We start from the raw sequence: 72,089 nt of genomic DNA, 5'->3' as shown, positions 1-72,089 counted from the left end.
CTCATTTTGTGTTTACATGAAGATGTTATTTCTGGATACAGTTGTTTTAAACAAATATCATATTCATCTTCACCATTTATTAGTGCATTTGTTTTGAAATGCAATCAAGGTCCACTCTAAAAAGCTAAGAATACAAGTGTTGCCACCTGTTGATGGAAAACTTATTACACTTGTTTCACTTGGGTCCTCCTAAAGAACAGCATGCATGAAAGGAAAGAGAAATTTTATTATAATTCCCACAAACTTAATCCCCAGGCTTATTAACATAATATTTGCATTTTTTCTGCTCTTTTTGTTATTTTAGACCTTCTTCTAACATGGGTCATTGATTGTAAGCTATATAAATTTTGCTTCATTACAATTTGCATTAGATATATTTTAAAACTTCCATTGATCAAGGTCCCACATTTTTTTTTAATTTAAAAGTTCTAAACATCAAACATTTTGAAAACCCATGGATAGTACATATCCTAGTGCTCTAAATGAAATGATGTCAGCAAATAGCCAGAGTTTGTCAATCCTCAGTGGAACCAATTTTAGCTAATTTCAAAGAAGAAAAATAGTTTCCATATTTCATAGACAGGGTTCCACTAATAAACAATAGAGGAAGAGTTACTTTTCTTCAAGCTTCAAGAACCAATGAGTATGTGTGCATTAAGAAAATAAGCAAACAACATGCATTTTTATAAACCATAATTTGTATAAATCAAAGAGCAAGAACCAAGTATCGCAATAGTTTATAACCAATACCTTATGAATATTGTACTTCTAAAATATTTAACTAAATAATTAATTCTAATAATTGCCCTCACTCAGCAACCAGAGGTGCCTTGTATATAGTAGAAGTTCAAGAAATGAATTCCTGAATCACCTTTATTCATTTCTTGATTTGTTAGTTCACTCATTTATTCAATAATTACTGACCTATCACTATGTAGCAGGTTATGTGCTAAGTGCTTGGGAATGTAAGTTGAAGAACATACAGTCTCTGTCCTATTTAGCTAATGTGGAAGTTAGAAAAGTGCCAGTTTTGAAGTATTTGAATGTAGGTAATAAACAATAGAATGAGACTAACTGTGGCTCAGACATGACAAATGTTTACATTGTCTCACTTATAAGGAGGCTAGGTGTTGGTAGTTCCAGTAATGTTTTGGTGACTCAGGAAAGCACAAGGGCCCAGGTTATTTTTCTGTTTCTGCTGTACAATCCTTGGATGTTGCATTTTCCTCCTCATGCTTATCATTACTGGTTGCAGGATGACTGTCATGGCATCTAGCTTTAGAGTCTACTTGCAGAGCAAAAAGGAGAAAGGGCAACACCATCAAGTTCTCTTCTTTTGTCTAACTTTTTTTTTAATCAGGAAGCAGGTACCCTAGAAGTACCCCAGCAGATACTCTCTTATGTTTTATTGGCCAGAGCCCTAGCTGCAAGGGAGACTTTCTAACCTCTATAGTGGGACAGAGAAAGGGCTTGGGGATGACTCTGGACACCCAGCTAACAATGTCTGCGGCAAGGAACCCAGTGTATTATGAGATATCTCCAGGCCTTCATAGGCTGAAGCAACTTGGAGATTTAAGGTTCAACATATTTCTTCATTCTATAAAGATTTATTTGAGGGTTTTCTCAGCCAGACCCTGCAGATATAGCAGTAGTTAAGACAGACACAACTCCTGCCCTTGAAGAAGGAAAAATAGATGGTAAACAAATAACTGCAATAAATATGTGTTTGTCATCATCAGACGCTACTGACCCCATTAGGATTTAACCCCAAATCCAATCTCAGCAGGCCCCACTGATCCAGGAAGGAGCTTGTTAACTTGTATATGTGGGACTCTTTTAACTCAACTGACAAACTCAGGCAGTGAGCAGGGCTGCAGACCAGCACAGGAGCCTGGGGGCTTGTTCAGTGTACACTGGTAACATTTGGACAAACTGGAGCTGCTGCAAAAATCAGAAAGCAAAACCCCAGCCCTGGGAAAAACTGTCAATGCACTTCGCCAGGCCCAAACAACGGCTGGGCCACTTGTGGCAACATAAAAGGCCGACGTCCCGGCCATGAGTAATGTGCTCTTGGCAGCTGTTAAAAGAGGCCTAAAACCCCACTGGCTCCCAGACCCAGCCGGACAGGCCAGGTGCAGGCTGACAGGAGAGCTGTGTTGATTTTAAAGGCCAGAGATGTTATTTTGAGGTTTGACTGTTTATGTCTCATTACTGCTAATTTCCATGAGTTCGCAGGCCTCGTTCTGTCAACCCCATCTCTGGTGGAGAAATCTATCCACACTTGAAGGCTATTCACTAACCGATCCCCACCCCCAATTTTTTGTTTGATGAGAATCATTTCTGGGAATACAGTAATCTTCATGGGTTTGTGGGTCCCTTGCCTCTGAATTCTCTTACTGGGTATGAACAGGCCGGGTCTGGTTCACGTTTAAACAGCATCATTTACCTTCTACCTCCCCTTCCCTTAGAGTGCTTGAATTATTAAGACAGTGGCCTGTGCAAATACATAAAAGTATTAGCTTTCTTTTCTATAGTTAAAAATTCAACGAAAAAGGATCAGATTAATAAAAAAACAAAATACATAACCTGTGGGGTTAAAGTTGAAGAGGAATGTGCAGGAGACAAAGGGCTCCCCTCGCCTGGACACTTCTAGTCCATCCCACAGGCTGCCCTTTGGGTATGGGCCCTCGTCCCCTCGTCCTGGCCCCTGGTTGTACCTTCCTCTGCTTCTGACTAAGACATATTTAGTTTTTTTATTATGGTAAATTCTAAACATATACAAATAAAATGAAATAGTATAATGAACCCTCATGTACCAGTCACATGCAGCCATTTCTATATCATCTTTGCCTCTATTCTCCCTTCCCATTCCATTCTTTTTCTTTCCACAGCTGGTTAAGGTAAGATTTATATACATCAAAATTCACAGCTATTAGCTGTACAATTTTGACAAATGGACACACCACCCATGTAACTTACACCCCATCACAATATAGAATTTCCATGTCCCCAGAAAGTTCTCTCATGTGCCTTCCCAGTTAATCTGTCCCCCACCCCTCAACCCCGCTGGCAACCATTGTTCTGATTTTTTTTTATCTCAGATATGGAGGGAGGAGCCTGTTTTAGGACTGACAAAGATTTCTCTGATCTGCATCCTATCTCTGAACTCTACCCTCAGTTCTCTAAGACAAGAATCAGCTTATCTGCTAAACAATATGCCCTCATATACAGTAGGTGCTAATAGAGGTGCTAATACCCCTCTCAAGTCAAATCTTGTCATTTCACAGAGGTCTTTGGAAATGTAGATATTAGACCCAAAGGGTCCCTCTTCCAAGGTGAGTTCTGTGGCCAGCTGGGGTTGGGGAGACCTAAGAGGGGCCCCTCAACTATTATTCCCTAGGGCCTGTTGCATATGATGCTAGCCAGGAAAGAACATAGGATTTGTACACCGATACACAGGCACATCTTGCTTAAGAAGTCCTTCCATCATTACCAGGGTTTATTCTCACTGTTTTGGGCCCACATGCCTGAGCCAAGCTCCCCTGATCCTTTCTTCTGTTTTGCTCTAACTTCTATTCCCTCTTACTCTGAGGCTGGTCCTAATATGGATGACAGACACCAGGTCCCCTCCTCACATTCCAATTGTCAACCTCTCTGCTGAGACATGAGTTTGAACATGGGAGAATTCCACCCAAAACAAAGAATTATTAGGTTGTCGGAAAAGTCATGACGCATTTTTGCAATGAAAAACAGAAAAATACGTAATGACTTTTCTGACAATCCAATAGATTTTTTTTTCTACAGTTGATAGATATTAACTTGTCTTCTCTGAGGTAAGATAGCTGCCTTTTTTAAGATTTTTATTGGGGAATTGGGGGGATGGGAACAGCGCTGGGGAATTGGGGAAGGGGAACAGACAAGTTGCTGTCCTTTTGTTCTTCAGTCTAGTTGTGGAGGACGTTGCTTCACTGGCCCAAGTTGGCACCATCATTGAGCTCTTCCTGGGTGAGGCAGATCAGTCACCGGCTTTTGGACGGCGACTCACTGCGGCTGCTGGCCGCTCACGCTGGCTGCTGGCTACACACAGTAGCCCATGACAACCCACTGCCACAAGGGCTGCAGCCTACGCCGTCGCGGGCGACTCATGGCAGCCCAGCACCAGGTTGAGCTGTTGTTCAGCATCTTAGCTGTGGAGGGCAGTGTCACTGGCCCTCATATGTGGGGTCCGAACCAGGGTCCTCTGGCATCCCAAGCCAGTTCATAACCATCGCGCCACTCGGCTGGCCCCGGATAGCTGCCTTTTAATGTAGTTCCTGGTCTGATAGTAACACTGCAGAAAGGAAATAATATTTGTTGAACATCTATTATGTGCCAGGCTGTCAGTCAGCTTCTAGGATAATTTTGTAGCAAGATGTGCCCCAAATCGCTGGTTTCTGTAAGTCACTCAGCAGGGCTTTGACCCTTCAGATAAACTAGGGCTTGGCTTCACTGGGAGGACTTGATAACATTGCTATCATTACAGCTATAATAGGTTGCTCTCCCACTAGGGGCTTTTTTATATACCTTATCTCTACTAGTGCTTTTGAAGGCATCCATTTTAGTCTTTGGAGGGAAAGGGGAAGGGAACAAACACTTATTGTATTTTAATTTTACACTGACACACCAGTCAATGAAGTAAGTACTATTATCAACCCCTCTTTACAGATGGTGAAACAAAAGGTTAAATGAGCTAATGATACAAGTAAGGTACCTCAAATAGTGCCTGGCCCATAAAAAACACTACATAAATATTTGATTTTATATTATTAGGTAACTAACTTACTCAAGGTTGCATAGCTAGCGAGGGGCAAAGAAGAGGTCTTTCCACTACCACGCTTCTCCAGGACTGGTTTCTGAGTCCTCAGACCCAGAAGACATGGCCTGAAACTTGGCTCATTTCCTGGTATTTAGCCAGGGCTTGGTTGGATCTGAAATCTACATACATCAGGATAGGAGAGGGTTCTGCCAAGATGGATGAGAAGCCCACCTCTGGATTCTGCTCACTGGAATGCAGTCTACATTGTTGTCCTCTCTAAAGAGGCTATGCTGGTGTGCCTGCCTGTTGCTGAGAGTCCTGGTCAATCCAATGGCTGTTAATCACAGATTTGTCCAAGGCATTATGTGTAGAAAATCAATTAATCTAAATGTTTAAAAATTTATTTATAATAAATCTTTAAATACTAATCTGAATATTAAGTGACTATTATGTATTGAAGCAATTAAACAGGTTGTCAGAAATGTGCACATTTTGGCAAGTCTCTGAAATAACCCTTACCATGACCTAAATGCTCTGGGTTCTGTCTATTTTCTGACTTCATCTCTGTCCCCCTCCTGTTTGCTCACCATGCTCTAGCCACACTGGCTGTCTTCCTCTTCCACTGACACATCAAGGTCATGTTCATCTCAAGACCTGTGCAAATGTTCCTCCCAGCCTGGAGTGCTCCTCCCACAGATCTGCTTATGGCTGGCTCCTTCCCATTGCTCAGGCCTCAGCTCCAAAATCCCCATCCTCAGGAGACCTAGCTAACCTAGAACCACTCCTGTCTTTCCTCTGCTTTTTTTTTTTTTTTAAAGATTTTATTGGGGAATTGCAGGAGGGGAACAGACAAGTTGCTGTCCTTTTTGTTCTTCAGTCTAGTTGTGGAGGATGTTGCTTCACTGGCCCATGTTGATATTATCATTGCACTCTTCCCGGGTGAGGCAGATCGGTAGCCGGCCTCTGGACAGCCGCTCACGGCGGCTCTTGGCAGCTCACACCAGTTGCTGGCCACTCATGCTGGCTGCTGACCACTCATGGTAGCTCATGGCAGCCCACTGCCACAGGGGCTGCAGCCTACGCCGTCGCTGGCAACTCACGGCAGCCCAGCTCTAGGTCAAGCTGTTGTTCAGCATCTTAGCTGTAGAGGGCAGTGTCACTGGCCCTCATGTGGGATCTGAAATGGGGCCCTGCTGCTCAGAGCTGGTGTCCCAAGCCAGCTCTTAATCAACGCTCCACTTGGCTGGCCCTTTCCTCTGCTTTTTAAAACATTACATTGTTCTGTTTATCTCCCACCTAGTACTAATCCAAAACTGAAATCATCATACAATTACTAGGAAGCTGCACAAGGGGCGGATTTAATACTGTATCCTCTAAGCCTAGAACAGTGATTTCAGTTAATATTTGTTGCATGCATGATGGTTAATAAAAATGCATTCTATTTGGATAATGCTTTGCTGCCACACGTAGTCATGTGGTCCTCCCAATCACGAGTGGGGACAGGAGGGACAATTATACTTATGTTACAGAATGAGAAACTGAATCTCAGTTATGGAGACTGATTAGACATGGTATTTGTTCCCTATTTGCCTTTTTGAATGTTTTACATCCTTCCCTGCATGTCTAGCACTAAGCGGGAAGGTGGGAGTTAACACTCCCTCCATCTTGAGGAAACTCCCCCTCTGGAGCTTGTGCAGAGGATGCCACAGCAGGAAACAAAAGTGCATTTGAAACAGTAAATGAAGACTCCTTGGGAGCTTCCATCAGGAGGTATTGAATCTGCTGCTCCTTTGCAGATCTTTGAAACAGGAAGGTTTTTGTTTTGCCTTTCATGGTTTCTGGAAAAGCTATTCTAAAGTAGAAGGAGGGGTAAAATGTCTCTTTAGTACTTGATTTCTGTCACTAGTAAAGGAAGTATCAGATACCATGTTGGTATTAAGTGTGGGGAGTAAGGGGTGATAGGGGAAGGGAAGGGAACTGCTCCTTGGAGAAGAGCTGGGTGTATATGTGTAGGGGGTTCGGAGGATGTTTTCTCTCAGTGGTGGGTGTCCTGTGTGACAGAATAATGACTATGTCTTACCTGAGGATATTTTTTTAATAAGACTCAGTTTTTAAAATCACACACACATAAACAAGTGTTGATTATTATTTGCATTTCAAAAAGATTCCTCAAATGGTAAAATAATTATTTTAATATAAGAATAACTTTTGTACATACGCATATTACATACCATAACAGGCACTTATACATACAGTTTCTAATTCAACCCTCACAACCACCCTTTGAGGTGGGTGTTTTATCTACACTACTCAGAAAGGAAACGAAAGCTCAGAGAAAGGGTTTAAGGACCTTGCCTAAAGTCATACAGTAAGTGACAGAAATAAATTTGGACCTAAATCCAGTGTTTTTAAAGTGTAGTCCTAAACAGGGAATTGTCCTGTAACACATAAAATATGATTCCACTTAATTAAAGATTTATTCATCTTCAATTTTTCAGGACCTTTTCCTTTCGTCAACCACTAGTTATTGTCCTTGTGTCATATACTCATCTTTCAGGCACATATTCAGTATATCAGTACATTTAGCACTTATGTGCCCGGAAGCATATAGTGCTAGCTCAACCATCCTGTTTTGAGGACCCACATTTAGAAACCTATTCCACTTAAAGAGAGATGAAGACAGTTGGAAAGAACTCAAAACAACCTGGCACAATTAGCAGGGCAAAGTTGAGTGATTTGGGCCTGTGTGAACAAACAATTGAAATGCTTCAAGCTCCTTACTTTGTGACTGGTGTGTCTGTGTGCTCACAAAAGCCTACCTTGAAGATTTTTTTAAATTGGCCTTAGCTGAGTAATCAGTTGCTGAGATTATTTTCACTTTAATTTATTGGATTGCCATAAAAATATTTAGATAGAAAGAAACTGAAGAATAATAGAATTTCGATACAGCTTTATAAATCCAGCCTTGGTATTTTTGTCTTTAGAAAACAGAGGCTGAAAGAGGCTCAAGGTCTCTCAGTAAAGAGAGGCCCCTGGTAACATCCTGTGGCTGCCAGCGACAATTGCAGTGGAGGACCCTGTTTTCACTCCTGGACATCTGTTTGCTCCTTAGCAGAAATATTCATTTAAGCCTGATGTGGAAGATTCTTTTCCTCAGGTTCAGTCACATTTAGGTGTGAAAAGGGATTTAGTTTAATGCCTGAGTGGGCAAACGTGGTGCAAGAGGTTCGAATGCTTAAATACCTATGTGAAAATCTCCTTACCTGCCATCTCCTTGACAGCACTCACACGCATGTGGACATCTTGTCCCAAGGAGTCTGGATGAAGGCCAGAAGTCTTGCACAGAAAGCGTGGGTGTTGAATCAACATACCTGGTTATGACTCTCCAGAGATTACTCTTTAAAGGTTATGTAACTCTGGCTAAGAGGATGGGCTTTCCTTACCAGGTTTATACACTGGATTAACTTTTAAAACACAAACAACCATTTCTCTACTCTATTTTCCAGAAGTTTTTATTTCTTTGTTTCTGGCTAAGTAGTGTTTAGGGAAGGGAGAGAGATTTCTACTAGGCACGATGTTTTTCTAATTTTAGACTTAATTGGCAAGACACTTAATTTATGGATTATGAAAGAAGCATAAATTAAATACACTGTGGCACATATTTAAAAAGAAGTATTATTTGTTTTCAAAATACAAGAGATTGTTCTGATTTTTTTTGCATTTACTTAACACCAAAATTTTTATTAATTTAATTTTAAAAGTAGTTAAGACTGGGCCGGCCGAGTGGCTCAGTTGGTTAAGAGCTCGCTCAAGAGTTTGAGCTCTGAGCAACAGCGGTTCGAGTCCAGCCCGAGCTGAGCAGCTGCTGAGCTGCCAACAGGTAGCAGGATGGCTCAGCTAAAAAAAAAAAAAAAAGTAGTTAAAACTATTTCTTAGGATCACATAGCCTTAGTTATCTGAATAAAATTTTTATTTTGCAGGTCGGTTGGGATTCTTCTTTTTCCCTGGTCTCAGAGTTTCCTATAGAAGACTTCCCTTTGAGTCACATTTCTGGTCTTTCTCTACCCCTCTACCTCTGATTTGTATTTGAGACTCAGAGCTGGACATGTGTGGCTCAGCTGCCCACAGAGAGCATGTTCTCTGGACTGCTCTCTATGTAGTATTGTTAACAGGGCACGGTCCAGCTTTTGGTTTTCCAGTTCTTCCTGTGACAGATAAGTGTAATGTTGGGGCAACGTGTGAGTAGTCTGTTGTGGTCACAGATCTAAAGCCACATTCTCTGATCCTCTTATATCAGTAATCAAGATGAAAGTTTTGATCTTCAACTGTCTAACTCTTGTGTCTATTAGTTGATTTTAAACTCAGAAGGGAAATAAAGGATTTAGTTCTCTAAAACCTCAACAGATATGAAGTTATATAGGCAGATTCTTGGTGAATATTTTTCTATAGCCCATCTTTTTGGACTGGTAGTAAATTTTTGTCAATATTTCAAGGTTAGATAGCACTATATATAAACTGTATCAAATATGAATAATTTAAGCTTAAACCATGGTCTTTATTTTTTGTTTATTTTATTAGTTTTCATTAAAAAATACATGCCTATTAAACACAATTTAGAAACTAGAAAAACATAGTATAATTACTTTTACAAGGACCTCCATTCAAAATATACTGAAACCAATGTATAGAATATTTCCTTTCAGAATATTTTCTGTGAATAACACATCCTTGTAACTGCCTTAGTCACTTTGTAAGAGAGGCTGTTGATGTATTATTGATCACCCTAAGGGCAGAATCTTGACTTAACAATTAGTTGTGGTCCACTTGACTTGTCTATACCAAGAGAGTTTCTTAAACTTACAACTCCAGGAAGACAACAGAGCAATTTGTTGAAAATGACAATTCCGCTCTTTGTAAAGAGAACTAGAGCTTGCTTACAAGATTCTGTACAACAAACTACAAAAAATAAATGGTGGCATCTATTGTAACTCCAGTCCCCAGTTCTTCCCCACAAAGAATGAATGATAACCTTTTCCAGCGCGATAACCTTTTCCAGTGTGTGCCGCCTCCAGCAGTCAGCAAAATTGCTGGTTGGCTGCCTGCTTGCTGCCTTGCTGTGTGCGTGGGCATCACCAGGAGCCCTATGATGCTTCTGTTGTCTGTTTCCCTTGCTGAGTGCACTGGCTAAGCCCTTTCTGCTGGGCTATGCACTCATGCTTCCCGTGGGGCTGCAATTTCTCTGTCCAGTTGGTTTCCTCTTGAGCACTGTAACCATGGGAGGGACATCTTAAATGCTTTTTGATGGAAAGACTCATTCCTCTGGGGCCTGAACTGAAGAAGGATACCCTTACAGTTCACAGACAGAACATAGACATCAGGAACACTTTTTGTGTAATATCATTAAAATCTCCTACAACCCAGCAGCCACTGAGAGGGACTAATGATTAATCATCCAATAATAAGCATAAGGCTTTATTTAAAAACACAGCTGTTAAACAGGGGCTATGTATAGCTAATAAAAGATAAGGTTTCCTAGGGCCGGCCAAGTGGCTCAGTTGGTTAAGAGCAACAGGGTCGCCAGTTCGATTCTCATATTGGCCAGTGAGCTGCGCCCATACTGAGCTGCCGCTGAGCTGCCAACAGGTGGCAGGATGGCTCAGCTGGTGAGAGCACGTGCTCCTAACAACAAGGTTGCTGGTTTGACTTCCGCATGGGATGATGGGCTATGCCTACCTGCAACTAAGATTGAATATAGCACTTTGAGTTGAGCAGCCATGAGCTGCCAACAGGTGGCTGGATGACGACTGGACCTGGAGCTGAGCTAGCTGTGCCCTCCACAACTAAAATTGAAGGACAACAACTTGTCTGTTCCCCATCCTGTTTCCTCAATGCTGTTCCCCTCCTGTGCCCCAATTCCCCAATAAAATCTTTAAAAAATATATATATAAATATTTTTTTCAGTGCTACTTCTACATTTTATTGAGGCCACCTACTGAAATCTTACTTTAGTGAAAAACTTAATACAAATTTAATAACTCATTCCAGTGATGGTTAATTTTATGTGTCAACTTGACAGGCCCTGAGGTGCCCAGAGTAAGTATTGTTTCTGGATGCATCTGTGAGGGTGTTTTTTGGATGAGATTAGCTTTTCAATTGGTAGGCTCAGTAAAATAAATCACCTTCCCCAATATGGGTGAGCATCATCCAATCCTTTGAGGGTCTGAATAGAACAAAAAATGGAAGAAGGAAGAATTCACCACTTTTGTTACTACCTGTCTCCTTGAGTTGGGACCTCTAGTCTTACCTCCTTCTGCCCTCAGATTGGGATTTACATGACCAATGGGCTCCCCTGGTTTGCAGTCTTTCATACTCCAACTTAATTATATCACTGGCTTTTCTGGGTCTCCAGCTTGCAATCGATTACGGGATTTGTCAGCCTCCATAATCACATGAGTCAATTCCTTATAATAAATCTCCTCTTATATTCTATTGGTTCTGTTTCTCTGGAGGACCCTGACTAATACACTGAGGTCATGACTATACAATTGTAAGTACTGGTTATATTTGTAAGTAAGGCTTTTAAAGATTACTTAAAAAAGCATAAGTAGTTAAATTAATAGATATTGCAAATACACACATATATGACAAATTTAAAAATCAACTATCCTACAACTCAATAATAAAATGATAAATAATTCAATTAAAAATTGGCAAAGAATCGGAATAGACATTTCTCCAAGGAATATGTGCAAATGGTCAATAAGCACATGAAAAGAGGCTTGGCATGACTTGTCATCAGGGGAATCCAAATCAAAGAAAATGAGATACATGTCAGACCCACTAGGATGGATAGAATCAAAAGTCAGATAACAAATGTTGGTGAGGATACGGAGAAATTGGAACCCTCATACATGGTTAATGGGAATGAAAAATAGTGCAGCTGCTTTGGAAAACAGTCTGGCAGTTCCTCAAATGATTAAATATAGAGTTTCCATATGACCTAGAAATTCTACTCCTAGGTCTATACCCAAAAGAAATGAAAACATATGTTCACACAGGTACTTGTACACGTTAATAGAAGCATAATTCATAATAGCCAAAAGGTAGAAACAACCCAAATGTCCATCAATTGATGAATGGATAAACAAGATGTTGTATATCCATACAGTGGAATATTATTTGACCACAGAAAGGAACAAAGTACAGATTTCTGCTACAGCATGGATGAGCCTTGAAACTATTATGCTAAGTGAAAGAAACCAGTCACAAAGAACCACATATTAAATGATTCCATTTGTGTGAAAGTCCAGAGCAGAGAAATCTGTAGAACAGAAAGTAAATTAGTGGTTGCCTAGGGGGAGGAGGTGGTGACATAAGGGGGGTGATAGCTAAAGGTTATGGGTTTCTTTCTGAAATGATGAAAATGTTCTAAATTAGTGAATATGCCAAAACCATTGGATGGCATGCTTTTTATCGGTGTGAGAATTCTAACTCCAAAAAAAAGCAAGTGAACAAAAGGAATTCAACATTGCCTGTTAATAAAATATATTTATCTACTGAAAAAATTTCAACTGTTCTAATAATTTATTATTGGCTGCTTGTAACTTGCAATAAAATTTTCAGGGCCAGGAGACTATATAGAATAAAAAAGTAGTATATCACAAATAAGACAAAACAAAACTCAATAACAGACATACAAACCTGGTAGGTCACTGTTAATGGATGCTATGGAACAAACTCATTACTCTGAAAACAAATAAAGAAAAAGAATCAAGCATCTATCCTGTCTTTCCTATAGAACGCGCCTTCCTCATAGAAGTATTCCAGCTAATAAATGAGGAAGGAATGTTAGAATAAAACATCACCATTTTGCTCCCCTATGAAATAGGAGATGTAGGCAATGATGGTCAATGGCAATAGTATCACAAAAAGAAAGACAATGAAGCATAACATATCTCCTGGGGAAAGGACTCAGTGGCATCTGTGAAATAGTCTTGCCGCTAAACAAATAGAATGTTAATATGATAAAGCCTCTAAAGCTAACTACTAGTTCCCAGAGATAACAGGAACCAGAGGAACACATTATGTGATACCATGGGGATGGAATGAGCAAAATTCAGATGTGGGAAACTCTAGAGTAAAAATCAAGAAATACATCATATGAAAAGGAAAAAAGAGTGAGAGGAAGGGGGACACTTGTAGATTAACAGAGAATTTAAAAACCTGTCAACCTAATGAAATGTCTGCACCTAGTCTAGATCCTGATTTAAACAACTTCATGAGACAAAGAAGTTTGAACACTTACTAAATATTTGATGATGTAAAGGAATTAGAAACTTTTTTAGGTGCTACTATAGTGTTGCAGTTATATTTTTAAAATGACCTTTATCTTAGGGATACATATTGTAATATTTTTGGACAAAATGATGTGATGGTCTGGGATTTTATTAAAAACAATCCAGGAAGAAGGGTGTGGGAAATATAAAGAAAACATTGGCTATAAATTGATAATTGTTGAGATTTCTGCATGCTTCTATTTATGTTTGAAATTTTCTCTAATGAAAATTTTTTTACAAAAAGTAAAAAAGTACGATATTGCAAACAATTTAGAAAGCAGTAAAAATGAAATGGCCTGGAAAATTCGTAGATATCTCATTAGAGATAATAAAGACACTGATGTCAAATATGCCCCTGAAGAATTTGAATAAAATTTTTCCATAGAATGTGAAGGTGGAAAAAAAATTTTTTCATCAGTATATTTTCTATGCATGTGATTTTGCATATGCATTTTAAACTAAATTAATAAATTAAATCTTATAAGAAGATATTTAAATATTTCATCTTCATTGCTCAAAGTTTATATATTGCAGTTTTCTTCCTCCTGCCCCTAAAAACTCAATTGATTTAAAATTTTCATTAGGATAATTTGGGATTGTGTAATATTCAAAGTTGCCTTGTATAAAGTATATATAATATAAGCAACAACACATTTTATCCAACGCAATCAATGTTTCAGCTTTGCCATTTCCCTATGCTTTTATAAAGCTGTGATAATCTTAATTCTAATGACTGCATAAAACATTGGATATACTAGAGTTTGTTGTTAGACATTTGATTGTATCTTGTTTTTCACTATTATAAATAATGCTGAAATAAAGTATTTTTATTTAAAGCAATTTCTATATTAATCTAGGCATACCTAGATGATATTGCTGCTTTGGTTCCAGATCACAGCAATTAAGTGAGTATTGTAATACAGCGAGTTGTAATCTTTTTGCTGGTGGAGGGTCTTGCCTTCAATTTGTAAAAAATGAAGTGCAAGAAAACAAGGTATGCTTGTATTATCTTCTTGCAATACAGTTTTTGAAGTAGGATTATAGGATAAAAGATATAAATATTTTAAGATTCTTGAAGCTTGTCCAATTTTTTTTTGGTAAGGTTATTTTTTAAGCCAATTAACTCTTTTTAAAAAAGTATTTTATTAAAATATAGCTAACATATAACATACAATATTATATTAGTTTCAGGTGTACATCAGTTATTCAACAGTACCCGCCTAGCACTATACAGAGTTATTACCACATTATTGATTATATTCCCTATGCTAAAGAAGTGATCACTATGGTAAGTCCAGCAATCATCTAACACTACCATGGTATTGCAATATTATTGATCTTTTCCCCCCTTTTAAATTTTTCAATCTGAGTTGACATTCAATGTTATTTTTTATTAGTTTCAAGTGTATAGCGTAGTGGTTAAACATTTATGTAATTTAGGAAATGATCCCCCTGACTAGTAACACTTGGAGCTATACATAGTTATTACCATATTATTATTATTAATATATTTCCTATGCAGTACTTTACATTCCCATGACTATTTTGTAACTACCAATTTGTATTTCTTAATCCCTTCACCTTTATCACCCTGCCCGCAGCACCCCCATCTGTCAACCTGATAGATCTAGCACCCATCTGACACCAGATATAGTCATTACAATATTATTAACTATATTCCCTATGCTATACCCTACATCCCCATGACTACTGTGTAACAACCAATTCGTACTTCTTAATCCTTTCCCCTTTTATCTGGCAACCATCAAAATGTTCTCTGTATTTATGAATTTGTTTCTGTTTCGTTTGTTTGTTTATTTTGTTCTTTAGATTCCACTTATAAGTGAAGTCATATGACATTTGTCTTCCACTGTCTGACTTATTACACTCAGCACAGCACCCTCTAGGTCCATCCATGTTGTCACAGATGGCAAGATTTCCTTTTTTATGGCTGAGTAATATTCCATTGTATATCAGGTACCACCTCTTCTTTATCTATTCACCCATTCAGGACACCCAGGTTGCCTTCATATCTTGGCTTTTGTAAATAATGCTGCAATGATCATATGGATAAGCATGTCCCTTCAAAGTAGAATTTTAGGTTTGTTTGGATAAATACCCAGAAGTGGGATTACTAGGTCCTTCTTTGTCTCCTGTTATAGTCTTTGTTTTAAAATCTATTTTGTCTGATATAAATATTACTACTCCAGCTTTTCGTTTCTTTGTTTCCATTTTCATGAAACACTTTTTTTTTTCCATCTCTTTACTTTCAGTCTGTGTGTGTCTTTTTTTCTCTTTTCTTTTTTTTTTAAGATTTTATTGGAGGATGGGGGGGAAACAGTGTTGAGAAATTGGGGAAGGGGAACAGCCAAGTTATTGTCCTTCAATCTTAGTTGTGGAGGGCACAGAAAGCTCAGCTCCAAGTCCAGTCACGCCGCTCAGCTCAAGGTGCTATGTTCAATTAGTCACAGGTAGATGTAGCCACCATCCCATGCAGGAGTCGAACCCGCAGCTTTGTTGTTAAGAGAGCACGCTCTATCCAGTGAGCCATCTGGGCGGCAACTCAGCTTCAGGTGCTGAGTTCAGTCTTTAGTTGCAGGTGGGCATAGCCCACCATCTCGAACAGGCAATCTTGTTGTTAGGAGCATGTGCTCTCACCAGAGCTATCCTGCCACCTGTTGGCAGCTCAGCTCAGGTGCAGCTCACTGGCCCATGTGGGAATCGAACCAGCGACCCTGTTGCTCAGAGCTCGCACTCTTGAGCAAGCTCTTAACCAACTGAGCCACTCGGCCAGCCCTGTGTGTGTCTTTCGATCTGAAGCGCATCTCTTGTAGGCAGTATATGTAAGAATCTTGTTTTCTTATCCATTCAGCCCCCCTATCTTATGATTGGAGCATTTAATCCATTTCTACTGAAAGTAATTGTTGATAGGTATGTAGTTATTGCCATTTTATTATTCATGTTTTTAAATTTTTTTTCATCTTAAATAAGTCCCTCCAAGATTCCTTATGATACTGGTTTGGTGGTGATGAACTCCTTTAGCTTTTTCTTTTTTTCTTTTCTTTAATTTTCTTTCTTTAGCTGACCCATCCTGCCACCTGTTGGCAGCTCAGCAGCAGCTCAGCTCAGGCCGGGCATCGAACCGCTGTTGCTCAGAGCTCACACTCTTGAGCGAGCTCTTAACCAACTGAGCCACTCGGCCGGCCCTCCTTTAGCTTTTTCTTGTTTGGGAAGCTCTTTATCTATCTTTCAATGCTAAATGCTGGCTTTGCTGGGTAATCTTTGTTGTAGGTTCTTGCTTTGCATCACTTTGAATATTTCCTGCCAGTTCCTTCTGGCCTGCAAAGTTTCTGTTGAGAAATCAGCTGACAGTCTTATGGGGACTCCCTTGTAGGTAACTAACTGCTTTTCTCTTACTGCTTTTAAGATTTTCTCTTTGTCTTTAACTTTTAGCATTTTAATTATGATGTGTTTTGGTGTGGGCTTGTGTGGGTTCATCTATTTTTGGTACCTTCTGTCCCCCCGGGCTTGTATGTCTGTTTCCTTCAGCAGGTTAGGGAAGTTTTCCATCATTATTTCTTCAAATAGATTTTCAATTCCTTGCTCTCTCTCTTCTCCTTCTGGTACCCCTATAATGTGAATGTTGGTATGCTTGAGGTTGTCTCAGAGGCCCCTTAAACTCTCCTCAATTTTTTGGATTCTTTTTTCTTTTTGCTGTTCTGATTAGGTGTTTTCTGATACATTATCTTCTACATCGCTGGTTTGATCCTCTGCTTCATCTAATCTACTATTGATTCTCTGTAATGTATTCTTCATTTCCATTATTGTATTCTTTATTTCTAACTGGTTCTTTTTCATGTTTTCTAGCTCCATTTTTATGTTTCCTATCTCTTTGTTGAAGTTCTCCCTGAGATTATTGAGCACCCTTATAACCAGTGTTTGGAACTCTTCCTCTGGTAGGTTGCTTATCTCCATTTTGTTTAATTCTTTTTCAGGAGCTTTGTTCTGTTCACCCATTTTGGCTGTCTCTCTATGTTTGTTTCTATATATTAGGTAGGGCTGCTATGTCTTCTGGTCTTAGTAGAATGGCTTTATGTAGTAGGTGTGCTATGGGGCTCTGTGGTACAATCTTCCTTGTCACTTGAGCCATGCACTCCAGTTGTATTCCTTGTGTGGGTTGTGTGCCCTCCTCTTGTAGTTGAGACTTGGTTGCTATTTGCACATGAATGGGAGGGATTGACCCTTGCGTTCATGGGTTGTGAGGACTAATTGTGACTATAGTGGAGGAATTGTGGTGCAGGGGCTGATCCTACAGAGCAGGATCTGCCTCAGCAGGCCTCTGGTGCCTGCCCAATCTGCTCCTTGGGTGTGTCATTCTTGGAGGTGGCTGGATGATGCTCCAGTTCATTTTGAAGCTGGCCACTGGGGTAGCCAACCCCAGGACCACCTTGGAGGAGATCCGCTGCAGATCAAGTTCAGCTTCAGCCCATGCCCCACCAGGGCCATCCAGCAGGAGCCACAAAGAAATCTGCAGATGGCTGTCGCCCATGCTGTGCTTAAAGTGCCTCAAGAAGCCTAGCTGCAAACCAAGGTTGGCTGTCACTTGTGCTTGGCCCAGGACTGCTCAGCCAGAGGTACAGGACATGCTCAAGCCAGATACTTCTTGTCTGGGTTCCTCGAACCTTTGAGAGACCCTAGAAAAGCCTGCAGCATGAGCTAAGGCAGGTGGTTTGTACAAAAAAGCCACTGGAAGTGGCTTGGGTGTGCCCAAAAGTTGGGCGGGGTGGGGTCTCAAATCACCAGGGTGTGGTGAACAAATGGTGTCAGCCAGCTTGGTGGAGACTCAGATATGGTGTCCACCTGTGTCTGCACATTGGGAGGAGGGAAAGCTCAACAAAGAAACAATGGCCTCCACCAGCTCCTCTGTCCAGGGGAAAGCTGCCCTTCAAGCCCCATCCCAAACCAGACAACTCAGTTCCCCACCATATGTCCCTGCCTCCTTTCCAGCTGCTGCCTCAGTGCTAGAGCTCAGAGTAAGTCCATGCACAGTCCCTTTAAGAGGAGTGGCTGGGACTCCAGCTGCCCTCCATCTCACTCAGTCACAATCTCCACTGGTTTTCACAACCAGAAATTATGGGGACTTTTCCCCTAGGTACTGTAACCCTGAGCTGGGGCTGGGACCTCTTATTTTTCTGGGGGTGGGGGAAACCTCCACAGCTGAGATATCCCTCCTGATTTTTAATGGTCACATGTGGGTGTGGGGCCAGTCTATTGTGCATCTCTGCACCTCCTACCAGCCCATTCTGCATCTCTACCCTTCCTAGAGATAGTAGTTGTAGGGCTTCAGTTCAGCAGATTTCAGGCGATTCTCAATGATGGTTTTTTTGTAGTTCAGTTGTAATTTTGACGTGGTCATAAGAGAAGGTAAGCACACCGTTTACCTACTGCACTACCTTAACCGGAACCTTCCAATTAACACTTTCATCATCAAAACATTAAAGGACTAATCTCAGTCTCACTGTTAAAAAGTTTTATTTATTATTTTCATTTTGACTATTGAAATAGATGAAAAAGTCAATCTCATTTTTGTTTCAGTTTACCTGATTACTTATTAAGGTAGAACATCCATCTATTTGTTTTATTCCAATTTTGTTAATTATTAATTGATATTTTTTACCTATTTATTTACTGCAGAATGTAGTATTTTTCTTATTGATATACATAAATTATTTATCCCACAAAGAAAATAAATGTATTTATTTAACTAATATTAATTAAGCAGCTACTACTGTGCTAAGTTCAGGGGATATAATGATGAAAAAAGTGATTGTAATCTCTACTGTCATGGAGCTCATGTTTATAGGTGATATAGACAATAAATAACTTCATATATATATGTATATATATACACATGTAATTAATTTTGGTAAGTGCTATGAAGGAAAAGTATTGGATGCAATAAGAAAGCATAACACAAGAAAATAATTTAGATAACAAATTAGGAAAAGCTCTCTTGGTAAGAAAGTAACAGTGAAGCTGAGTCTTGAAAGATGAGGAGGAGGTAGGCCATACATAGGGAACAGTGTTATAGACAGAGGGAATCATTTGTGTAAAGGTCCTGAGGCAGGAAAAGGCTTAGGGTATTAGAGTCACTGAAAGTGGGATGGTATGGCTGGAACAACAAAGAACAATGGAGATGATGAAGGAGATGGTAATGGAGAAGTGGACAGAGGCCTGGTCACACAGGGTCTTTTAGGCTGTGTTAGGAAGTTTGAATTAAGTGAAATGCAGGATAGCAGTAATTTTAGAGCCTAGGTTTTGGGATCTGACTGACTGAGTTCAAATCCTAACTCCACTTTGTTCTAGTTCCATCATTTTGTGCAAATTACTTAATTTCTTCAAGCCTCAGTTTTCTTATCTGTAAAACAGAATGGTAATTGAAGAATTGTGAGGATTAATTGAGATGAAGCATGTAGGATTCTTTGCACAGGGCCAGATAGACTGACTATTAAGTGCAATGGGAAGCCGTTGAAGTGTTTTGTATAGAATAGTAACAAAATCCCATTTATTATGTTTTTTTTAAAGATTTTATTGGGAAATTGGGGGAGGGGAACAGCGTTGGGGAATCAGGGAAGGGGAACAGACAAGTTGCTGTCCTTTTTGTTCTTCAGTCTAGTTGTGGACGATGTCGCTTCACTGGCCCATGTTGGTATTTTAATTGCACTCTTCCCGGGTGAGGCAAATCGGTTGCCAGCCACTGGATGGCCGTTCACAGTGGCTATTTGGCAGCTCACACTGGCTGCCAGCCACTCACGGTAGGTAGCTTTATGGCAGTTCACTGCAGCTCCACTGCACCCTACACTGTCACCAGCAACTCACAGCAGCCCAGCTCCAGGTTGAGCTGTTGTTCACCATCTTAGCTGTAGAGGGCACAGTGTCACTGGCCCATGTGGGATCCGAACCGGGGCCCTGCTGCTCAGAGCTGGTGTCCCAAGCCAACTCTTAACCAACACACCACTCGGCCGGCCCCCATTTACTATGTTTTTAAATGGTCCCTGGTTGCCACATGGAGGGCTCAGGGAGATAAACTAGCTGGTTATCAGAAGAGCATGCTTGGACCAGGATGGTGACAGTAGGAAGATACAAAAAATATTGTAGAGGAGGAATTGAGAGGGATTTGTGATAAATTGGATGGGGGTGGTGAGGGAAGTGATGGTGGTGGTGGTGGGGGGGAATCAAGAATGACTTCTAGGTCTCAGGTATGCATGAACTACTGAGTATTTAATGAGGGAGGAAGAGACAACTTGGGAGAGTTACATTTTAGTCCAGTTAAGATACAGAAGATTTCTGAGACATCAAAGTGGAGATTTGTATGTTTAGGGTATTGGATATATAGGTGTAGAGCACAGAAGAGAGATCTGAGTTGGAGATAAAAATTTAGGAGTCACCAGGATGTAGATGATGTTTCAAATCATAAAAATGGATGAGGTCAATGAGGTCACCTAGGAAGAAGGAAAGCTCAAAAAGAGGACAGAGCTTAGAGCCATGCCCTAAGAAAATGTGATGGTTAGAGGTCAAATAGAGGAGAAATGGATGACAGGATGAGAATGAGAAGGAGGAGAAAGCCCAGGAGAGGATGATGTCATGGAAGCCAAGAGAATAGAGTTTCAAGAACCAGGGAGACTCCAATAGCTCAACTGGGTGGAATGCTACTGTATTCTTCCTGGCACAGCCCCTTGGAAGAGCAAAAATCATCTTATGAGTTGAATGGTGAATGGAATAAGGAAATGGAGAACACATGTGAAGTCAATCCTTTTGAGAAGACCTTGGATTGACCCTTTGTCCTCTTTATTGCCCATTTTTTCCCAGCTTGCCTATTAGTGATTTATTTGACTCATAGCAGTGTCACATTTCTATGTAGGGATCAGCCCTACTTTGAAAAGCTGCGGATTTCAGACAACTGAGAAGCTCTCACAGAATACATAAAGCTGCCCTGCCCTCCCCAGCTGCCTCTATCCTGGGCCGCAGGGGCTCTGGTCATCCCCGAGAGAGCCAGTGTGGAATGAAGCTGCCATGAGGGAGCAGGTGGGCACAGCCCACACATCCCTGTGGTGACCAGATCTGCTCTGTGAGCTACCTGGGAATGGAATTTCAGCTAGGGGACCCCTGCTGCTCCTGCTGAGCAGGCTTGATGTGCAGTCAAAGAGCCTGGCATGGCCTCCCAGCAACCGTGCTTTCTCCTTTTTCTCTCCCTTTTCTCCTCTTTCTTTCTCAAACCTATATAATCTCTAAGCATATTTCTGTAGAACCATTGATTAACTAAGCATGTGAAATAATGCTGTTTTGGTAGGGAAGGAGAGGAAGCTTAGAGTTAGGAATAGCTATAATTAATAATAAAAGCTTATAGTGAATAGTAAAAGCATAGGGGCTTTGTTTATGTATTATCTCACTTAATCTTTATAATAATCCTATGATGTGGGAATCATTATTCCCACTTTACAAATAAATAAACAGAGGCTTAGAGAGTTCAGAAAGTTTCCTAAAGTCACATGGCAATAAAATAGTGAAGCTGAGGATTTTATTTTAGATTTTCTCAGACAGAGACCAAAGTTTTCATCACCATGCCTCACCTCCTCATGACAATGAGGTCGAGAGAAAAATGCTCCACCTATTTATACTTAGCATACATTGCAGCCTATGTTTGAATTAGCTACACGTTAGAAGGTTATAAAACACTTTCATACTCTGTGTCCTCTTTAAAATGTATATGTTTTTTAATATTGAAGGAATACTGTATTATGATTAAAGTTCTTGGATCCCAGAAAGTCTTTAAGAGAGTTGGTTTTACACATTTGTGTAGTTTCCTTCTTCTCTAGGTCTACTTCCTGCATACCTTTCTACTATGCAGAAAGATTACATTACTGCTAAGTGAGTAGTGTAATCTTTCATTCATAATGCATATTTCTTTTTTTTTAAAAAAAGATTTTATTGGGGAATTGGGAAAGGGGAACAGTGTTGGGAAATTGGGAGAGGGGAACAGTGTTGGGGAACTGGGGAAGGGGAACGTTGTATTTTTCCAGGACCCATCAGCTCCAAGTCAAGTTGTTGTCCTTCAATCTTAGTTGTGGAGGGTGCAAGCTCAGCTCTAAGTCCGTTCACGCCACTAAGCTCAAGGTGCTGTGTTCAATTAGTTGCGGGTGGGCTTAGCCTAGCATCACGAACAGGCAACCTTGTTGTTAGAAGCACATGCTCTCACCAGCTGAGCCATCCTGCCATCCTGCCATCACTGGCCCATGTGGGAATCGAACTGGTGACACTGTTGCTCAGAGTTGTGCTCTTGAGCAAGCTCTTAACCACTCCGCCAGCCCCCATAATGCATATTTCTTAATACTTTTTATGAGGATTGGCAGTATTTGGTTAAATAACATAAAACATTTTGGAAAAAGAGAAGAGTTTATAGAGCGCTAGGTTTGTACCATACTTGTAGCCCCCTGTTCTGAAAACAGTGGCCCAAACCAGTTCTTTCCTACATAAAGTTGCTGGAGTATTCCCTGAGTGAAGCCAACCCTGACACCTTGACCCCAGCTGATTAGACCAGCGACTGGCATCCAAGCCAAATACAATGATGTGTACACTGGATAGGCGGGAGGTTAACTGCCTTTGACAGCATTTGCTGTGAAACTCGGCAGAGTCTGTTGGATAAGGATGAACTGATGATGAGTTTCCACAAGGAAGGGTAGCCAATCACACTCCATGTCACCATCTGTTGTTCTAGTTCTCTACAAGGCCTGGCTAATGGCAATGTCTTGGAAGTCCAGAGACGTAGAATACAGCCAAGCATATGGACAATGCCCTACATCCTTCTGATGGACCCCAGTTTCACAAGGCAACCTGATAATGTGAGTGCTTCTTCTCCCAGCAAACTTGAAGACCATCCCTAACATCATCACTCAGAAACAATTTAATCAAGTCCCTTTTTACAGAAGAGGAAAACTGAGGGCTGGAAGACAAAATGGCCACATGGTTAATTAATGCTTGTGTGACAGGAACTCAGGTTTCTCAATTCCTTATGTTTTTATTCAGGCTATAATGCTGCCTCATGTTTTGATACTCTGTGGTGATCATATAAGCATGCTTTACAACAGAAATTAACATTTACTTTAATATTCATTCATCCAGTGTATATTTATTGAGTAGCTACTAGGTGGCTAGAAGTGAGCTAGGGGGCTGGCCGAGTGGTGCGTTGGTTAAGAACTGGCTTGGGACGCCAGAGGGCCCCGGTTCGGATCCCACATATGAGGGCCAGTGACACTGCCCTCCACAGCTAAGATGCTGAACAACAGCTCAACCTGGAGCTGGGCTGCTGTGAGTCGCCGGGGGTGGCGTAGGCTGCAGCCCCTGTGGCAGTGGGTTGCCATGGGCTACCGTGTGTAGCCAGCAGCCAGCGTGAGCGGCCAGCAGCCTCTGTGAGTGGCCATCCAGAAGCCGGCAAGTGACCTGCCTCGCCTGGGAAGAGCACAATGATGGTGCCAACTTGGGTCAGTGAAGCAACGTCCTCCACAACTAGACTGAAGAACAAAAGGACAGCAACTTGTCTGTTCCCTTTCCCTCAATTCCCCAGCACTATTCCCATCCCCCAATTCCCCAATAAAAATCTTAAAAAAAAAAGAAGTGAGCTAGGAATTCAAGGGAAAAAAAGACAAAATATAGACCTTACCCTCCAGTTGTTTATAATCTAACTGAGGAGGCACACATCAAACTCTTTTATAATTAAGTGATATGAGTATAAAGAATAACAAAATAAGAGCTATATTTACTACTGGGGATTTAAAAACAAGACATTTATTTTTTATTTTTTATTTTTAATTTTTTAAAAAAGATTTTTATTGGGGAATTGGGGGAAGGGGAACAGATAAGTTGCTGTCCTTCTGTTCTTCAGTCTAGTTGTGGAGGACATTACTTCACTGGCCCAAGTTGGCACCATCATTGCCCTCTTCCCGGGTGAGGCAGATCAGTCGCCGGCTTCTGGACAGCCGCTCACGGTGGCTGCCAGCCGCTCACGCTGGCTGCTGGCTACACATGGTAGTCCATGGCAACCCATTGCAGCAAGGGCTGCAGCTTATGCCGTCGCCAGCGACTCACCGCAGCCCAACTCCAGGTTGAGCTGTTGTTCAGCATCTTAGCTTAGAGGACAGTGTCACTGGCCCTCATATGTAGGATCCAAACCGGGGCCCTCTGGCGTCCCAAGCTAGCTCTTAACCAATGCGGCACTCGGCTAGCTCAAGACATTTCTTTTTTAAAGAATAATGTTTAATTACAAATTCTCTTATTTAAATTTTTTTTTTTTTTGCTTTTTTGAGGCTTGATAGTGGTTGATTAATCTGATGCATGGAAAAGGATTGTGAAGCTACCAGACTCAGAGGAAAGAATGCCTGATGGATTGGGATGGATTGGTAATGCCTGCTCTGTGGGAATAGGGAGTGCATGTACTGTGTTGTCAGATGTCTTGTGAAGGTGGATCAGTTTTACTTAGAGGTGGACACACAACATTCCTGATGTAAGAAATAGCCTGAGAAGAGACTTGAGAATGAGTATGTGTTGGAAGTGTTGTGGAAAGACTTACCTAAGTGAATCAAGAATGGGGACAGATAATAGAAGCAGATAATAGAATGACAAGTGGAAGTGTTTGATTTTACCCTATGACAAGACCAGTGGTTGTGAAACTGTGAAATGAAGGCACCAACTGAACGCCACAACTCTTCAGGGGTGGGGTGTGTTGGGAGGGTGAAGCTGGGAAGTGTGGAGGGTGGAGGTGGGGGTGGTAGGGCAGGTGAGACTTTGGCTGCCCCTCACCCCTCCCTACTTCCACAGCACAACACTGGTTTGTCCATTTTATACACTGGGACTTTTGTATAAGAAGATTTTTGCCTTTGAAGAAACTGTTTCTTGCTTTAATAAAACAAACTTGAAAATTACTGCTATAAGCCAGGAGGGTCCTTTGAGGATTTTGTTCCATGAATTTGATGCTTTAGGGAAATTGATGGTGTGCTAGTTTGTATATTGGACCTGAGAGGGGTATTAGGGTACTGTTGCAATTTTCAAGTATGGGAAGAGAAAGCTCTGATTCAGGATAGGGCAGTTGTACCAGGGCAACCGTTGACTAATAAGAACCACTTCAGAAGCGGAGCAAGGGAAGGAAAAGTAGTCTCCACCAAGGAAAACAATAATGCATAAAACGAAATTTTGTTAATCTCATGAACTTGGACTCTGTCAAATTATTTTATCTTCGGGCCGGCCGAGTGGCGCGATGGTTAAGAACTCGCTTGGGATGCCAGAGGGCCCCGGTTCGGATCCCACATATGAGGGCCAGTGACACTGCCCTCCACAGCTAAGATGCTGAACAACAGCTCAACCTGGAGCTGGGCCGCTGCCATGAGTCGCCGGCGACGGCGTGGGCTGCAGTCCCTGTGGCAGTGGATTGCCATGGGCTACCGTGTGTGGCCAGCAGCCAGCGTGAGCGGCCAGCAGCCGCAGTGAGCGGCCGTCCAGAAGCCGGCGACTGATCTGCCTCGCCAGAGAAGAGCGCAATGATGGTGCCAACTTGGGCCAGTGAAGCAACGTCCTCCACAACTAGATTGAAGAACAAAACGACAGCAACTTGTCTGTTCCCCTTTCCCCAATTCCCCAATAAAAATCTTAAAAAAAAAAAAAAGACAGGGAAGTTTAAAAAAAATTATTTTATCTTCTAAACTTTATGAGGGTAGGGGTTATATCTGTCTTGTTTCTTTAGGATGGTGCCTAAAAAGTGTTCAATATATATTTATTCCCTAACAATTGTCATATATAACCATTTGGATGATTTTCTGCTGCAATTAAAAGAAGTCTTGACCTCAAATTGACTTAAACAATTAATATACTTATTAGATCAGATCAGAGGGAGAGTAAATTGTAGGCTCAGTGCAGTCAGCAGCTGAGTGATATCATTAAGGACACAGGTTCTCTCCCTCTCTCCACCCAGCGCCCTTGGCATTGGCTTCACCTTTATACTGTTGCTCCTCATGTTGTAGGATGGCTGTCCATAGTGGTCAAGCCATGTATTTCCTTGTTTAAGGACAGCAGAAGAGAAAGAGAAACTTTTCCCCTAAACATAGACTAAATCCTTAGTTCCCATCCCCATTCTCTCCCAGTAATCATCTAGAAGAATGCCTTATATTAATTGGCTTGGAGCTCAATTTCAGTCTAACTCTGGGGCTGGGGCTAGGATTACTTCCCTTGCGTACTGGGAGAAGGAGGATTAGATACATGAACAAAATTGGAATATATATATATTCTTATATATATTCTTATATATATATAAGAACGGGTGTTGAGTTGAGTACACTTGCTCCTCATTGTGAGGTTTGAGGACCAGCAACCTCAGCATCACCTGGGACCTAGTTAGAAATGTAAAATCTTAGGGCTCACCTCAGGTCCACTGAACCAGAGTCTGTGTTTTAACAGGTGATTCATATGCAAGTAACTTTTGAGAAGCATTGCCCCATACCGTACAGTTTAATCCCTTCTAGGATTTTGCCTGGTATATAGAACAGATGAACTTCTTCAAGATCCAGCTGTGAATTACCTTCAGTGCTGTCACTTCTCAGCTCCCATGAGATGTTATTCCTAACTTTATCATATATCTTCATCCCAGCGTATTATAGTTAGTTGTTTAAATTATCTTTGAATCCCCAAACTCCTAACTTAGTACTTGGTGCTAAAAGGAACTCAGTGAGTTCCTATCCATTCATTCATTCAACAAATTTTTATTGAATATCTGTGATAACTGGCGTTATTCTAGATACTGGGGACAAAACAATGAACAAAATGAAGTCCCCTAATTTATAGAGCTTAAGTTCTAGTTAGAGGAGCAAAGTATTTTAAAATATATTATTTGTTATGTATACTTGTGGAGTGAATTAATTAACTCGACAAATATTTATTGAGCACTACTGTGTGTTCTCGGCACTGGATGACATCGGTGAATAAAAACAGACACAAATCCCTATTTTCAGTGGTGCTTACATTCTAGTGGGGTTTGGGGAGAAACTGATACATGATAAATAGATAGGCAAATTATGTAGTATGATAGAAAGTGATAAGTGCTATGAAACAAATGGAGCAGGTGTTGGGGGAGGGAATCAAGAATGCTGGGGCCATGGAGTTGCAGTTTTAAATCAAGTACTCGAGTTGGGTCTCACTGAGGAGATGGCAGTTTATGTTCTAGTGGGAGGAGGGAAGTATTCATGTAACCTTGAGAATGGTGGTTCCACTGGCAAAAGTAAGGACGTTGCAGCAGTGAGTCAATTTTTTTTTTTTTGAAGAGGGAAGATTATGACTTAGTTTGGACTTCTTAAGCTGGAGCACTTGATGAAATACTCAAAGGAAAATGTCCTTTGGACAATGGAAAATGTGGGCCTGAGTCTGCTTTTATGATCGAGGTGAATGTTTTAGATTTAGGAATCATTAGTATAGTACCTAAATCTAAAAGTAAAAGTCACAATATAAGACTGGTTCACCCAGGAGAGAATCCAGAGGGAAAGACATTCAGGAGCTCATGGCTCAGCCTTGGAGAAGGTCCCTAATCAGGGAGTAGCAGGAAGGAGTTATTTTTTTTTCTCTTGCCCAGAAACATCACTCAGTGATTGATTGAAGTCAGTAGTAAAATAAACAAACTAATTTGACATATTATCTTTCTTCTACACTGATCATAGATAAAAGAGCTTAGCATAGTTGGAGAGGGAAATAGATGAAGTATGGGCTGGTGAAATTTTAATACTTCTCTGAAAGGCTGTGATAAGTAAAAAGTTAGTCATAGCCATCTGTATTTAGACAAATTCAGTCAAATAGGCCAGGAAGAAACATTCTGTCTGTCCAATCCTGTTTGTCGTGCCCTTGCAGCTTCTCCGTGATGTAGGCCTGGGATTAGGACACAACCATCTGGCCAGCCTTCGGTGAAGCCATGGGGCCAAGTGCAGGTACCTTGATATTCAACCCATGTCGTGGAACTGACCTTTCATTAATCCCCACTAGGATGCGATCAAGGGCCAAACTACAGTTTTGGTTGCCATTTTCTTTATACTTATGAAGGGCCATTCTAACCTCTCCAATTCTTTCCTTCCTGTTTTTTCCTTCCTTCCCAGTGCCTTTCTCTCTTGGATAATGATTGTCTACTGGTTATTCAGAACTAATTCACACTGATATGTAAATTCCCAGCATTAGTATATTAATAGAACATAAGACCTTTATTAGAATTCATTTGCTTATCTGTTTAACAAATATTTATTTAGTGACTATTATGTGACAAGCACTGTACTAGGTCCTGGAAATGTAGTAGTGAATAAGTGGCAGTTCTGGTGTCCATGAAATGCGGAGTCTAACTGGGAAAAATTTTGACAGTCAAATGGGTAAAGCTTATATAGTAAAAATGTGCTAAAATAGGGATAAGTTTAGGGTTACTTTGGAGAGAAGAGTAGAAAGTAGGGGGGAGTGTTGTAAGGAAAGGAAACAACATGCACAAAGCCCCGGAAGCAAGAATGAGGGACCAAGAAGATGGAAGGCGGTAGCAAAAGATGAAGCCAGAGCAGTCAGCATCCACTGGCCCATGAGGACCTTGTGAGCCCCGTTAAGGAGGCTGTGAGGAGCCAAATAATGGTTTTAAGCTGGGGATTGTCATAATCAGATTTGCATCTTAAAAGATCACATTAGTTGCAGCGTGGAGAACAGATTTAAGGCACAGATTTAAGGAGTCAATGCAGTCACCCTGGCAGGAGTTGACTGGTGCCCTGAACTAGCATGCTGTCAGAGGGAATGAAGATAAAGGGACAGAGTAAGGAGGAATTTGTGATTCATTGAGTGGGGTCAGAGAAGGAGAGAGAGGAGTCAAGGATGATTCTGAAGTTTTTCACTGGGATGGAAACACTCCTTAATGGCAGATTTGCAAGCATCCGTGACCTGTGTCTGTAGCATAGCTGTTTTTTGGGTGGGGTGCTTGTCACACTTAAAATCACATTATGCAAACAGCTGCCTACCCCAAATATTTACCTTTAAGGATAACTCTGGCACTCATTTTTACTTGCTGGTATAGGGAGGTCTTTTGTCATGCTAGGACCTGAGTCTTTTTAAAGTGTAGTGAATGACCACAGAGAGTATTTCCTAGAATTATTCAGGTTATTGGCAATTTTCACCTACATAATGATTTCAGTCCAACCTCCCCCCCCCCGCCCCCCAGCCTCTCCCATTATGAAGTTCCACCTGTATGCAATCTCTTTTCCCTCTGCATCTCCTTCTTCCCACCTCCTGTTTATGGTGGAAGCAGTTGACACCTGGAAGTCTTAACAGCATGACATACTGAATTGAATCAGATTTCTTTTATTGTTTATATTTGAGCAATGTCTCTCTCTCACTCTCCCATATACACATACACAAAGGACTTTGTTAAAAAACAAAACAAAACAGTATACATGGCTTACAAAACTTGTAATAATATTCCAGGCAACCTAAACAGCAACCCATGCTATATATACACATAGATAGATAGATAGATAGATAGATAGATAGATAGATAGATAGATATAGATAGATATATGGAGAGAGAGAGAGAGAGAGAGAGAGAGAGAGAGAGAGAGAGCTGTAGCATAGATATGTAGATGTTATTCATCTAAAGGAATCCACCTAGAAATCATTAATTATCATTAAGCATGTTTTAAAGCGCTGTAATTTACAATGCAACAAAGGACGGCTAATGTTGCACATAAAGGGTATTAAAGCCATAAATGGGAATATCTGACAGAGCAATGAAATTTAAAAAGAAAATAAGTGAAGCTGGTCTGCTTTAAATGGTTTTTAAAAGACCCTTTCAGGAAAGTTCCTGTAAGTGAATTAAGCCTGTGTTTCTCCGGGGACTGCCAGCACTTTCTTTGGGCAATACAACAGTTGCAGCAGGCAGTGCTGAGCTGCAAAACGCCCAGCATGGAGCTGTGGTTGCGGCCCCAACCCTGGCAGGCTGGCCTGCAGAGGCTCTTAGTTGGCACCTTTAAGAACTATCAGGAAGTCAGATTGTTTTCATTCGTGCAACAGTGTGTAAGCCATGTGCTTTCAGCAGTCCCTGTTAACCAAATGAAAGGCATTGGCAAGTTGGACAGCTTTTACATTAAGCCTCTTGATAACCATGCTCAAGGCTAAGACAATAAAATGTGACCGTTCTTCAATTCAAGGACAAATGCAGTGCCCAGCTGAGTGGTGTTTGGGAGATATATCTTTACCAAAATACTGGCTTATCTGTATATCGATGTTTTTAGATAATGGATTGTTGTGAACCCCGACCTGAACTCCTAAAGGGTTTCATGTCTCTTGTATTAGAAAAAGACTAGTTTTATAGGTGTTTTCTTTTCTTCTTCAAGGGATCCTAGTTGCTAAATTATGTGTTCTAACCAAGGACTATGGAGGAAGAAGATAGCAAGGTCTACTGAAAACTTCTATTTATGTGACCTCTGGTGGCTGGTGGGAGTGATTGGTGTGCTTAAACAATCTTCTTAAGGGCTAATTTCTTTATAACAGAATAGCAGATTGATTTAGGATCTCGCTGGTGTTTCCAAAGATTCTATCGTTGCTTGTTGTCACAAAGCAACAATTTGGTAGATAAAAAAGTGAGGAAGATAAAAAAGTGAATAGATGTCTCTATATTCATTAATTCATCCTCCCAACATTGTAGGGTGCTGTGACTACTTCGCTGCCCAATTGTGACTGCCTGTCTGAGGCTACAACGGAGCTAAATTAAAAAAAGGAAGGGAAGAAAGGAATTTCTGGGCTGGGGATTTGAGCAGAGGAATTACACCTCTGCCAGTGCGGAGAAAAATGGCAAGGTAGGAGCCAGTAGAGAAATCCATATGACCCAGGATCATATTGACCTCCCCGCCTGTTCCCTGCCAGGTCCTTGTCCCATTTCACTCCCGTGCTGGCAAGGGCCATGACATTTGGGTTCTTTGTCTTAGCACAACCACAGACTCACTGGGAGACTTGGCGCAAATGGATTTTCTCTAAGCCTAAATTTCCTCACTGGGATAAATGAAAGTGTTGGACCAGATAGTGTCAGTTTCTGAATCATCCTGACCTAACACTGACAGGGCAGGCTAGAGTCTTCATTTCCACAGATCCTGCTAGTTTAAAGCTTGTAGAAATCAGTAACTGTGTGTCTGCTTTACCCACAGATTCTGTACAGGCCATGTAGATCATTTAAATCAGTGGGTCTTAAAATGTGATATGGAAACCTGTTACAAATGCTCATTCTTAGGACCCCTTCTAGACCTGCTGACTCAGAGATTGTGGGGTCCAGCAATCTGTGTTTTAACAAGCCTTTCAGGTGACTCTGATGCTTGCTAATGTTTGAATGAAGCATAATATATACAGTGAATGTAAAAACATTGGAGTGTTATTCTGTTATGCTTTGCTGATCCTGGCATAGTCTAATAGTTTGGTATTTTTATCTTCAAAAACTTGCCTAGGGGTACTGGTGATAAGATGAAATTTGAAATGAGCTGAGTCAACTCTGCATGTCAAAAGGTTGTCACATTTAAACATTTCTACTTTTTTTTTTTTTACAATTACAGAGTGGCTTAAAATATAGCCCTAGGCATGAGCAAAGAGAATTGTGGGAAATGTAGTTTGTTTATTTATTACAGGAGTACTTTGTAAAGGGGGTGCGGGTGGGGGTGGGCGGTGGGAACTGTCTCCCTGGAGAAGTATGAAGTTTTCCAGGGAACTCCAGAATTGGTGAAAGAGAGACATTTCTGCTGTCGCTGGCAGTAGCCCCCGGGTGAAAGCCCACTGCATTTTATCTTTGCGTGTTTGTTCTGCTTGTTGAACACTGGCTTTCATACCATCCTGTTCTGTAATTCAAAACTGACTCTATAATTAAGCCTGAAAAGGAATGGTTCCCAGGCAAGTCCTTATGAAACTGTTAAAGACAGTTGTGTTCGCTTTGGCTTGTTTTGGTGTAATTTGTCTGAGAGGGCTGCAGGGTCTCTCTGTTTGAAGTTATAGTGGGTGGGCCTCTCCTCTGTGTATTTCCAGTGAGAGGAGATGAGGGCTGACTTCTGCTCTTGGGAACCTTATGTGGATGAGCAGAAGATGCTGGCAGACTTCTCCGTTTCATCTTTGGACAGTAAACTCTGAATCGGTTCATGCGTTTAAGCCCACCTGGCTCAAGTTTAGCTGTTTGGCCCCGAGGAAAGGGTTTAACCAGCTAAATTACAGGGGCCATGGAGGACTTCCTAGAGAGCAGACTGAAAACGATTACTGGTATACTAATTCAAATTTCCCGTTTTGAATCCCATCCAACAGAGACCTGAGACATGCTAGTTAATTTGCATACTTAAAATTGGGGTTCAAATCTAACTTCTCAGTAGAGAACATTATGACTGTATTTGTGAATCATTTTTGCTTCAACATCTGGGTGTGGGACTATCAGGAGGCCTGGGGAGGGAAAAGCAGGTTCAACCTGGCAGGACCTTGGGTCCCCACTGCCAGCTTCCAGAAGGAACTCCAAGAGGAACTCTATTTGTTTTGCTTGTTTACACTTCCACTTAAGTTTTTTTTGGAGAAAATGTTTCACTGCTTTAAAAAGTTCGAAAAGCACTGGTTTAGCCTAGAAGTGTCTAGCCCAACCCTTGCCCTGTAAATCAAATGAGTCCACCTGCCAGCCCTCAATGCAAGCCTCAAATACTGGAGGCCCTGGTGACCACCCTTCGTCAGCCGCTCGACTCTCTTCTTGCTTTTGCCCACCAGCTCAGACTTCAAATCCACCTCTAGCTCCAGATTCAGCCATCGCTCTGATCATCCCCCAGCATGTGGATACTCAATTCTTTTGCCCTGTTAAAAGCTTGCCCCACCTCACTCTGGTCTCCAGTTGTCTGTCATCTAGTCAGATTGCCCCACTCAAAGACAGGCAGGCCATAGGAGGCCCCTGGGGCCATAAATTCTCCATAACTGCTTTGCTTTGCGGTAATTTGTCTAAGCCTACATAAGTTGGTGTTCTCTTAGTGGCCTTGTCCAGGATGGAGTCACCCCTGCTGACTGCTCCTTGCCCTGGATTCATCTCTACTACCACATTTTCAGAGACGTCAGTCTCCTACCAGAAGTGAGTCATTAGGTCCTTAGAATGTTTTATTCCCATCAGTTTTATGATTGTCCCATTTTAAATAAGGAAATGGCAGCCACTCGGGTATCCTGGCCCAACATGCCTGGCCCAGGGAAACAGTACAGCAGGAAGCATTTCTGTAATGTAAGGAAGCCACATTTTATCACCTTGACCTGTATGGCATTAAGGATGGTTCCTGTATGCTACTGATGGATTGCCTAAGAAACTGGAATTGGAGGAGGTCTGGGTTTGCCATCCACAGCAAAAAGTTAGGCTTTGAAATTAGGAAGACGTGATTTCTTATTCTGATTCCGTCACTTTCTAGCTGGGTGACCTAAAACATTCCTGCAGAGTCTCTGGTTGCTCATCTGTAACTTGCAGGTGATGAATCTATCTCATAGGATCATTGTAAAAATAAATGAGAATGTGTGTGTGTGTGTGTGTGTGTTAGTATCACTTAGCACAAAAAGCATTTAAAACATATTTTTCTTCTCTCTTCCCTGAAACCCTTCCATAGTACATAGTAGGTAATCAAAACTGCTCAAAGCGTTGCAGAGACCTTCAGTTTGATCTGGAGAATCCTATTCTGTGGTCCTCACTCTTTGTCTACATGCCAATTTGATTTGTTTTTTTCACTATGGTGATCCAGGAGTTCACTGGAACTTTGGTTTTTTCTTACCAGTCCTTAGTGTTCATAAAATTTTTCTGTTGATAGTATGTAGCCTCACCTGTGCAGAATAGCTGACAATTATTTTTCTTTTAATTTCAAGTACAGTATTCAGTGACAATGACTCCTTGCTTAAAAAACTTGATTGGCATCTCATTGCCTTTCCATTAAAGTCCATAATTTAACATGGCCTGCTGTACCTGCATGGTCTGTTCCCACCTTCTTCTCAACTTCATCTTACTCTCTGCCTTCTGTCATGTTTCTCAACCATACAGTGTCCCTTTTAGCCATAGGGCCTCTCTCTGTACATGTCACCTCTCTGCCTAGAATGCTGTCCCCTGCCTGCTCCTGCCACCTCTTTCTCTCACTGACTGCCCCATTCATTTGCTCAGATATATTTCCTACCTCTCTTCTGCTCCATATAGTAGGGGGCTGAGCCATGCAAATTCCATTTTCCAGGCTTACTTTCCAATTGGCTTCTAGCTATATTTGGCCAGTGGGGAGCACTGGCAAGAAATTAAAGAGCAGGAGGAAGGTAGAAACCTGGGTAACCCTCCTCCCCTAACTTGTGAAGCTTCTCCTGGCAGTGCCTGTATCACCTCTACAGTTCCAGCCTCTGCAGAGAGTCCCTTTATCTGTGTCCCCAGCTCTCACCACTAGCCCTGGTTCCTGGGCGCTACATTATGTCACCCCAAGCCCTGAGGTAACTGCAGCTTCCTGCTGAGTTACCTCACTATCCTGTTTGCCCTTCATACCCTAGTAACTCATAATTCATCTCCTAAATTAAATCCCTCCACTGAACAGCCTCGTATGGACTTTGTTTTCTTATTTGAATCCTGCTGATAAAATAGCCATTCATCCTTTGAACCTCAGTTCAACTTTCAGTTTCTCAGGAAGATTTTCCTGACCTCCCCTTCTTCCACAACCAACAGCAACTAGATCAAATGTCTCATTATATTCATGGTGCTGTATACCTCTCCTGTGTAGAACTTATCCCAGTTCTAACTTCACATTCATCTGTGATTATTTAATTAATCGGTACCCACCACTGAAATATAAGCTTAATGAAGGCAATAACCATATCCTTTTTTTTTGGGGGGGGGTCACTATTATTTTCCCAGTACTTAAAATAGTATCTAGCACTTATTATGTGCTCAGTGAATAAATGAGTCCCTTCAAAAAGTTTTCTAATGCTGGGAAACATTGTTAAAAGAATTGTTTTTTTATCTAAGACCACGGTGAATACTAAAACCACAATGAATACTGTAATACCGTCTACCCCGTTCTGTGTGATTGAGCATAGCTTTGTAAAAGAGATTAAATAAACCTCAAACAATTGAACTACCCTATTAACAATGAGAAATTTATTGGACAAATCAACTATAATTCAGTTGTAACTGACCACATCATTATGGAGAATGGCCTTAGGGACTTCAACATCTCAAAAAAAAATACCGGGGCCTGATCTTGCCAAGGGTATAGAATCACTGAATAATTAACTGAACCCAGACCAGGCCTACCTCCTTGCCCCAGCACAGATGTGCTCTGGTTTCAGGAGGACATGTTCATGTTTAATGGTGAGTAAAGGGGGCTTTAGACCAAGAACTTACCAGTGACTAGTCATGATGCAGCCAAACTTTCCCTTCTATTTTAATAGTAAAGATAGTATCATCTTCAACATTCGTGGTGCTTCTTTAATTTTATGTTTTAGATTTTGTTTTATTTATTAGAAAAGCAATGTATTTATTTGTAATACCCAGAAATTGGAAACAATTAAAATTGTTTCAGTAGGGTGAATGGTCAGACAAACTGTTGTCCATCCACATCATGGGATACAACTTAGCAATCAAATGGAAAAACTATTGGTGTACACAACACCTTGGATGGATCTCAAGGGAATTATGATAAGTAAACATAAGCCAATGTCAAAAGGTTACATATTGTATGATTCCATTTATATAACATTCTCTAAAGGATAAAATTATAGAGATGGGGTCCATATTAGTGATTTCTAGGAATTGGGAGTGAGGAGAGGGGGATGGGTAAGGTTATAAAGGAGTAGCATGAAGGATTTGTGGTGATAGAACAGTTCTGTATATTGATTGTGATGGTAGTTACATGAATCTACACATGTGATAAAATTACACAAAACAATACAACACATATACACATACATGACTGCATAAAACTGGTGAAATTTGAATAAGGTCTATGGATAGTATCAATGTCAATTTCCTGATTTTATATTGTACTCTAGTTAAGTAAGATTTTTACCATTGGGAGAAGCTGGGTGAAGTGTACACAAAACCCCTCTACTATTGCAACTTTCTGTGAACCTATAATTACTTCAAAATAAAGCGGTTGTTGTTTTTTAAGAAATACAGGGATTTCTAGAAAACAACAGATTCAACATACATGTTTGCCTGCATTTCTTTTTAAAATCCCACTAAATTGATAGTAAAGGAATAAAAAATGCATAAACCTAGAAGTACACACACACACACACACACACACACACACACACACACCACACACACACACACACAATAAGAGACCATAGAAATCATGAAACGACTATAACAATTTGGAAACTGGAAAACGGATGGACAAAAGAAAACTATTCACAGAGACTGCTGAAAGATAAGTGGCTGTAGGGAAGAAAGTCAATAAGGAGTAAGTAGATTCCTTCCCCTGAACCTCTGAAAATTTTAGAAATAGAGGATACCAGGCACCTCTAAAGGCAGGGGACAGAGAGGGCCTGAAAAACAGTGGGGAGTAGTTGAAAATCTGTAGAGGAGGAATTAAACCTCTGGATGGCCTCCCCAGCCCTAACAGCCAGCTGATAGCCTCTTCCTTCCACCTTCCAGCATAAGGTAGGAGGTTCACCCCTTGGAGAAGTTGACCTACAGAGGCTTTAGTCCCAGTGAGGTCAGGCATAGCTGAAGTGCCATGCTGCAAATAAGAGTGCGAAGTAAAGGCAACATATTAGGCAGTAAGACAGCTCCTCAAATAATGGCAGCTGAACTTTAATATCCCAGGTGGGAGACTGGAGAGCTCCTCTTGGAGGAATTCAGCAGCTCAATAAAAAAGTCCTAGAGCTACTGATGGTTGATTGTCCCTCAACAAAAAACGCTAGATCTTAGCCAACTCATTATACAGTGAGCACACTAGTCATCAAATCCTGCCCACGTATAATCAGCTTTTGAGAGTGTCATTTTTTTAAAGATTTTTTTTTTAATTGGGGAATTGGGGAATTCCCCAACTTAATTTTTAATTGGGGAACAGACATGTTGCTATCCTTTTTGTTCTTCAGTCTAGTTGTGGAGGACGTCGTTTCACTGGCCCATGTTGGTATTGTGATCATTGCACTCTTCCTGGCTGAGGCAGATTGGTTGCCGGCCATTGGACGGCCTGTCACAGTGGCTCACAGCAGCTCACGCTGGCTGCCAGCTACTCACAGTAGCTTACGGCAGCCCACTGCAGCCTCACAGTAGTCTACGCCGTTGCCGCCGAATCACAGCAGCCCAGCTCCAGGTTGAGCTGTTGTTCATCATCTTAGTGGTAGAGGGCGCAGTGTCACTGGCCCATGTGGGATCTGAACCAGCAGCCCTGCTGCTCAGAGCTTGCACTCCCAATCCAACTCTTAACCAATGAGCCACTTGGTTGGCCCCGAGAGTGTCATTTTTAACTATGGAAGACAGATAGCCATGGCTCACTAGACATTTGAGGGCAATTTCTAATAAGACAAACACTAAAGCAAATAAATAGAGAAAAAGAAACAGAGGAAGTGGAGATAATGCAGGAGGACAAAAATAAATAAATAAATAAATAAACAACAGTGAAAAAAATAATACCTTTGGGGAGGTAAGAGAAGATAGTGTATCATGAAAAAAGAACAGGTTGCTATGATAAATATTGAGAAAACATGAAATTTAAATTTCTTTACCAAAAAAAAACATTCAGTGGAAAGATTGGAAAATAAATTGAGAAACTCTCCCAGCGAGTAGAATAAAAGAGACAACGAGATAGAAATTGGAGGAGTTAAGAAAACCAGAGGGTCACACATGACTTGGTTCTTTAACAAATATATGATGGTGATGGTGGTGGAAGAAATGTTATAAATTTAAGAGACCTAACAACCAAATGCAACGTGAGCCTTGATGGAATCCTATCTTGAACTTCAAGCCAACTGTGAAAGACACTGTAAAAAAATAATAAGAGAAATGTGAATGCAGACTGTGTATTACATATTAAGAAATTATTGGTAATATTGCTAATGTGATAATGGTGTGTGTAGTTATGTAAACCAAAGTCCTTATTAAGATGTATACTGAAGTATTTATGGGTGAGGTGATGTAATATCTGGGATTATATTTTTTTAAAAAGGTAAGATGTTAATCACTGAAATTAGGTGATGGGCATATGGGGGTTGCTTTACTGTTCTCTATTTTTCAGCAGTTTTATAATTTCTTTAAAAAGAAGATTTTAAAAAAAGATTTTATTGGGGGGTTGGGGAAGGGGAACAGTGTTGGGGAATTGGGGAAGGAAAGGAACCAAGTTGTTGTCCTTCAATCTTAGTTGTGGAGGGCGCAGCTAGCTCAGCTCCAAGTCCAGTCATCATCTGGCCAGCCATTGGCAGCTTGCTGCTGCTCAGTTCAAGGTGCCATGTTCAATCTTAGGTGCGAGTGGGTATAGCCCACCATCCCATGCGGGAGTCGAACTGGAAACCTTATTGTTGGGAGCACATGCTGTCATCAGCTGAGCCATCCTGCCACCTGTTGGCAGATCAGCGGCACCTCAACTTGGGTGCAGCTCACTGGCCCATGTGGGAATCGAACCAGCGACCCTGTTGCTCAGAGCTCACACTCTTAACTAACTGAGCCACTTGGCTGGCCCATAAGATTTTTTTTTAAAGATTTTTTTATTGGGGAATTGGGGAAGTGGAACAGACAAGTTGCTGTGCTTTTGTTCTTTAGTCTAGTTGTGGAGGATGTCACTTCACTGACCCATGTTGATATTATCATTGCACTCTTCCCGGGGTGACGCAGTCGCCCACCAGCCATTGGACAGCTGCTCATGGCGGCTCGCGAAAGCTCACGCCAGCCACTGGCCAGCCCCACTGCAGCCTACGCCATCGCTGGTGACTCACGGCAACCCAGCTCCAGGTCGAGCTGTTGTTCACCATCTTAGCTGTAGAGGGCGCAACGTTACTGGCCCTCATTTGTGGGATCCGAACCAGGGCCCTGCTGCTCAGAGCTGGCTTCCCAAGCCAACTCTTAACCAACACACCACTCAGCCGGCCCCATAAGAAGATTTTTTTAAAGAGAAAAGAATATTAGAGGATTAGATGAAACTCAAACATCTTACTAATAGGAATTTAAGAAAGTGAGAGCAACAAAAATAAAGAAAAAGAAATTACAAATAAATAATTCAAGAAAAACTGCCAGAAATGAAGAAAATAAATTTCCAAATTAAAAGAGTTTTTTGATTCAAGACTGGCAAAAGGAAATTACAAGATGAGTCTGGAACATTTGTTTTGACAGAAAGCAAGGAAGCCCTTACAAATGATCAGGACATGTCAAAAGGAAATTGAAGGGACTCTCAAAGACCAAATCTGGGATAATTTGAGCATCAAAATAAGTAATAATGAAATGGATTATGACCCATAGAATAGAATAATAATTCATTATTCTACACTGAAATAACTAGATAACTGAATAAATAAGTATAAGGGAAAGCTCTTTTAAATAGCAGAATTACAGTTAATAAATGTAGAAGGAATGATGAAAATAGAAAATCATAAAATCATTTTTTTCCTGATGAATCATTTATTTGGAAAAGATTAAAACATCACATTGATTTTTTTTTATACTGAAAGTAGAACATTTCGAATATATTAGTTTTTTGGGGGGGTTTTTTTTGCAACAGAAGTCATTTTGATATTGTCCAAGGAATTGTTTCTCACTTTAGGATTCATGTTTTAGTAACACCTATGTACTCATTGCAGCCAAGAAAGTATACTTGAATTTTGGATAGTCATTCATTATTATGGTGACCATACCAACATATAGTAAAAATCCTCTGGCTCTTCCCACCACATCCTTCTTTTCAAACTGCTTCTGGACTTCCTTGTACAAGCCCCTCTCATCACCTTCATTATTATCTCATTTAGTAAGAAATTTGCTGTCTTCATTATCATTTTCATGAGATTTGATTACTCTGTGAATAATTGGAATGTCCTGTTCTTCAAGAAACAACTATTTCACCAGCTCTAGTAGGGCGCTCCTGGAAACTGACAGGAAGAGGTCTCCTCTATGAAAGGCTGGATCCATCCAAGTTTTGGCTAATACTCATTTTGACTGTTCATAGTTGCTTTCATGAGTTTGATACAAATAATGCCTTTTATGATGCTACTCATTTCACAAATAACTTAAAAATTTAGTAACCCATTATATTACATTTTTACAAATTAATGAGAACAGCAAATTGATTAATCTCAATTATGTTTTAATAATGTTATAAAATGGATGCATTAAATGATAATTATATCAATTTAATCTTTTTTAGCAATCATATATGGTACTTTCCAGAAGATATTTTTCAGTGGCTCTTTTATAATGTTTTTGAAAAATAGATTAGCACGTTAATTTGAACTGAAAAATGAAGTCAGGCTTTTTGTAAAAATAGAAAAGGCTGGTTGGCTTGAAAAACAAAACTAGTTCTTTATTTAGCAGATATTTTCCATCATTTGAACATGCTATATTTTCAGCTTCAAGTTTTGACAAAAATATTTTTAAAGCATGTGTTGATTAAGAACAATTTATTGGTTCCAGTCAAGATGGCAAAGTAGGTAAATGCTGTGCTTGCCTCCTCCCATGAACACATCAAAATTACAACTAAACCGCAGAAAAAGCATCATTAAGAATTGCTTAAAGTCTAGCTAAACAGAAGTCCTATAACCAAGAGTATACAGAGGAGGCCATGTCAAGACTGGTAGTGGGGACAGAGATGAGGAATGGGTTGTTCTACAACCATGTGTGGCATTTAAAAATTGGGAGGTATAACTTGGCTGCAGAAGTCTGTCCTGAGGAGTGAGGGGTCCCAGTCCACACCAAGCTCCCCAGCCCAGGGTTCCAGTGTCAGGGAGAGAAATCCCACAACTTTTGAATGTGAAAACCAATGGAGGTTGTGATTGAGTGACATTAAGGGCTGCTGGAGTCCCAGGTGTTCCTCTTAAAGGTCCTGCACAGAGACTTACTCAATGACAGACACACTCATTCTGAGCTCTAGCACTAGGGCAGCAGCTCGAAAGTCACCAGGGAAATACAGGGAGAAGCTAAATTATCTGGCTTCAGGACGAGGGCAGGAGGGGCAGCTTTGTCCCAGACAGAAGTGTTGGCAGAAGCCATAGTTCCTTTGTTGAGTCCTTTCTGCCTGCATCCAGCATGCAAACACAGGCTGGTGCCATATCTGAATCTCCATCAACCTAGCTAACATAACACCATTTACCTCGTCCTGGTGTTTCCATGTGTTTCCTCACAGCATACTAATATTCGCATCATAGGGTTACCAGAAGGAGAAGAGAGAGAGCAAGGAATTGAAAACCTATTTGAAGAAATAATGATGGAAAACTTTCCTAACCTGCTGAAGGAAATAGATATGCAAGCCCAGGAGGGACAGAAGGTCCCAAATATAGATGAACCCACATAGTCCTACACCAAAACCCATCATAATTAAAATGCCAAGGCTTAAAGAGAAGGAGAGAATCTTAAAAGCAGCAAAAGAAAAGTAGTCATTACCTACAAGGGGGCTCCCATAAGACTGTCAGTTGATTTCTCAACAGGAACTTTGCAGGCCAGAAGGGATTGGCAGGAAATATTCAAAGTGATGAAAAGCAAGGACCTACAACCAAGATTACTCTACCCAGAAAAGCTATTATTTAGAATTGAAGGAGATTAAGGGCTTCCCAGACAAGAAAAAGCGAAAGGAGTTTATCACCACCAAACCAGTATTACAAGAAATGTTATAGGGACTTCTTTAAGAAGAAGAAGAAAAAGATGAAAAATATGAATAATAAAATGGCAATAACTACATATCTATCAACAATTACTTTAAGTGCAAATGGATTACTTCAATCAAAAGACATAGGGTTGTTGAATGGATAAGAAAACAAGACCTTTACATATACTCTGTACAAGAGACTCACTTGAGATCCAAAGACACATACAGACTGAAAATAAAGGGATGGAAAAAGATATTTCATGAAAATGGAAAAGAAAACAATAAGCTGGGGTAGCTATACTTACACCAGACAAAATGAACTTTAAAACTAAGCTATAGTAAGAAGCGAAAAAAAGGACCGGTAATCCCATTTCTGGGTATTTATCTGAAGAAACCCAAAACACTGCTTCAAAGGTACATGTGCATCCATATTTTCACTGCAGCATTATTTACCATAGCAAGATATGGAGGCAAACCTGGGTGTCCATCAATAGATTAATGGATAAAGAGGTGACATATATATGAGGTGTGATCAAAAGATATGGTGAATGTTTAAATTTTAAAAAAATGTATTACAGTAAAAGACACATTGTCATTAATCCCCCTCAAAATACTCTCCCTTGCTTTGAACACACTTAGCCCATCATTCTTGCCACTTTCTGAGGCAGTTCTGGAAGTACTTTGGTTGCCCTGTCGTGGCTGCCTTGATGTCCTGAATCAATTCAAAGCATTTTCCTTTCATGGTCATGTTGACTTTGGGGAAGAGCCAGGAGTTGCACAGTGCCAGTCCAGTGAATAAGGTGGATGAAGACACACTGTAATGTTTTATTTGCAGAAATTGCCGTACCAGAAGCGATGTGTGATATGAAGATTTGTTATGATGGAGGATGAAATAAAGACACTCATGAAAGAAGACTTCTAGAACTGCATCAGAAAGTGGCAAGAATGATGGGATAAGTGTGCTCAAAGCTAAGGTGAGTATTTTGAAGGGGATTAATGGCAATGTGTCTTTTTTTCATTTAAACATTCACCATATCTTTTGATCACACCTCGTATACAATGGAATATTATTCAGCCATGAAAAACAATGAAATCATGCCATCTGCAACAATATGGATGGACCTAGAGGGTATTATGCTGAGTTAATTCAGAGAGAGAAAGATAAATGTCATATGATTTCACTTACATGTGGAGTCTAGAGAACAGGATACATGAACAATCAAAACAGCAACCAACTCATAGATACAGAGAACGTTTTGAGGGTTGCCAGATTGGGAGGTGGGGGTTGGGGGGGTTAGTGAAGGAAGGAGGGGATTAAGAGGTAAAAAGTGGTAGTTACAAAATAGTCATGGGGATGTAGAATATAGCATGGAGAATATAGTGTAAGTAGTATTGTAATAACTATGTATGGTGTTAGATGCATACTGGATTTATCAGGGTGATCACCTCTTAAGTTATATAAATGTCTAATCACTGTGTTGTACACCTGAAACTAATATAATGTTGTATGACAACTGTTTGAAAATAAAAAAAATATTTTTTTAAAAAAGAGAGGAAGGGGCCGGCTGAGTGGCTCAGTTGGTTAAGAGCTCACTCAAGAGTTTGAGCTCTGAGCAACAGCGGTTCGATTCCCAGCCTGAGCTGAGCAGCCACAGAGCTGCCAACAGGTGGCAGGATGGCTCAGCTTAAAAAAAAAAGAGAGAGGAAAGGACCAGGGAGGGAGATAAGGAAGGAGGAAAAAAATAAGGTAACTATGTGAGTTTATGGATATGTTAATATGCTGGACTGTGGTCATTATTTCACAATGTATACTATATATAAAAATGCTAAGTTATACACCTTAAATATATAAACAATTCTTATTTGTCAATTATACCTCAGTAAATCTGAAAATTTTATAAAAGAACATTTTACTGAAAAATAATTGAATTGGCTAAAGTTTAATGAAATTAAGATTGATACTATCTTCCTGACCCTAAGTCTAAAGAATTAAACATGATACTTCAAAGTGAAAGAGTAACAAGTATAATATAATGACTGATTATTTAATGAGCCTTGGTAAAATCTTTTTGGTAGATTTTCCAGAAATAGAGAAAACGAGTGGATCTAGTGACTGAATAACAAGCTCTTTTATAAATTAGGAGGTTTGCAATGCATTGTTTTCACCAATCTGAAGGAGAATCTATTTTAGTTGCTAGATCATTAAACATTATTTTTGATTACATATCATTTTATGATTTTCAAAATACAACCTAGAAGGAATTCAAAACTTGATTGACATTGCAATAACAAAATTCCTTTTGTTACTACCTGCTTTTAAAATGTGACAAGATTTCTTGGTGTTTACATTTATTTGAAAAAAACAAGTAATAAAGGTGATATGAAACCCTTTTTTTTCTAGCAATAAAGTCATATTAAACCATGAATCATGAACTAATTGAAAAAGAAAATCCCATTAATCTCATTAAAAAAGAGACATTTCTATTAAAAAATTACTTTTTAGTTCAGTGAGTTTTTAAATTGAGGTATAATTGACATATGTTTAGTGACTTTTAATAAAGTATTGCTTTACATTATTGTATATTAATAGGAATTATAATGATAAATTAAATCAGAAGAGCAATTTTAATACCCAGGGAATCATAGTCACCGAAAGCAAGGTAAAATTTACAAATTCAATTTATATTAATATTTTTGTTACAGAGAATTATGATAGGGTGATTAATAAAAAACTTTTAAACAGGATAAAAAAGATTACAATAGGATAAAATTTTGTGAAAGAATGGAGGCAAAGAAAGATGTAAACTTTTCAAATGTCAAAGAAGGGATTGTTCAGGCTTTTTTTTTTTTAACTGCATGATGTATAATACAAACCAATTATTGTGATACTGACAATATTTTAGATAAATTTAAATTTGATGTGAGCATTATATTTTAGAATATCTATATTTACAATATGTCAGAAATCATATTTGTTCAAACTACATAAACTTATGGTAAAAAATTATTTCAGGGTGTTGTGAGCAAGCAAACAAACAAAACAATTTTGAATATCACTGTTCTAGGTGATTTGGATATGGATGACCATATACTGATTCTTAGGTCAGCTCCATTCTTTTCTGGAATATTCCATGATGACCCATTCTCATTATTTTCCCTTTGTTTCACTTTATACACTCAGGTAGCAGGCCTCCATGTTCAACTATTGTAAGTCCAAAATATATCAAGTTCTAAATTATATTGTGTAGACCCTTCTGACAACCCATCCACAGTAAAAGGAGGGGTGTGCTTTCACAAATACACTAATTTATAACACCCATCTTTCTAAAATAATTCTCTATCAATAGGCTTTTTTTTCCCAGTAAGTTTAGCATAATATTACATTATTATGTAATGTAATAACACCAGTTTAGGCAGGTCAGTTCACCCAGACCTCTGGGCCCAGTTTCTTTTTTATTTAAATTTTATTGTTGGTTTCAGGTGTACCGAACAATGCAATAGTTATCCTTTTCACCCCTCACAAAGTAACAACCCCCCTCCCTCATCTACTGCCCTTTCACCCCCGATAACATGCTTATCTATTACAATTCCATTGATTCCATTCCCACTCTCTACCCCATATCCCGAGACTATATGTACATATAATTATAGTTGACATACATTATTATTCAACATCATGGGCCCAGTTTCTTTATATGTAAAATTAGAGAATCCACTATTTCTCTTAGGTCCCCTGAAGTTCTGTAATTCTTTTGTTTTATTAGTGTGTTTTAGAAGTGTCTGGAAAACACTTAAAAATAGTAGATAGCAATTATTTTAATATCTTTCAAGTTATTTTCTCCATAAAACATGGAATGACTGCATTTATTAACATAGCATTATTGCTAGTTTAAAAAAGTGAGCCTATAAATCAAGTCTAAAATATCAGTTGAAACCACTGTTCTAACATCTTAAGCTCTGAAATTTGAAAAGTAGACTATACAGTCTCCTGAGCTAAAGCAGAGACAGTATGGAGGATATCAGCCTAGATATTATTTTAAATTCCAGACTCACAGTTGATAGAATTATAATTGCCCTGTAAGTGCTGACCTAATACTACTTTGTTATAAAAATGCATGGTCATCACATAGCCTATATAAACTTTAAATGAACTGTTTAAATGCTGGCGAGGTTGTGGGGAAAAGGGAACTCTGGTGCACTGTTGGTGGGACTGCAGACTGGTGCAGCCACTATGGAAATCAGTATGGCAGTATCTCAAAAAACTGGAAATGGAACTACCTCATGACCCAGCAATTCCACTCTTAGGTATTTATCCAGAAAAACCCAAGACATTAATTCAAAAAAATATATACACCCCTATGTTTACTGCAGCGCTATTTACAATAGCCAAGATTGGAAACAATCAAAATGCCCAACAGTAGACGACTGGATTAAAAAACTGTGGTACATTTACACAATGGAGTATTACTCAGCTATAAAGAAGAAGGAAATAGTACCATTTGCAACGATATGGATGGACCTAGAGAACATTATGCTAAGTGAAATAAGTCAGTCAGAGAAAGACAAATACCATATGATCTCACTTATATATGGAATCTAAAGAACAAAATAAATGAGAACTGTAAACAGAAATAGTCTCAGAGACACAGAGGAAAAACTGAAGGTTGCTAGTTGGGAGGGGATGGGGATGAAGGAGAAGGGGAAGGGATGAGACAATACAAATTGGTAACTACAATATGGCCTCAGGGGTAGAAAAGACAGTTTGGGCAATATAATCAATAATGTTGTAAATATTTTTTAGGGGGCCAGATGGACTTATGTCTTGTTAGGGAGACCACTTCACAGATGGTGTAAAGGCCTGATCGCCGCACTGTATTTCTAAAGCTGATGTTGAATAATATTGTATGTCAACTGTAATTATATATACATATTGTCATGGGATGTGGAGTAGAGTGTGGGAATGGAGTCAATGAAATTATAATAGATAAGTATGATATCGGAGGTGGGAGGGCAGTGGATGGGGGGAGGGGGATTGTTACTTTGTGAGGGGTGAAAAAGATAACTATTGCATTGTTCTGTACACCTGAAACTAATAATAAAAATAAATAAATAAATAAACAAACAAACAAATAAATAAATAAATAAATAAACTGTTTAGTTTGACCCTCTAGTTATATGGTAATTCATGTTGTTTCAAAAACCTTTTGGAATGAATGTCATAATCTTAAATCACAGTGATCTATCTAATCAGAGTTATTCTAGCTGACAATGCTTATGAAATGTGTAACAAATTCTCAGATAACACTGCAAGGCTATATTAGAGTTTTAATGGAACAGCCAGGATCTTTTTGTTCTGGGCAAAATAAAAGTTCCTTTATCTGTTCTGTGAGGAGTTGGCAGTTTACACAAGGGCATTTCTAACTTTTCAAAAGGCAAATTTTCAAGCATATCGCCTACTTTTAAAACAGGCATTTTTCTCTTTTGGTCTGTACAACAGTTCTCTACAAAAAATGGGGTGCTGATGTTTGTCATATTTTGGAGAAGAAGCTGAAACAGAGAGATAGAGGCTTTCTTTCATTCACTCAGCTTCTTAGAGGTAATTGAGCAATGAACTTGAATGATCCCCATTGAGAGAAAGTCATTGTCCTAGGCCTGGAAGCTCTATACCCTGTCCACAGGAGACTTTCCTCTAGACTCAGGAGATCAAAATTATGAGTAGCCCAGTGAAAGTGTTTTCATAGTCCTTCCCAAAGTAAATGCCTCCCTGTCTCTCTTGCCTGTGCATTTGGTGTACTGTTGACCTTCCTGGACACTACTTGGCTTGTTAACTTGGTTAATGGAAGCTAAAGATCAGTGTTTCTGATTCCTGCACAGACTCCGAAGTCTGGACATAAGGAACATTTCTCCCTAATATGATAATGTGGTAGTTTGATCCATTGAGATTCATTTGTTATGATTCCTGCAGGAAGAGAAAAAGGTGGAATTTCTCCCTCTTGATCCTTGACCCACCCCTCCTAGCTGCCTGGGTGGTGGTTCTGCTTTTGTTCCTTGGGGGAATTAAAAGCCCTTTCCTCACCCAACCCCCCCCAAACCCTAGCCTCTTACAGGTGGTAGAGCTGGGTTATCTAAGAGGCAGAGTGGCCTCAAGGGTGGAAAGGTCCAAGTAGAGCAGCTGCTTCCATGTCTTCCAATGGGGATGGAGAGGGAGCGGCCGTGCTGGGGACCAGACTGAACACTAAGCGCTGTTGTCTTTGGTACCAATGTGGAAGGTTCCTATGGCTCTGCTTGACACTGAGGGTAATGAAGGGAATAAGGCCACTTGCCTTTGAACAGATCCTGTGGGCTTGGTCAATTAATATGTGCCACCATGATGGCCTGAGGAATAGAGGCTCTTCCACCACTTTCTGGGAACCACTTATCCAGCCCCATCCCAACTCTTGGACTATATAGAGGAGTAGAAAATTTATACCCATCATATCCAAGATGATAGGTACCATTCATTGAGCATTTACCATATGACTGGCACAGTGATTACCTACCAGAGAAATTTATTTAAAATTTTCATACGGCAGAATAATTTGAGTTCAAAATTTACTATATCTCATGTTCAAGGCTGTAGTTTCATCAGCAAAGAACGAGAGGAATTTTTTCCATATCTCTTCCAACAAAGGAGCTCAGGCATTGTGTTATGAAGCCTAGATTTCTTTTACCCTCTGGGAAGAGTCCAATGGCTCTTATTTATAGATCACAAGTGGAAACCTGGAGGTCTGAGCTTCCATGTTTTATTTGGCCTGAAAAATGTTTTAGGAGAATTTGAATTAGATGCACACATTTAAGAAACAGAAGATTTTATGTAAAAATAAATTCCAAATTTCCAGTATCTCTTAAAAATCAAAAGATTTGGGAAATTTCAGCCTGACTTTATATGACAACAGGCAGTTGGAGCTGAATTGTTGTTGCAACTTGAGACAAGGATGCTCTTCCTGATTTGCCATAAGACCCAATAGGCCTGAATATCTTCTATGGGCTCACTTCATTGAAAGGGAATGGGGAATGTAGTCAATAATATTGCAATAAGCTTGCATTGTGACAGATGATTACTAGAATTAATGGAGTGATCACACTGTAAGTTACAAAAATGTTGAATCACTATATTGTACACCTGAAGCTAATATAACCAATGTAAGATTGCATACCAATTATACTTAAATAAAAAATAATAATTAAAAAAAAAGAATATGCCTGCCTGGCTCCTATGGACATTTGAATTTTTGATCTCTGGTCTGGGTCTATTGAGGGGGAAAGAACTGGACATTTCTAGATCAGTAAGGGAGACTGGCCCAATCCCAGAAGTTACTTCCTCAAATCTGGACAAGAGCACAGGATCTGGGTCCCATCCATAGGTGCATTTTGGGTATAAAGCCTTCTAAGTCTTTATTCTGAAAAATATGTAGAGCAAACACTCATTGGGCAATGGACAGTGGCTTTGTATTGTTTTAAAATAAAAATCATGTCATTTAAAACAGGTATTTTTCACTTATTGAATATATAAAAGATAAATATCTTGATGGGTAGTACAGATATACTTATGAGTTATACAGGAAACAATTGGTATATTAGTTTCCTGTGGCTGCTGTAACAAATGACAACCAACAAAGAACAGAATTTTATTCTTTTATAGTTTTGGAGACCAGAAGCCAAAAGCAAAGCATTGGCAGGCCTGCCCTCTCTCTGAAGGATCTAAGGGAGAATCCTCCCTTGCCCCTTCCAGCTTCTGGTGGCTGCAGGCGTTCCTTGGCTGTGGCTGCGTAATAACCCCAATCTCTACCTCTGTCTTCACCAGCCCTCTCTGGGTGTCTCAAATCTCCCTCTGCCATTCTCTTATAAGGACACCTGCCATTGGATTTAAGGCCTACCCAGATAATTCAGGATGATCTCATCTTGAGATCCTTAACTTAATTAAATGTGCAAAACCCTTTTCCCACATAGTCTTATTTATAGGTTCCAGGTGGACATATCATTTTGGGGGGCACCATTTAACCCACTATACTTGGATAAATAATTTTCTCCTTAAAATTATTTTTTAAAAAAAGTGGTTGACTTAACTTTCTGGGTGCTTTTTCCTTTGGCTGCATGGTGAGTAGGACTGAGCTGAGGGCAGAATTCACTTTGAGTCACTGAGTGGCTCCAGGGAGGTATGTGATAATAAAGCACTGGCCACACACCTAAGAAACATGCACTGAGGCTTTAGCTTCCTGTGTTTTGCTATCCAGAGGAACAGTGGTAAAATCGCAGCAAGAAGGTTAATGGTCTCCCTTCCCAGGCTGTGGCATATGGGTTACAAAACTCAACGGAGGCTTCTTTGGGAGCTGAACAGCCTCTACTCATGCACTGTCCAAGATTTCTAAAAAGCTAACTCCATAAAAGGTATTTTGTTTGGCAGAAAAGAGAGAGCTCTTTTAACAGTACTCTTCTATTTTTTTTTTTTTGGCTTCTAGGATTACATATTGAAGGGTTAGGTGTGGTTGGCACTTGATTCCTTTTTAGATTTCTGGAGTTACCCTGACCATCTAAAAATGGGATTCTTAAAATATCCAAGTCCATGGAGCAATTGAGAGCCTTCACTAATGATGAGGCTGTGTGATGGTGCCCAGAGAGAGGCATCATTCTTTGGATGTGGTAGGCAAGACTCAGCAGAAATCTAAAGAGAACATTTCCTGCACTGTCAAAACAGTTACCATAAATGGGAATGTTATAATAATAGTTAATGTTTAGCAGGTGCTTAGTGTAGACACAGTAGAGTGCTACTTCAACTTTATAATACATGTACTATTATTATCTCCGTTTTACAAATGAGGAAACTGAGGCACAGAGAAGTTAAATGGTAAGCAGCACAGCTGACATTCAAAGCCAGCTAGGATACCTCCAGACTCTGTGCTCTTAACCACTTTATCTGCATCTCTGAATCTGTTTTGGACAAAATTGTGACGTGAGTGAGGTTACCTCCATCGTCTCTCTGCTTTTCCTTTTGCTTCCTTTCTGAGGCAAGGTGGTGTGGTAGAAAGCATGTTGAATTTTTAGGCAGTCTGACCTGGGTTCAAATCCTGGCTCTGTGAACTTATATAGGCTAGATGACCTCTCTGAGCCTCAGTTTCCTCATTTGAAAATGATGATTATAATAACTACATCATAGGATTGTCACATGGATTAACTAATATAATGTAATGGATGCTGTGATATATTACCCAGATCATCCTTTCAGGACCAAGGCACTTCCCACCTCCCGCCCATGCTGCCAGGATGTTGCCTGTTGACCATTCACAGATGAGCCTCTTCCAGAAACTGCCTTCAGTTAAAGGGATTCAGTCACCCCAAATTATGTCCCCTCCCCAGGGTCAGCCGGCATGTGCTGACATCAGTTGTGTGTGGGGAGGGCACAAAGGCCTGCCCCTTACTTCATTTGAGGACAACTCTGAAGGACCATCAGCTCCAGAGGCTTCCCAAAGGAGGATTGGCTGAGGCCTCTGTTCAAACTGCACCATCACTCCGCTTCTTCCTCTGCCCATTCCTGCATCCTTCATCATTCTCAGGTGTAGGTGAGGAGATCATGTCCCATTGAACTTCCATCCCAGAGTCTGTTTCCTGGGGAGCATGACCTGAAATAGTTAATGTTTGTACAATGTCTGACACATAGTGCACATTCAATAAATTCTTTCCAGGGTTCCTACTCACCTCATGTACATCCTACAGCAATGCCTCACCACCTGATGTGGTGCCTGTGATGGCCTCTGTCTCATCAAAACTTAGCCATCTCACTGCCTTGGAGGAGCACCTTATCAAAAGCTGTAATGGGTCAGTGTCTCATTTCACTGGATTGGGGGAATGTAACCTCCTAGACTGCATTAAGTTGTCACAGGGTGAGCCTGGTAGGTAGCTGCTCAGAGCCCCAGCCATATAAGGCTTTCAGTGTATGTTTGTTGTGGATGCTGTAAGGCCACTACTGAGCCTGAAGAATGGATACTCAGTTTTCAGAATTCCAAATAGATGGAATTCAAGAGCTAGACACAATCTCAACAGAAAGCACTTTGAGAGCTTTACAACATTTGGAATTTTTGCACCATCAGCAACATGCCTGAGAAATGTGAGCACCAGGGTCTAAAAGCTACAGGATATAGATAAAACAGGGAGCAGTAGCAATGCGCAGCTGGTGGGTATGCCCTGGGAACATTGCTTGCAGACCCTCTCAGGGACGGTGTGGCCAGGAGAGAGATGCAGTCTGAGGCAGCCCTGTGCATCGTCCTGTGGGCAGGCTCTAGGCTTTGCAGAAAAGCTAGTGGGTTCTTCTGCATGATTGTCACTGTAGGGCAGTAACAGTACCACGGGGGCCTTGATGCTCCACTGTATTGCAAGGTAATATGAAATGGGCTTTGGTTTCTATAAAGGTGCTCTATAGTCAACGGCACTGGCCTGCCATTATTTTAAAGGCATTGTGGTATACCTTTATTTGGGAGTATCCCTGAGCAATGACCTATGCTTTAAAAGTAACTCATAAAAATAACTAAAAAAACCCCAAAAAACAAAACACCCTGATATGGTTAGAAAGGCCACTTAGTATTGCCTATGTTGGGAGGCTGAGAAGTATGTGGAAAAGAACACAAGCTCTAGTGCAAGACTGACCTGATTTCAAATTGGGTCCACTTTCCAGCTGTATAACCTTATAAGTTATTAACCTCATGGACCTGTTCCTTCATCTGCAAAATGAAAATAATTTTTATTCCCAGTGTTTGCTGTAAGGCTTAAGTGAGAATATTCATCTCAAAACTCTTTGTTGTGAAACGCCACCCAAATGAAAGATATTCATATATTGCATGGAAATAGTGATAATTAAACATTCACTGGTCAACAATGTTTGAATGTCCAGGAAATCTTCCTTAGGCATTACAGTGGAAGTCTATGTTTGGCCAATCTTTTGGTAACAGAGCCCCTCTTCCCTGTGGGAAATTCATTTCTATGTGATTTGCATGACTAATCTCTAGCCACAGAGGGTAAGAACATAACTGTCTTTCTCCCTGGCCACATCAGTTGGTTCCAGGGCTGAACACATTACCTTACTTTGGTCAATCAGAGCCTTCTCCAGACTTTTCTGCCACAGCTATTGGGAAAGATTATTAGTTTTTGCTAGATTGCTAGATTGGTAGGATGTAAAGCTGGGGATGCTGGAAAACATCCTGCCACACAGAGCAGACCTAGATATCTAAGAGGTGGTGAGACCAAAACTTAAAAGAACTTGAGTCCCTGGATCCAGCCATGTTAGAAGCTATCTCTATCCCTTCACTTCCCAGACATGGGAACTGAAATAATTCTCCCTTTCTCTTTAGTTTGAATTGGGTGATTCTCACTTGCAACAAACAGAGTCCTGAATAATACATGACTTACTAATAAGTTAGGGGACTGGCACCAATACTATCCATGATTTTCCAAGGAGTCTCTGTTTCCTCACCCATAAAAAGAAAGAAATAATATTTACTTGTCAAAGCTCTCATAAAGTCAATGAGATAACATATGTGCAATTCCTTCTATAGCATTCATAAAATGTTAGCTATGCTGCATTGGGCATGGTGACTCTGGACTGGATTTATGTGGCTACTTGACTACATATAGATGTTTCTCATTTTGGGGAAAATAGCTATTATCATCTTGAGTTCCTGGTTACCCTCTGGAGCAAATTTGCTGACCAAAGCTTTTCCTCAGGATTGCTGAATAACTAGCTTCAGCTCTTCTATGTACAGGACCTCTAAACGCTAATGTAGTTGATGGTCCACCAATCTTTCTTCATTTAATGGCTGATGTTTGGAATTTTACCATCAGAGCTTCACATATTAAAAAAATTATTTAAATAGAATACATATGCAGAAATGTATATGTAAGTGTGTGATTCAATGAATTTCCACAAACTGAACATGGTCAGGTAGCCATTACTCTAATTAAGAAGTAGAAAATTGAGCACACAATAGAGTATTACAGATGTCATATTATAAAGTTTTGTACACCTGAAATTTATGTTATTAGTTACTGTTACCCCAATATTTAAAAGAGAAACACACAATTACCAGCATCCCAGAGCCCTCCCCCATATCTTCCACCCCCAGTGATTACCCCTTTAAAAATAACCACTATCCTGATTTCTAAAAGCTTGGATTATTTTGCCTGTGTTTTGTTCTTTATATAAATGGAACTATATAAGGTATACTCAGTAGTGTCTGAATTTGTTATATTTGTGAAATTCATTCATGTTGTTGAGTTAGTTATAGTTTGTCCATTCTTATCACTGTATAGTATTTCATTCCACAACTTATTTATCCATTCTACTGTTAAGGGGCACTTTCATCTCATTGACAATAATTAGTCACATGAGGAATCTTATTTCCAAAGAAGGCTAGGAAATATAATTTTTTACCCACAAAAAATCAGGGTGTAGTTACTAAGGAAAAAGGAAAAAATAAATATTGTATAGGCAAATAGTTGTGTCCACCACTCTTACCTCATATTTCCTTCCCAAAATGTTTAGATTGCCTGTGGATAGTGGGAATATGGATGCTAATGAGTGGTTTTCATTAAAAAAAATTTTTGTGTGTACTAATTGTTTTATTAGTAAACATGTTATTTTTCTAATCACCCATGAAGAAATATAATAATAGCTAACTTTATTATCTACCACATGCTAGGCCTGCTGTAAACAGTCTACATTTTATTTATTCCTCAAAGCAAATCTTTGAGGTAGGTGCTACTGTTATCTCCATTTTATATATAAGGGGAAACTAAGGCACAGGAGGTTAAGTGACTTGCCCAATGTCACCCATTTAGCAAGTAGTGGAGCCACTGTTCAAACCCAGGGAATCTCGCTGAGAGTCACACCTGATGTACTGCCCTTCCTAAATAAAAATTAAACAAAGAGAATAAAAAGAGAAATTTAATGCTGCTAATAATGATAACACCATTCTCATTATTTCTACAAAGATAGCAGCTGCAAGTCCAGCATCCTCCACATTATCTTGAAATGCTCTGTGTGGGGTGAAATTTTTGTCTGGGGGCCTCCTGCCACTGAACACCACTGAAAAGAAACCATGCCTTCTTGAAATCAACTGTGTCCCCACCCAGGGGGCAGCAGGCCTGGGCTCTGCTCACTTTTAAATGTATTTGACACCCTTGGCAGCTCCGCCATCATCAATACCACTTAACATATTTCCAAGGAGTCTGGTATGTTTGGGAGTGCCTCCTTGCCTCAAAATAAATTGGCCAATCTAGAGGGTGAGTGCCTGACTCTATGCTAGGCCGGTTTGAACCTGTTCCGTGTACATAAGAATGAAAAATATTAGACATCTGTCACTTCATCCAATTAAGTCCTACATTTAGTTTATTAATAGAACTAAAAGCCTAACATAGGTCACCTGACTCCTTCTTCAGTAGATGCTATTTCAATGGATTTTGCGGTCCCTCTGATACCAGTATCCTTATTTCTGCCTTCTTGTTTCTTTAAATAATTGCATTAAATAGAATCACATGAGCTAAAATTGCATTGACGGTAATTGGTGACATTTGAGTGTTCCAATGCCTCCAAAAAGGCCTGTTCAGTCTGGCATTGAGCCATCTCCAAATGGAAACCCATTTAAAAACCCATTTTCCTGGTAAGAAACAATTGATGTGAACCTAGACTAATGTGTTATTAAAGAGGCCTCAGAATTTACATAGCTAAAGTTTGTTTGCTAGAATCTCAGGTCAGGCAGTGTAAATGTTTGTGTAAATCTCTCATTGGATGTACTGTGGATTGATTTGAGCTTGCTTGGTTTAAATTCTGGCAAGTGGGGTTGGTGGTTCTTATGATTTGACTTTGTTATCAAAATCCTGGCAACAAATTATTTTAGCTCTATTATATTCTAACATCCTTGAAATAAATGTCTGTGTTAGTTTCCTGCATTAAGAAGGGGGGAAATTCATTACTTCAGTGGTTCTGAATTTTCTACTCAGAATCCTTTTAGGCATAAAGCTAAACTTCGTTTTTCGCATATCTTCTCCTTGTTGCCTGGTAACAAGTACTAGATTCTCCTCATAACCCTGCCTTGTTCTTTCTCCTCAGGGTCTATGGATGCCCTTTGTCCCTCCCAGACTGTCCTCCCCAAATCTCAGCCATGTCCTTGAATTTGGGCCACAGGTTTTAGTGGGGACAGAAAGACCATTAAACATGTATGAGTCCAGCAGGCACTTTTACTTTAATTATCCAATTAAATCTCCACACCAAATCTCTTGGGCTGGCATTTTTTTTCAGATAAAGCAACTGGGACACCAAATAATTAAGTAATTTTCCCTAGGTCTCACAGTGAAGCCAGTCCTTAGTCTTTGAACCTGGGTTCATACAGCCCAGTCTGCTGTCTCCCTGAAACTATCAATTTGTTCTGATCCAAAAGATGCAAGTGCCTCATTATTATCTCCTGCTTCGTTATAAAGATGGAAAAGCTATAATCATCCACACAAATTCATACCAAGCTGCTGCCACTTCCCTCTTAAGAGATCTCTTGAAGAGTAAATACCTTAAGAAATGGAGCACTAATAATACACTGTCAGGTAATTAAGTATAATGTGTTTCTCCTTCCAGGGCTCTTTGCATTTTAATTGGACAAAAGCTTAAGTCAAGCGAATAAAACTCTGAGACCTCAGTGAGTCCTGAGAGGTTTCCTGTAGAAGACTGGGTGGCCTTGATTGAGCATTCAAATCCTGCTGTGTAGGAAGCTTAGCCTCCCAGCCCTGGACAGTAGCTCCACTGCTCACCCTCACCGCTGCTTCTACCCTACAATATAGCCTGATCTTGGTCTTAGGTCTGGACTTTTGTTTGTTTGTAGTATCCTTGCCCATAGTCTCTCTTCCTCAGGTTTATGTTCCTAGCTCTTTCTGAAAATATAATTTAGAACCTATCACTTTTTTTTTTTTTTAGCTGAGCCATCCTGCCACCTGGCAGCTCAGCGGCTGCTCAGCTTGGGCCGGGAATCGAACCACTGTTGCTCAGAGCTCGCACTCTTGAGCAAGCTCTTAACCAACTGAGCCACTTTGCCGGTCCCCAGAACCTATCATTCTTAACACCTGCTTCACATTTGAATAACATCAATGTCTCTCATATATCTGTACACTCCTCAAGTTACTGTAATTGCTAACATGCTCACTTTCTTCCACTGGACTATGAGGAAGAGCCTCAAAAGGAAGAACCAGTCCTTTCTCTAGCTTTGTCTGTATGACTTCTTCAGACTCCTGAACTGGTCTGTTTCCTGTTTCTAACACACCAAGCTCCTTCTCACCTCAGAAACTTTGCACTCACTGTTCCCTCTGCTTAGAAAGCTCTTCCTCTATATTTTTACATGGCAGTCTCATTCTCATCAACAGTTCTCAGGTCAGATACCACCTCTGAGAGACATTTTTTGACATCCCTTATAAAGAAGCCACTAATCTCCAGTCACTCCATCACATTGGTTTGTTTTGTTTTCCTCATTGCACTTATCTACCTGATGTTATCATGTTTATTTTGATCCCTTAAAAAAAAATCTATCTTAACTGCATGAGAACAGGGACCTTGTGTTGTGCACTGCTATATCCCTAGCACTTAGAATGGTGGCTAGCACATAGTAAACAGTAAATAAACGTTGATGTAATACATAAATGAAAAACAGTACTCAACAAATGTTAGCTGAGTGAATGAATGACAGTATTTGGTTTCTCTCACATCCATATCTGTCATATAGCATGATCGCTATCTCCTTCATATTGCAGTTGGCTTATTTGTCTGGGTAGACTTGGATCTCAAATAGGCAGAGACCCTGTCAAATTTATCTGTGTAACTTCCCTAGCACCCAAGAGAGTGCCTTTTACATTGTAGTTGCTCAACAGTAAATGCCTGAGTCCTTCCATTTTCTGATGTCTAACAGAGCCCGAGAAGTGCCATTTGGGTTCTTACCAATGATGCAAACAACCTGGTATTCTGTCTTTATGGGTAAGCATGCTCACGCCACGTAATAGTCATTGCACAGGTGGAAAAGCATGTCTTGTATCGTCAGCTCCTTCTAGTCACACTTCTGGGTCTCAGAACCAAGTGTCCTGAAAGCAGTCATGACAGCATCTTGTTCATGGATAGAATAAATAACAATGTCAATTGTCTTGTTTCCAGTAGTCTAGTGTTGACCTTTTGAACCTCGTATTTTTAAAGAACAACCCCAGCAATGCCTAGATCCCTGTACCCTATTGTGATTTAGTAATCAAATCCATCTATAACTAGAGCTTGGATTATTTTCCAGCTAACGTGTTTGTTAATTTATACTTAGGACAAAATTCATCTGCCATTTTTACTTTGCATAGTTTGTCCCTGTCATTTTGGCATATCATTCCCTATAAAAAGTTAGTATCATTTTCAAATTTAAAGATTTACGGTGTCCCCTCTTTTACAAAACATAATAAACTATTAAATCAGATTGGCCTGGGATTAATTCCTTTGGAAACACCGCAATTTAATTTTCTCCCTGTAATAATGTTTCTGTCCTGTTACCTTAATATATTATGATATTAATTCTTTATCCATAATAAAAATAATCACTGCCTAATCCAAAGGTAACTCAGTTAAGAAACCAATTGTTGTAAAAAAATGTAAAAAATTTTTTCAAGAATAAAATATATTCATGATTTCTCCTTTCTCCACAAATTCATTTTCCTTCTGAAAGAACTTCATAGATTGGTCAAACATGCTTTCTTCTTAGAGAGACTGAGTTGGCTTTTTTCTAATTGACACATATTCAATAATCTTATTTTTCATTCATATTTTCACTAATGTGTAGATATCTCTCCTTTAAAGACTTCATCTCTTCCTACTGTTTCTTCAGACTGGGTAAATAATGATTAAGTCTAGAACCTCAATTTTCAGCCTTTCTTTGCTAACATAGAAAGCAGGTATATGAGAACATTTTTAAAAACTCACCAGGTCTACTTTATTATTTAAAAATATTTTATTACATGATAAAAATTATTGTCTATGTGAACATTTAGCCACTGGTAAACTTGTGGGAATATTAGTAAAAAATGACCTGATGAAAATAATCATGTTTTCCAGTACCTGTTTAAATATTTCTAAGTGCTTTTTTCTTCTCCTTTTCTCTTCTCTCAAGTTTTGCTTGCTAATTAATTCTGTTATCCTCCAGTCCAGATATTGTTACAGCTCCTTCTCAGGCTTTATATATTTTTTCCTTTTATCCCTAACTCAATAACTCTGTATTTAGTTTCATTGCTTATAGTCAGTAGTTGGTCTAGTAATAAATTTTAACTTGAAATACTCCTTCAGCCTGTACTTTATGGTCATTGATGTCACTCTTACAAGTTTTAAATGGACTTTAATGCATTATTCCTTTTTTAAGAACTTGAAATGCTAGTAACTCTTAAGTTTAAACCCATCTATTATCCTCTAGCATACTTCTCTAAATAATCTGAGCAAATAAAACATTTAATCTTTTTTTCTTTATTCTGCTCTCTTTAGTAGAAACTCAGTACCCTTGATTTGTTAATAAGGAAATAAATCCTTCTTTGAAAGACATGACGGGTGCTGTACTTGTGCTTAGAGTCAGAACTAGAAATTCTAATCTCCCAAGTAACAATTTTTGAGTATGCTCCTTTAACCTTCATTAATTGCAAAATAAACAGATCCATGAAGCTAAAACTTTAAGACTCTGTACTAGATGATCAAAGCTTTTTAATGTTTTGAAAAGTCATCAAATACAACCCTTGAGTAGATTTGATTATTGTTTTTCTTAAACAGCTTTATTGAGATTGAATTTACATACCATACAATTTAGTCTTTAAAGCGTACAATTCAATGGTTTTTAGTACACTCACAGGTAAGGTGCAACCATCACCACTGTCAATTTTAGAATATTTTCATTACCTCAAGAAGAAACCCCTATTCTTTAGCCATCACCCCCTCGTTCTCCATCCCCACCCCACTCCCACCTCCCATCTTAAGCAACCACTAATCTACTTATTTATTTATCTATTTTTTATTTTCAGGTGTACACAACAATGTAATAGTTAGATATTTATACCCCTCACAAAATGATAACCCCCTCCCCCAATCTACTAACCCTCTGACACTGTATATAGCTATTAAAATTCCACTGACTATTCCTCATGCTGTACTCCACCTCATATGACTATGTATATACATTAAATTCTAGTTGACATTCATTATTACTCAGCTTCAGCTTCAGTTGTACACTGCAGTAGTCAGGCATTTACACCATCCAAGAAGTGGTCTCCCTAATAAGACAAGTGTCCATTGGATACTCTACAAAATCTTTACATTATTGATTATATCCCCTGAAACTGTCTTTCATATCCCTGTGGCAAGCTCTACCTTTGTTTCTATTAATTTCTCTAATTTGAACTCTATTGTTGGCCAATATTGCATTAATGCCAATTCAGATTCTTTGCCCAATTTTGAGGTTTTTTTTTTATTGAGTTGTATGAGTTCTTTATATATTCTACATATAAGTCCCTTAGAACTAAAGTTTTTATTTTGATGATGTATAACTTATCTATTCTTTCCATTTGTTTTTCTTGCATTTGGTGTCTTGTGTAAGAAACGATGGCCAAATCTAAGGTCATGAACATATACCCATATGTTTTCTTCTAAGAGTTTTTAGTTTTTTCTCTTACATTTATATCTTTGATCCATCTTGAGTTAATTTTTATTTATGGTGTGAAGGGTCCAAATTTATTCTTTTGCATATATAGCTATCCAGTTGTCCCAGCATCATTTGTTGAAAAGACTGTTCTTTCCCCATTGAAAGTCTTGACACCCTTGTGAAAAGTCAGTTGACCATAGATGGGTGCCTTTATTTCTAGACCCTCAGTTCTATTCCATTGATGTATACGTCGATCCTTGTGCCCATACCACAAAGTATTGATTACTGTTGGTTTATAGGAAATTTTAAATTGAGAATGTGACTCTTCTGACTTTATTTTTTCTTTACAGAATGGTTTGGCTATTCTGGGTCCCTTTTAACCCCATGTGAATTTTAGAATCTGCTTTTTGATTTGCACAAAGAAGTCATCTGGAATCCTGATAGGAGTTGCATTGAATCTATAGATCAGTTTGGAGATTATTGACATCTTAACAATGCTAAGTTTTCTGATCCATAAATATGGGGATGCTTTCCCATTTATTTCATCTTCTTTAATTTCTTTCAGTAATAATTTTAGTTTGCAGAATATTAGTTTTATAATTCTTATGTTAAATTTATTCCTAAGAATGTCATTCTTTTTTATGTTATCGTAAATGGATTGTTTTCTTTAATTTTACTTTTGTATTTAGCATTACAAGGATAGAAATTCAATTGATTTTTTGTTTAAAGATTTTATTTGGGAATTGAGGGAGGGGAACAGTGTTGGGGAATCGGGGAAGGGGAACAGACAAGTTGCTGTCCTTTTGTTCTTCAGTCTAGCTGTGGAGGACGTTGCTTCACTGGCCCATCTTGGTATTATTACGCTCTTCCCAGGTGAGGCAGATCAGTTGCCAGCCACTGAACGGCCACTCTCCGCGGCTCTTGGCAACTCACGGAGGCTCTTGGCAGCTCACGCTGGCTGCCAGCCACTCACAGTAGCTTATGGCAGCCCACTGCAGCCTACTCCATTGCCAGCGACTCATGGCAATCCAGCTCCAGATTGAGCTGTTGTTCACCATCTTAGCTGTAGAGGATGCAGTGTCACTGGCACTAATATGGGATCCGAACCGGGGCCCTGCTGCTTAGAGCTGGCATCCCAAGCCAACTCTTAACCAACTGGGCCACTCAGCCGGACCTTCAATTGATTTTTACACATTGATCTTGTATCCTGCAACTTTGATTAATTTATTTATTAGTTCTAATAAATTTTTAGTGGATTTCTTAGGGTTTTCTATATACAAGATTGTGTCATCTATGAATATAGTTTTATTTCTCCCTTTTCAGTCTGGATGCCTTTTGTGTTTCTTTTTCTTGTCTAGTTTCATCCACATTAATAAGAGATAGTGTTCTATGGTTTTTTTCTGATACGTTTGTGGACTTTGGGTATCAGGGTAAAACAGTCTTCATAGAATCATTTGGTAAGTGTTCCCTCCTCTTCTGTTTTTTGGATGAGTTTGTTGGTATTCATTCTTCATTGAATGTTTGGTAGAATTCAATGGTGAAGGCATCTGGGTCTGGGTTCTTCTCCGTGGACACTTTTGCTTTTTTTAAATTACTTATTCAATCTCCTCACTTGTGATAGTTCTATTCCAATTTTCTATTTCTTCTTGAGGCAGTTTTGATAGTTTGTGTCTTTCTTTTGGTCCCTGATTCTCTGTCTGAGCTTTCCCACTTGAATGTCTCTAAGTGTTGGCAGCAGATATGATGAATCTGTACCAGAATTTTGGACCACAAATGAGTGTGGCTGGCGCAAGACTTGGAAGGAATAAAAATCAGTCAAGGGTCAGCAATCTGTGAATCAGTAGAAGCCAGAATGTGCATTAGCAGGGTAGTCAGGACCAGCCATGAAATAGTCAATGGGAGACCAGACTCCAGAGGAAGGGTAAGAACCAGGAGGTATGCAAAACTGGGAAGGGAAAACAGCAATAAAAGAAAAGGCAGATTAATACTTAGGAAGAAATATCAGACACCAGCAGTGAGAACAGAGCTTAATACCTGGTACTGAACCAACTTCTACTACTTCAACCCAGGAGCTTTTCTGAACTTGTAGTGAAGGCAGTAACCACTCCTTTAGCTTGGTGCCCTGGGATTCAAATATGCAGACACATGGGATTATCTGACCACACTGGAGATGAGAGAATGATTGTTAAAATAATGGGAGAATCCTAAAAGGAGCTATATAACCTGCTCAAGACATACTCTAAAACCCAATCTCTTAACTAAGATAGACATTTCCTAAAGAGAACAATGAGCTTAATTTAATATTAATATATAGAATTTAAAATCCATTCTTGAACTATACATAACTATACCACACAATGCACAATTATATGGACATTTTATATGTCCCAGAAACAAGAAATTATTTTCTCATATTTTGGAATATAAAAGCTGAGCCTTTATTCCAAATTAATTCTCATCCAAAAAGCATGGGTAACATGAGTCCATTAAATAAATAAGAGAAGTAAAATGGAAAATATTTTTGATCACATATTTGATTAAAATATTTAGTATTGTGTATCTGGAAAAAGATGATCCCTTGAGGAAAACAAATTCCAAGTAAGATGGCGTTTACTTTAAAGAGAGAAAGCCACAGCTATGCTAATAATCCCTTTTAAGATTCTGTGGATAACATGAGACCCACAGTAGTATCTAACATAAACATGTAAGGAGATTTGAAAGAAACACAACAAAAATAAACTGTGAGAATCACTCCTACAATGTTTTTTCCACCCTCTGGCTCTTTTAAAATCTGAAGGAAAGGATAAGAACTAGAGGAGCAGAAAAAAAGATAAAGAAAAGAAGTGGACAAGTGAATTTGTAAACTATTTCCTCACCATATTAATAGATAGGTATAGAGATAAAGTGATAATTATATTTGTTATTAACTGAGGCAAGTCTCTTTCAGTTGAAAGTCCAAAAAACAACACAAATGAGCTTTACTCCAAAGGTAGCTTCTTGGTTCACACAACAGCAAAGCCTAAGGGATGAGATATAGCTGAATATCATCCATCCCTCTCTTGCTCTTTTCACCTCTTGGCTCTGCCTTTTTCTTCTTCCCCTCTTTCCTTCTCCTCCTCCCTTCCCATCCTTATTCATTATCACCCCCTCTTCTTCTTTTGCCCCAAGTTGCTTCATTCTTTCAATGGATTCTTCCATGAAGTTGGGGAAAGAAGTTTCTGAAAAAAAAAAAAAGCTATTCATACTCTTTAGAGCTAATTGTTTGTTGATTAAGTTAAAGAACTAATGAACACAGACTTCAGTCCAGTAGGCAAGATGAGGGGCCCAGAGAAAGGCTGTCCCTGAAGACCCCTCTGACTGTGACTTCTGTTCTGTCAATCATGACCTTAGCATAGAAGAGCCTTTCTGCCCACTGGCCTGGGTCCGAGGGGCTTCTGCGCATTGCCTGAGTATAAGGATGGCTTTAGTCCATTCACTCAAACTATATTCTTAAGCTCCTACTATATGTGGGCTCTGAGGAATAGAGGTCAATTATACAGATGAGGTCCTTGCCCTCATGTAAGTTACATTTTAGTAGGTATGTGTGTTGGGGGTGTTTTGCTTCCTTAGATAATGTGGTCAGAAAACTCCTTTTTGAGAAGGTGACATGTGAGCCACTCGCTTAAAGATGAGAAGGATTTAGCCATATGCAGATCACTTTCCGGGAGAGCTGAGAAAATTTTTTGTGGAGGTGCCAGATGAGCTTCTGCCTTAATCAAAGAAAGGAGGAAGCTCACCTGGCATGTGAACGTCATACATCCCAAACTGAGGCTCTCACCATCTCTCACTATTGTGGCTGCAGTAACGTCTTCAACAATCTTCTTGTATTCTGAAGGGTCTATTCCACATTACCTCTAGTACCGCCTTTCTAAAAGGCAACTCTGGTCATGACACTCCTCTGTTTAAACCGTTCCATTGCTCTCAGGATAAAATCCACCCCCTAGGCACACAGCTGCAGTGTTATTTATGACCTGGCCCCTGTGTACCTCACCAGCTTCATTCTTGCCATTCACCTTGCACTGCATGTACTGGTCACACTGGACTAACTGATGTTCCTCTCTCATGGCATGCCCTTTTGTGTCTTCATGTCTTTTCACATACTGTGCCTTGACCTAAAATCCCCTTCCTCCTTTGGTCCCCATTCCCTGTCCAATAAATACTTGTTCTGTCTCCTTTAGGAAACCTCTGAAATTCTCCTGAGTTGGATTGGATGCTTGTGCTATGCACTCCCAAGCCTCTGAGCTTACCTTAAATCATATCACCTTATTGTAAATTTCTATTTATTTGCATTCTCTTCTCCTAGACAGTAATATCTCTGAGGATGGGGTCCTTCTCCTGGCAAAATATCCAGGGCAGAAGAGACCCATGACAAATATTTAAAATGCATAAATGATATTTTTAAAACTACACAGAAACTAAATTATAGGAGACTAATTACAGACTTAACCTTTCAGAAAACTGAATAAATAATGTGTGGGACAAATTTGAAAAATGTGTCATAGAACACAGAAAAGAATGATAGAGTAATTAAAATTAAAATAATGAGACTGAATAAATACATATAGAAAGTGTATTGGACAGTTGTTGTTTTTTCTGTCTTCCAGGTATATTTTTCCTTTTAGAAACTGCTGGTCCCACACCTAGTCTGGATATCAATCATTTGACCCCATCATCCCTGCCACAGGAATGAATATGTAACCCTGGCTGACCACTCTATTCCCTCAGACATGGAAATTGAGCAAGGAATAGGAATGCTCCCATCCCCAGTAGCATGGACCAATAGCATGCATATGAAGGGAAGAATACGGATCCCTTTGGAATCTGGAGTCAGGAGCTTCTAGGAGCATTTGTGCTGTCAAATGGAACAAGCCCACCTGAGAATTAAGCCAAAGTAAAAAAAGGCTTGCTGAAAGTAGAGAGATGGCATCTGATTTACAAATGTTGAACCCATGCATCCAGCTGTATCTGACGTCAGATCTCACAGTCAAACTCTCCAATTATATGAGACCTAATTTTTTGTTCACTTGCAATCAGAAGATAAATTTTGGTCAATGGAAGTAGAATATAGCAAGTGTCAGTCTCTAAAATGTAGAACTGGCTGAGTTGAGGTGTGGTAAGTGGTAATGAGGATTTTTCTGTCCCCACCTGCGAACTGGACATATGGATTATAAAGCAGGCACAAATTAGACTGTCACCTGTTATATTTTGGGAATCTGATCATGTGCTTCATGTGACTAGCACTTTAGCAGCTTGTAGAAAATGTCAAGATACTAGAGTAAGTTAATGACTTTTTGATGCTTTTAAAAAATATCAAGGGCCGGCCGAGTGGCTCAGTTGGTTAAGAGCTTGCTCAAGAGTGCAAGCTCTGAGCAATAGGGTCACCGGTTGGATTCCCAGCCCGAGATGAGCTGCCGCTGAGCTGCCAACAAGTGGCAGGATGGCTCAGCTAAAAAAAAAAAAAATCAGAAAAATCACAGGTTTCATCAAACAGCTAAACAACTAGAATATGATATGCTTCAGCAATTCCACTCCTAGATACTCTAACAGAAATTAAAACATATACCCACATAAAAACTTATTCATGAATGTTTACAGCAACATTATTCATAATGGCTAAGATGTGAAAACAACCCAAATGTCCATCAACTGATGAATGTATAAAAAATGTGATACATCCATACAATGAAATATTATTCATCAATAAAATGAAATGAAGTCCTAATACATACAACAATATGGATGAACCTTGAAAACATTGTGTTAAGTGAAAGGAGCCAATCACAAAGTGTATGATTGCATTTATATGAACTGTCCAAAATGGGCAAATCTATTGATTGAGACAGAAAGTAGATTAGTAATTGGCAGAGGTTGAGAGGAATGCGAGGATTGGGAGGTGAGGTCTAGGGGCAGTGAAGTTTCTTTTTGGAGCAATGAAATGTTCTAAAATTGAATATGGTGATGGATGCACAACTATGTGAATATACTAAAACCACCGATTTGTATACTTTAAATAGGTGAATTGTATGGTATGAAATTATATCTCAATAAAGCTGTTGTTTTTGTTTTTTTGTTTTTTTGTTTTTGTTTTTGTTTTTTCAAAAAATGCAGGCTCTAGCTTAAACAGCAAACAGAAAGGTGGTAGCATATGGTTCTGCGGAGAGGCTCTTTCTGCCTGTAACCAGCAATCTAAGATACTCAAGAGTCAGCTAATCATGTACATTTGGAGAAGTCTAAGAATGGTGTTGTCCATTTGAAACTGAAGCTAAAGTTGGTGAGAGTAAAGACGGGCAGATGGGAGGTGCAATGGAAGATAAGATGGCAAGTAGAAGCTTGATCCCTGAGCCTCACTTAGACACCTCCTGATCTTACTTTTTTGCCCAACAAAGATAAGAGTAATTCCACTATTAAAAGACAATCTTTAGATTGTAGTGGCTTCTATTTCTCTGTATTCCAGAAAAAGATATGGGTCTTGGGGTGCTCGGTCACATTTAGGGGCAGAAGCCAGAAAGAATACAGTTAAACTAAGGACTCGGGGGATGGACAAAACATCAAAGTCTGTGGCAAAGAGAAAAAGCCACTGGGGGTTTAGCTTCCAGAATCATGAGCCTGCCAGATCTCTGGCTTTGGTTACAAGCCCCATGGAGTTGACAATGTACAAGAATTCACGTTGCAGCCAGAGCAAGCTGTTTGGTCTTCCAGCAGGTTGGTGTATGCAGATTGTTGGCCACTGAAAGCTGATTTCCCATTTTCAAATAAGGCTTTTTTTGTAGCTTCCTGTTTTACCTCATGCATTGAAATATTGACTGTTAAGACAGGGGATTGTAATGGTGGCATTAAATCTCCTATTTTGAGATTTGGATCTCCAGTGTAATTTGATTTAACAAGTGTAATTTAGCTTGGGACTTTTTGAAAGTTTTCTTTTCTTTGCCTCTTAATGATTCTGCCTCCTATACATTTACTATGCAGTTTCAATGGTTCTGTTTACTTGGCCCAGTGCTGAAGTAAATAGAAACATTAAAACTGGTATGCATACAGTAAATGTATAGGAAGCAGAACCATTAACAGTTGGTGGAAAGGAAGCAGCAGAAAGGAAGCAAAGAAAAAAAAGAAAAAAAGCTTTCAAAAATTCCCAAGCTAAATTACCCTTGTTAAATCAAATTATACAAGAGATCCAAATCTCAAAATAGAAGACTTAGTGCCACCATTACAACCCCCTGTCTTAACATTGACTATGTTGGGGATAGTTGTATTTCTTATTTAGCAATAGGTTGCTAGATGATGAGTCTTTCCTGGACCTGAAATCCTGGATTTTAGAGCACACAAAACTAGACGAATTTTGGAATGTCTTCTTTTGGGGAGGAAGAGAGTGTGTATTCATTTGTGGAGGAGAAATTTGTATTGTCATAGGAAGGAACACTTTAAAATGAATGTACAGAAATTGCGTGTGTGTGTGTGTGTGTGTGCGTGTGTGTGTGTGTAGGATGCTGGGTAGTTTAGGAATGGAATATTATCTTTTCTGTTTGGGAACAACCTGACTAACAGCTGGTGGACATATGACACATTTCCCTCCATACTCTGATTGGTCATTGGTACATCACATATTAAAGCCAATTATTAGAATCATTCTTTTGTAAAATTTACCTGGGTTCTGGGGGTGAAAAATCCTTTCGCCTTGTGATAGCTAAAGTAACCTCTAAGTTTACTAGGGGCTACTTTTGCTCATTCTCAGAGAACCTGCCAGAGAACAAAGCTAATACAAAAGAAAATAAGTGTCAAGAAGGCAAAGGTTTATATGTGTTTTGTTCACGATGGCATCCCCAGCACTAATAACAGTGCCTGCTATATAGTAGGTGCTCAATAAATGTTTATTGAAGGAGTAAAATCAGAACTAAAAAACAAGAAGAGAGAGAATGCTGATAACATGTTTGAACTTCTGGTTCTAGTCATGTCTAGGGCCAGTGCTACCCCTTGGACTTCCCAGGTAGATTAGTCAGTAAGTGCCCTTAATTCTTTTAGTTAGTATAACAGATATTGTTATACTAAATTGCCTCACTCAGCAAGACCCACACTAACATGACTCTGTGTTCACCAAAAACTGGAAAACTGAAGTCTACATTACCTAGATGCCTTTGCAGTGAGGATTTCTGCATGTGGTGTGATGTTCACCAAACACAAACATCTGCAGGAGACTTGAAAGGGGTTATGAGCACTATGCAGTGGCTCTTCTGGCAGCACAGTGGCAGAGGCATTTCGGTACTTCTGCAACAGCTATGTCAGAAGCCTGGATGTCTTGTCATCTCTACCTCTGTGTGACCATCAATGATGGCAGCAACTTCCTGGTCTGGCAGCTTTTGTGAGCATGGCAGGGGCAGCATGGTCTTTATTTAGGTCAGTTATGGTGCGGCGGCAGCAGTAGCAGCTTTGCTTAGGCAGATTTTAGTTGTGGCTCCAGGAGTTGTTCTGAAAGTCCAAACTGCTACCACTACAAGTCTTTCAATCATTCCGTAGTTAATACTCTTTAGCATACATGTCTCTGCTTAAATTGGCTAGAGAGAATCCTGTTGTCTATGACTGAACTCTGTTGTCTATGACTCAACTCCATTGTCTATGACTGAACTCTGACTAACTCTGCAATATAAATAATTTAAGTGGAGTTTCTGCCAGTACAACTGCAAGAGCCTAAACTAACTTTGTAGAAATTCTGAAGGTAAAAACAACAAAGGAGCAGAAATAATTAAACTATGAGAAAACTTCCAAATATATACACATAAACACAGAAAAATGTTTTTTTCAGTGAAAAATATCAGACTGGCCTCAGACCTGTGTAAAACCAAATACAATAAAACAATAAAACAAGATCCAAAGAGGCTTGAGGGTGGGAATGCCATCATTTATGTGTAATGTCAAAAGAATGGCATTCTCTGACCATCAGTAGATGACTGGATTAAGAAACTATGGTACATTTACACAATGGAGTATTACTCAGCTATAAAGAAGAAGGAAATAGTACCATTTACAACAATATGGATGGAACTAGAGAACATTATGCTAAGTGAAATAAGTCATTCAGAGAAAGACAAATACCATATGATCTCACTTATATGTGGAATCTAAAAAACAAAATAAATGAGAAAGGTAAACAGAAATAGTCTCAGAGACACAGAGGAAAAACTGAGTGTTGCTAGTTGGGAGGGGGTGGGGATGAAGGAGAAGGAGAAGGGATGAGACATTACAAATTGGTAACTACAATATGGCCTCAGGGATAGAAAAGACAGTCTGGGGAATATAATCAATGATGTTGTAAATATTTTTTAGGGGGCCAGATGGGCTCATGTCTTGTTAGGGAGACCACTTCATAGACATTGTAGAGGCCTGATCACCGCACTGTATTTCTAAAGCTGATGTTGAATAATAATGTATGTCAATTATAATTATATATACATATAGTCACGGGATGTGAAGTAGAGTGTGGAAATGGAGTCAATGGAATTGTAATAGATAAGTATGATATCGGGGGTGAGAGGGCAGTAGATGGGGGAGGAGGGGTTGTTTCTGTGCAAACGGTGAAAAGGATAACTATTGCATTGTTCTGTACACCTGAAACTAACAATAAAAAGGTGGCATTCTCAAATATAAAATATGATCTCAGAATCAGACCATCTATGTGTCCTGTCTGAAAATTTTCCTAATAATGGTCTCTATTGCATTAAGAAATGTGTTAAAACTGGGCCGGCTGAGTGGTGCGTTGGTTAAGAGTTGGCTTGGGACGCCAGCTCTGAGCAGCAGAGCTCAGGTTCGGATCCCAAATGAGGGCCAGTGACACTGCCCTCTGCAGCTAAGATGGTGAACAACAGGTCAACCTGGAGCTGGGCTGCCGTGAGTCGCCGACGACGGTGTAGGCTACAGTGAGGCTGCAGTGGACTGCCATGAGATACCGTGAGTGGCCAGCAGCCAGCATGAGCAGCCGGCAGCCAGTATGAGCTGCCAAGAGCCTCTGTGAGCGGCCGTCCAGAGGCCGGCGACCGATCTGCCTCATCCGGGAAGAGCGCAATGATAATATCAACATGGGCCAGTGAAGCAACGTCCTCCACAACTAGACTGAAGAACAAAAGGAGAGCAACTTGTCTGTTCCCCTTCCCCCAATTCCCCAGCGCGGTTCCCTTCCCCCAATTCCCCAATAAAATCTTAAAAAAAAAAAGAAATTTGTTAAAACTAAAGAATTAAAAAATTGGAAATCTGTAGCAGAAAAAAATTGTGTAACAACAAATTCAAATAACATATAAAAGTAAAATTTATAAATACGTCATAAAACTGTATGCAACACAAAAACGATTGTCAAAGAAATATGTGGGGTTTTTATAGGAAGATATATATCTATTAGGACTCTTTGTAAGCAATAGAAATGAACTGTAATCAAAAAAATTGAATTAATCAAAGGCTATGGGATAGCTACAGAATCTAAACAGAAACTAAAAAATCAAGTCTCAGAAAGGGTAGGACCCAGGGCAAGTCCAGAGATCCAGAAGGAACTATTCGACAATCTCAAGTCATTGCCCCTGGGATGCCCTGCTACAACCAAAATTGGTTTTTGTCAGGTGAAGAAAAGTGCTTCTGATTTCCTCTGCTTATTAGAAAGCAGAAAGAAGTGTGTTCTAGCTCTGTAGCTGTAACTAATGCGCAGGTATTGTATTTTTCCCCATACATATGCTGAACAGAATTGCAACTAGAATCACCCTGTAAGCATGCTTGCAGCAATCCATTGTCATTCTTCAAAACTGTGTGGGATACTTTCAGCCCCCTAGCAGGCTTTCCCTCACATATCATTGGCCAGAATGGCATCGCATTTCCATTTCTAAACCAATTAATGCAAGGAGAATGGAATTATTTAGATTTGGGCTTAGTCTAATTAAGACTCACCCTTGGGTACTGGGGAGGAGTTCAGTCTCCTAGAGACACATGGTTGTCTTACAACTTTAAAATAAAAAAAGTGTTGTGTTGAGCAAGTAAAAACAGCTGTTGGGTAGACCACAAGCAGTGGCTTTAATATCTGAAATTCCCCCAGGGATAGAACAATGCCTTTGATTTACTCTTTTAATAGGGAGGGGAAGCTCCAGTGTCTTCCATTTGCTTCTCCCTACCATAATAGGGAAAAAACGCGGGAATTCTCCAGTTGTTGAGAATATTCTATTCAACAGAGGAACTGGGAAAAAATCCACAGAATGAATGGATTTAGAGTCTGACAGGGTCAAATTTTATGTTACCTGACTCAGGTATGTCCTTACTCTGATAGGTAGGTCTCAGTGGATTTCTGTGTGCCAGAAATTATATTAGCTGAGAGCAAGTATCTAAAAGTTTCCAAAAAGCCTTAATTATT

Source organism: Hipposideros armiger, unplaced genomic scaffold (genome assembly GCF_001890085.2).
Source record: "Hipposideros armiger isolate ML-2016 unplaced genomic scaffold, ASM189008v1 scaffold_70, whole genome shotgun sequence".
Taxonomy (NCBI): domain Eukaryota; kingdom Metazoa; phylum Chordata; class Mammalia; order Chiroptera; family Hipposideridae; genus Hipposideros; species Hipposideros armiger.
This window is presented reverse-complemented; position numbering follows the sequence as displayed.